We start from the raw sequence: 72,089 nt of genomic DNA, 5'->3' as shown, positions 1-72,089 counted from the left end.
CCGAGAAATGGTTGTTCGGCCCTGGGTTGATGGTCAAAACGAAGGTATGATACGCTGCTTATGAAGAAGGACCTCGACTTCAGAGAATGGGTAAAGTAAAATGGTGTGATTGATAAATTGTTATAAGGATATGGTGGTCGAAGGTACTAAGGTACAGGGTTGAACGAAGAACTGGTATGCCTTAAGAACATCACAGCTTTGGGAATGATCTAGGGACCCCGATGACCGGATACATCTACGAAACCGGGTACCTCGCGCTAGGCGCCTCTGATTCCTCTTTTTAGCGTTTTTCACTACACAGGATCCTTAATGCCATCCTCGAACCTCCCCATGAACCACCTATCACATTGCCTGCCCCCATGACTTTAAGAAGCCAGAACCCTAAGGGATTATATCCCAAAGAGACAAGTACGAGTATGTGGTAAGTAAAGGATTTTCGTGCCCTTACATTTGATGTGTTCGAATGTTGTCCCCCTACCCCCCCCCTTTTTTCTCCCCTTTTTTCCTCTACAGGTTACATTAGAATCCCGATTAGAGTATCATAAGGGATCTGGAACCACGTCACGCCCGATGCATGAAGACGGACTAGCGCTACAAAATGGCACAACAAGGACGCTCTCACGACCTTTTTACCAAATCTAACGCTTTTCTGTCCCAAAACTGCATGCTTCCCACCTCCTAACACAAACCCGAAACGTCTAACGTTGGGTAACGCACTGAATAGCCCAAACAATACACGGTCATTCTCTATGTCACACGTGTACTGTTCGGCCTATTGTCTCTCTCTCTCTCTCTCTCTCTCTCTCTCTCTCTCTCTCTCTATCTCTCTCTCTCACTCTCTCTCTCTCTCTCTCTCTCTCTCTCTCTCTTTCTCTCACTCACTCTTCCACCCCTCCACACTTTCCCTCTTCCTAGCAACTGGCACCTAATTGGCGAACCTGGTGCACCTCCTGATTGGCCCCAAATACCACAAGTATTTGCGCAAATCTGTCCTAAATAAAATTGTATTGGTACCACGTTACTACCTCTCCTTTTCTACTAAAATATGGATGAAATTTAAATTGGCCGATAGGAAAAGGACAGGTAAGATGACTAAGGTTCCCTAAATTTGACCCACTCTCAGGGAACTATTTGTCAGTGGCTCCTATGATAAAAATGTGTCTGTGGTAATGCGACCATCCCCATTGAAAATTGTCTCCGTACCCCAAGCTGTAAGAAATGATCGAGACACCCCCATCTACCCAAAATGCCCCCAGTTTGGTATCCATCAGATCCCTCCTTCCCCGAGGATAAGTTTAATAATTATTGCAAACCACCCCTCCCGAGTTTTTGTAGTAACCAGGTTGCGAGGATTTATATAGAAAGTTAGAAGGATGTGTGCAAAGTTGAAAATTAGATTGAAAGACGAAAGAATTTGTTGCAGTAAGCATGGTTGAAAATAAGATGTTTTTATGTAATGCAGACTTGTTTAGCCTATGTTCATCCCTCAGAAGGATGCTTATCAGACTATGGTGAATAGCACGTTGCACTTTTTGTAAAATACAAGGCCCTGAAGACCAGCCTAGCCTTTCAAGACTTGTACTAGGGAAATGGGTCTCTGCCAGAAGAACTGACATCTACTATAATAGACATATGACAAATAAACGTAATAATCATCAGAGCGTCAAAGAATTAGCCAACAAAAGGAAGTTGTAAGGAATCCAGCAAACCCATCATCAATTGTTTATACGTTAGCCGCAAGAATCTCCAATGTAGCGAGTGCTTACCCCAGTTGCTTGGTGTTGGGAGAGAAATAGACTTATGTAATTATCTTTTTCTGCAAAATCTCTAAAGACTGTCTTTTCAACACTCATTTAAGGATATCACTGTCGGAGGAGAAAGAGACCGGATGTGGGAGCACGCGGCCTGACTGCGGATTGTGGAACGTCAGCAACGGAGGCCAAGGCGAGACCACGGCAGTAAGGAGTCGCAGGACGGGGCACTGTTTCAAACAAAGCTAAGGAAAGGGCTGACCTGAAGCCCCTGCTCTATGATCAACGTATGCCAAAAAGCCCCCGCTCTCTGAACATGGTCACGGACTCGCCTGACGCAAAACTCTCCGCCTCCCCCTGATCTGTTCCCGACTTGGCCTTGCTCCATCCCCTCTTCCTCCGACCTACCATAAGGACTGTTCACACCCGCACCTTTCCACCCGAACTCCCAAGTTCCTCCAAATCCTACTGAGCTACCCAGAGAAGAGTACTCCCTGCGTCAGAAGGGAGGGAGCTCCGACTAAGTAGACCACGAACTGTGTTAAATCCCAGAACGGTGACCTAGAACTCCACCAAGGGTCGCCCCCGAAGAAAAGATAAACAAAGTCTGTGGTTCTGCCCACTACCAAGCACCTTGGAGATGATGGAAGCAACAGGAAATGCCCACCACAGAGACTCAAGAAACGAACTGATCTCACAATTACCCCCAACGACTCGATCCACATGAACATTTCTGTTGATAGGTAATCCAGGTGTTCAACAGTGCCGACAGAAGACGACAAAAGGACAACGAGAACTCTGATATTTTTTTACTGTATCTCCTTTCTCTCCCAATCACCATTGGACTGACTATGCACCCACTGTATACAAAAAGGACTTACTTATATGATAATTTACCAGTTCTTATTCTATGATCTGTACCCAACGCCCTCGCTACGTAATTCTAGTCTGATATTGCATTACGATGACTTTTTCCTGCAACCAACTTAACAAAGAACCCGCCTACTGACTGATGAGATTTTTCAATATGATGTTTATAATGTGATGTTTACGTACAGTTCTTTCACCCAAGTCCCCTCTCCCTTACTTATGATCACTGCATATAGGGGTAGATAGGAAATAGGCCAGCAAGATGTCTTGGAAATGTTAAAGGGAGGACTGTGAAAAATAAATACAAACTTGGTGAACATTATCGGCGCCATCTTGCCCCTTTCCAGGCCCATTCGTGCGCGTAAGCGGCAGCCATTTTGAGCACCATGGCCTCCCTGCCCCTCACTAATAGCCAGCGCGTCTCTCTCTCTCTTAACCTCGCAAGCATTCCCCCCCGCACGCTGACAACCCCCGCTCTCTCATGCCTTGGGTCATAAACCCCTCTCCAGCGCAGCTTCACCACGGAATCCCATCCTGTTCCCAGCGCGACACCTCCCTTCATTCCTTTCATGGCCTCAAACCCTTTTGATGCAAACCCCCTTTTCCTGTGTCCCCGTTTGTCTTCCTCGTTCCCAGGCCGCCACCTGACCCTGCGGATACTGTTTATTACCCCGTACAGTAGGAAGCTTCCCCTCCCCATCAAAAGACCCCCGAACCGATCAAAGCCCCCACCCCATGAGATCCGATCAACCCCATGCATTCCGTGAATCGGCGGAATGCCCTGCTGTGCAACCACCATCACCTGTTGTGACCGGGGTGGGGAATCCAACTGTAAATGTATGTGGGAACGGGTCTGGAGGGGAGATTCCGAGGATGTTCTTTCAAGTATTAAAATATTGCGAGAATGTGTTATGTGCAATAAAGGTCGTAAACTCTAGTATAAGAGGCCCGGCCTCAGAGATGTGGTTAGAGCACCTCGTGACGATACTTGCTGTCTGAATTGATGTGTTCTCCTCCGGAGAGAATAAAATCCTCGTTTCCCGCCTTCCAGTCTCCAGCGCCTGCTTCTTCATTGATTAATATTGGTGGGTCATAGAGGCGATACCGCCGGGCAACATAAAAGGGTTTTTGGTTACCGGTTGTCTTTGGAACCCTTTTTAACAATAGTAGAAGAAGCGCTATGGAAAAAGAAAGCCAGACAATCCCAGAAAGATGCCATAGAATTGTGGCGTAAAGAATCACATAAACGTGCCGAAAAAGCACTCCGAAAAGAAGATAAACATAGAGAAGAGTCGGATGAAGTCCGAGAAAACTAATTAGTTAATGAAGGGATCCGAGTAAAAGCAGAACAAGTAGACCGCATGCGAAACACTCTTGCAAATGGCATGTACTTTGTGGCCTAGGGTTTGCCTAAAGCCACTTCAGAAATACCGAAAGATCTGCCGCCACCATTGGTTCCAACTAAAGTAAGTCACAGGACCACCAAAGACATATTCCTTGCTTCCTATCTAGACGATGTAGCTCCCGCTTACACCAATCCACGTGCCCACGTACCGCCTACTGACGGTGACGGAGGTGGCAACCCGCTCCAAGACAATGTCCAACCATTACCGCAACAAAGTTCACCCTTTCGACAGCCTGCTCCACCTGCTCCTCCACCTCCACCACTTCCCACATCTAAGATTAATATACTAAATCCGTTTGCGCCTGATCCTAATAAGAGACAAGTTCAGGTACAGATACCGACTCCACAGACACACAATGCTCAAGCCTCCGTCTCAGGAGGTGCGACAGGAGGTTTCCAGACTCCGCCATCAACACACAGATTAAACCTTAGGGACATAATGAAGCAACGTACACCCCAAACACCACGTTTCGACATGCTTAAAGAACCCCTTCCAATTTGCAGATATGATCCAGTACCCGGTAAAGACGATAGAATGTTGTTAGCATCACTACGCTTACGAAAAATTGCAGATTACCTAGTGTTATTTCCAGGAATGACTGAACACCTAGATAGAATATATCATTTTATCCAGACTGGGGAAAATCCTGAAAGTATTAAAGAGGCCCTGGCTCACCAGAAAGTTGACACTCAAGGTTGTATATTACGTTTCTTCATAAATTGCTTAATAAGAGAACGAGACAGGCCTGGAGTAGACAAGGAAGAGATGGAAGCACTAAACAGGTGGGGTCAAAATATAGCCGAAGGAAACCATGATAAACTGAATTGTATAGCAAGCATGTACAAGAAAATCAGAAAAGCAGTAATAGAAATACACGAAAAAGAACAAGAAAAAGAAAAAGAAAGTGGCAGGAATGACTCCTCCGAGGAGGACGAACCTGAAGAACCTGACACGGCTAAAGAAATGATAGCGTATGTGGGTAAGGGAAATTACCTTAAGAAAGGCAGTCGCCCAGAAAGCAAGAGAGTTTTTCTCTCTGGCATATCAAAACCGAGTTCTCCTGAATATCTGTTTCAGGGTACCGATAAAATTCTTCAAGAACGAATGGGGTACCATGTACTCAATTCTATGGATGAACAAGAACTAGCCCGGTCAGCAGTACTATGGGCTGACAATCCTAGCACATACAATGATAATACAGTAGCACAGACATTTCTGAACCTTTCCCCAGACGAGCAGAAATTAGCTGGTGTGTACATGATTCAGCATCTCATCACGTTATACAGACAACAACATTCTGATCCAGGTCCCTTACCTGATACATTAGAAGCACTACTTATGAATAGATGGAGAGGCCAAAGTACCAAGTTAATTCAAATAATTCTAGAACAACGGCGCAGATATAACGCTTTCTTAGGCCCACAATATGTTTCAGCTCCGCCCCCAGAAAGAAAAATGTTTCATTTTGACAGGCAGAATCCTTTACGAGAAGTACACCCAGTTATGAATGCCGATAATGCCTTGGAACGTGTGTTTGTGTACACACCTTTAACAAAGTTGGAATTGTTAGAAATGAAGAAACTAGTACCCTGTCATGATAAAGACCCTGCAGGTTTCCACCGAGAACTTAAGGACATGTTACTCATGGGAGATTACACGTATACGGATATTATGAAATTGTTAAAAGTACTGCTGCCCACCGGCATTTACGAGAAACTCAAGGAAAAAGAATGGGAGGTGGGAGATAAAAAGATTATTTGGACTGAAATAGAAGGCGAGGAAAAAGCTCGTACTCCAGGGCTAGGCCTTGGGGACAAAGCTAAAGCATTACCAGGTTTAATAGTACAGGTTTTGCCAAGATTATTGACAACTAAAAAGGAAGACTGGGACGCAATCTCAGCCTGTAAACAGAAACACGATGAAGATACTAGTGACTTCTATTCAAGATTCGAGAAATGTTTCATTATTAATAGTGGCCTGAAACCAGATAGCGAGTCATACCCACATCTTTTTGTAACAAAATTAGTCGAGAATTCCCTGACACAAGTTAAGAACCGTGTATATAAAGTTGAAAGTACATGGCAAGCAAACACGCCATCCCAGATGTTACAAATGTTACAATATCACCAGAACAGAATTAGAGAAGAACAGGATCACGAACAGAGACGTATGAAAGACACGAAAATGAAAATGTTAGTGGCCCAGTCGGTTCCAGCCGACGGTCAGAGAAAGGGTGCGACCCAGACAGGTAATTCAGCAGCTCCCGTTAAAGGGACATGCAACTATTGCAAACAGCCAGGTCACTACGTACATGAATGTCCAGTCCTGAAACACAATATATCAACAGGTAAAACTAAAGAAAGACCGCGTCAGCCTAGACAAGACCAGGTCCAGCAACAGACTTCACAGAATATACAGCCTATGCATGCTCCACCACATACAGTACAGACCGCAGTGGTATCACAGCCACAGCCACAGCCCATTGCCGCGACGCAGCAAGTTTCACAGCAGATGTATCAGTATGCCCAATCTGATTACCCCGATTATCAGCAATACACATGAAACAGCCTAGAGAGGGAGGTTGGCTTGCCTCTTATTGAGATTCCTGTAGATCAAGAGGGTCCTTATGTACATAGTCAAGTATTGGGAAAAGACAGAAAGTTTTTAATTGACACAGGGGCAAGCCGCACAACGATCAGTCATGATGAAGTCCCAGGGGCACCCCTCTCAGGCTCACAGAATGTTTCCCTTGGTTTTTCAGGACAGCCTATTGTAAATGAAGTATCGAAACCAGTCCCCCTAGCAGTAGGTCCATTATCACGCGTTACAGACTTGTTACTCACGAAATCATGTCCAGAAAACTTGCTAGGTATCAAAACATTGAAGGCTCTAGGAGCAGTGATATGTTGTTCTCCGGAGGGAGTTAGACTCTTTCTACGTGACTTTAAGGGTCACTATGTATTACGAGAGTTTGATGTCAGATTGAAAAATGTACCGAAACACCTGTGGGCACAAGGCCCAACCGATGTAGGTTGTATGCACATCACACCATACCGTGTTACACTCAAACCAGGAGTTGTTTTACCACGAATCAGACAATACAAGTTACCACCCGATGCTGTAGTGGCTTTACTGGAAATCATTGAAGAGCTCATTGCCCAAGGAGTGGTCGTAGAAACCGACTCCAATATCTGTAATTCCCCTATCATTCCGATTCTTAAACGTACTGATCCCAATGCACCGCCAGTATATCGGCTGGTGATTGATTTACGAGAACTGAATAAATGCATTGTTCCACAGTATCCTGTGGTTCCCGACATCTCATCCTTATTGACTGCTATTGATTCAGAAGCGACATTCTTTACTGTAATTGACCTCAAGAACGCCTTCTTCAGTGTACCCATTGATCCAGAGAGCCAATATCTCTTCGTATTCAGTTTAAATGGACGAAGTTTCAAATTTTCACGCGCACCTCAAGGATTCACAAAAAGCCCCAGCATCTATAGCCAAGCACTGAAAAGACAACTTGACTGTATCCAAATGCCAGTTAACACTGCCTTACTACAGTACGTCGATGATCTGCTGATCACCGCACGAAGTGAACCCGAATGTGAACAAGCATCACTGACAGTTTTACATTTTCTGGCTGACAAGGGACACAAGGTGTCTCCTTCGAAGCTACAATTCTGTGTTCAGCAAGTTGTGTACCTGGGTCACTTGCTGTCCAAAGTGGGGAGACAGCTCACTCCTGACCGCATCCAGTTAATTGTAAACATGCCACAACCCCAGACACAAAAGGAAGTGCGGGCCTTTATAGGCCTCACCTCGTACTGCAGACAATGGATTCCTCAGTATGCATTTCTAGCTAAACCACTCATTCAGTTGACAACACAGGAGGCAGCGACTTCGACTGCCCTTCCTTGGACCCAGGAACATACACAGGCTTTTGAGGAATTGAAGAAAGCTTTATGCCAAGCACCAGTTTTAGCGACACCATGTTACAGCAAACCTTTTACACTTTTTGTTACAGAACGTGATGGTACAGCGTTGTCTGTCCTCACACAAGATCAAGCAGGTTCACATAAGCCTTGTGCTTATTTTTCAAGTACATTGGATTCAGTGGCCCAGGCTCTGCCTGCGTGCTTAAAATCAGTTGCAGCAACAGCCCTAGCAATCAGACAAAGCGATTCAATAGTATTAGGACATCCATTGACAGTACAAGTTCCACATTCTGTAGAGGTCCTTCTAAACCGAACACAGACTCAACACCTGACTATAGCACGACTGACAGGTTATGAATTCCAGCCACACATAGAAATCAGACGCTGTAACATTCTAAATCCTGCAACATTGTTACCTTCGATTATGACAGATTCAGCCCCGCATGATTGTATAGAGATCATTAATGCAGTCACAAAGCCCCGACGAGACTTAACAGATGTTCCACTGACAAATCCAGACCTGACACTTTACGTGGACGGTTCATGTATGAGAACAAACACAGGAGAATTGGTGGCCGCGTATGCAGTGACCACTGAAACTGAAGTTAAAAAAACACATCGTATTGATACACTGTCCGCTCAAGCAGCAGAGCTTATCGCTCTGACCCGAGCCTGTATACTAGCCAAGAACAGAAATGTTAACATATACACCGATTCACGTTATGCTTTCGGAGTCGTACACGACTTCGGAGTGTTATGGCAAGAACGAGGTTTCTTGACCTCTCACGGTGCCAAGATTCAACACGGTCCCCTCATTCAAGCACTGTTAGAAGCAATACATCTGCCTTCAGGCATATCTATCATGAAGTGTAAAGCACATACTAAAGTTACAGACTCTATTTCCCAGGGTAACGACCTGGCAGACCAAACAGCAAAACATACAGCATTGACTCACACCCAGACAACTGATGTAACAAAGATCATAGTGCCGACACATTGTATGACAGTTAGGGATCCCACACTAGATGTAATCGATATTCAGACACATGCTACGCCAGATGAAATAAAGAAATGGACTGAACTAGGAGGGATCCAGACAGATCAGGGATGGATGACGAAGGGAAAATCTACATGGTTTCTCCCCGACTCTATGGTTCAAGTCATAATAAATACAGCACATAGTCCAGCACACCTAGGAGAAAAAGCTATGTTAGACAGTTTACAGAATCTCTGGTACAACAAACATTTACGAGCAGCAGCAAAACAGAAAGTGCGTACTTGCATGATCTGTTGTCAGTTCAATCCAGGTAAAAGCGTCCCTGTAGAGCAAGGTGGATTTCATCCTCCCGATCACCCTTTTGAAGTCCTCCAGATGGATTATATCCAGATGGAACGTTGTCGAGGATTCAAGTACGTCCTCGTAGTTGTTTGTGCACTTTCCCGTTGGACCGAAGCATATCCAGTCCCAGATTACACTGCCCCGACCACTGCCAAGCAGCTGGTTCGAGAATTCTTCCCACGGTACGGCTTGCCTCGTATCGTGTACTCAGATAACGGACAGCCATTCTCATCCGAGCTCATGAAGCAGGTTTCACTTCTGCTAGGATACCAGTGGAAATTCCATTGCGTCCGACATCCCGAGGCAGCTGGCCTTGTAGAAAGGCACAATCAGACACTGAAAACACGTCTTGCAAAAATATGTAAAGAGAAAGGGGTCGACTGGATAGTCGCCCTGCCAGTTGCACTATTCTACATGAGAATGGTCCCACATTCGAGATCAGGACTATCCCCGTATGAGGTGGTCTTTGGCCGACCACCAAATATGTGGGGGACGCCCATGCCTAAGAAAATAACAGATGTTGACTGTAATATGCTGACAGATTACCTTGCCTCCTTGATGTCTGCACTCCAATCATGTCGTTCACAGGTTGCCGCAGTCTTTCCCGACAACACTGATGTGAAGCCACACGATGTCCGTCCTGGAGATACTGTCCTGATACGAAATTTCAATAGGAGGAGTCCGCTGGAGCCCCGTTGGCAGGAGCCGAAGCTCGTCCTTCTGACCACGAGGACTGCAATCAAGGTTGAGGGCCGAAAGGGGTGGATTCATACGAGTCATATTAAAAAGTGTAATGAACTGTTGCCAGAGACTGACTCTTCCATCCCCTCAAAGGACTGCCCCGATTCTAGTGACTTTAAAGTTCCCAAGAGAGAGAAAACTCCGCAAGAGGAGTATAAATCAAAGTTGCGGTCTAGCAAGTCAGACAGTTTAATTGTTTAAGTCCTCCCCTAGGTGAATCGGTTAAATTAGTTTCTGACATGTATCCCCTAGACCGAGATAGAGAGAGAGAGAGACAACTCAAGAAACGTGCATATTGTAAATCACTTCGTAGTCACTGTATAGTGACATTATTGGTTATGTTTTTTCTAAGCCTTCTGATGATTGCTGCCAGTATATTGTTGCATATATATTACCCTATCTTCAAGCGTGCCCAATCTGCTTACAATGTCACTGCCGAACATTCTTTTAGTGAATTACCCCCACACGAGTTATCTTACAGACTTGCGCTGCGCAACAACACATTCATTAGTATGTTACATCACTCCCATCAGACTAATAATGCTACAAACTGTTGGATATGTGGCCGACTCCCTCCCTATCAGAAATACAAGGGAGTTCTGCCTCTCTTTCCATACCCGTTCACTCACAATGCTCATGTGGTGCATGGTTTAGATTAATTAATTCTTTAGATTCTGATATTGCTGTTTTCGAAGGAAATTGGGTTTGGGGAAACCTGAACTTAGTTCTGCTTAAAGCCTGTTACCCTGACAAGAAGGGACTTCCCACTAGGACAGGAACTGATCTAGAAAATGAAGTATATGGATTAGGTAATTATACAATTAACCTCATGATTCTTACTGTTGAATCTGAAGCTGCACCAGTTCTCCCTGCTATGTCAGTATTACCAGTCACGGGTGACTTATGTGTCAGAAAGAAGGGTTCAGTACACTTAGGTCATAGTAAATGTACTACTGTGGTCGAATTCAGTGATCAAGGCAAGTCTACATTTAGAGCTACTCGTCATTCCTACTTTGTTTGTGGCCATACCGCATACATACGCTTACCTCCAGATTGGGATGGTACCTGTTACATTGCATTCCTTCTGCCACCTGTTTTCCTAGCCCCTCCTGATTATCACAGAAATACAAATCTAGTAAACAATAGACTCCGAAGAGATCTCCCGATTGTCGACTATACTGAAACGGCATGGGAGCAATACACAGACTTCAATAAAGGTTTCTTCCCCTACTTAGGTACTGTCTTTAATAGTAAACTGATACGAAAATTAACTAGAACCCTCGAAGCAGTGGTGAATGAAACTACTTCCGCTCTAGGCAACTTAACAGAGGAGCAATCTGCCATGCGGGTTGTTGTTCTTCAAAATCGTCTTGTTATTGACGTCATCCTAGCAGATAGGGGCGGAGCCTGTAAGGTCATCGGGTCGAGTTGCTGTGTTTTCATTCCAGAAAACGCGCCAACAGTATATAAGGCTATCACACGTCTTCATAAAATTGCAAGTTTGATACATCAGAATCCAGGCACCTGGACTTGGTCCGGTTGGTTCTGGACAACGTTGACCGCTTGGGGATGGAAGATCCTATCCTTCCTAGGCATTGCCCTTCTCATAGTATTCAGTTGCTGCCTGTGCCTACAATGTGGGCCAGCGATTTGTGGTCTGTGCGCCACATCATGTATTCCGCATTCAAGTTTCCACTCAAAACGCAGAAAGAAGAGCAAATGATGTTACATGAACAGACTGATCGATTCATGAGGATCGATATATCATGAAGGGTCCGTAGGGAACAAGGAGGGAATGAGGAAATATAAATTTTATGGTCAAGAAATGTTCCCTAACGTGTACCCCACCGTCTCCATGTACGAGCTTAAAGTGCATGTAACTTCCCTCCTGTGCCAGCTATGAAGACGCACATACATTTGCGTCCAACGTTAACATGTCCTCTTTCAGATCCACCATGAACGGGTTGAATATTCCGTTCCTAAGTATGCCTTGCCAACGTCTTTATGTGGTGTACTTTACACGTTTTTCAGCCCAGGCGAAGTAGGCCCTGAATTCTGCCATTGAGCCTTTTCCTGCCTTCTGACTCTGAATGCCTCAGCCTGGGCCTGCCTCTGTACCCATGACCTCTGCCTTACTCCCTGCGCGGCTAACGGCGCTTAGCTCAGCCTGTTGCCTGCCAAGACTGTATTCAACCTTCGAATTATCTGCTCGCTCCTCAAAAATACATTCCTGTCTACTAGTTCAAGTAAACATCCTTCCAGCTGCAGAGCAAAGGGCCCGGCCTCACTGTCTCCGTGCAAGTAATTCATAGCTCCTGTTACCATGGTAGGCCCATGCCCCCTCGCATCTCATGCAGACACATAGACGCTTATACATGCACTCACAGTCAGTATAGAATAGCCTCTGCCCAAGAGACCGTTCCCTCTAGATAATATGGTTCCCAAACATCAGATATCAGATATGATATAGGAACGAGTTGATCTGACATGCCAGACTTCTGTCTCTTTCCTCTAGGATAAATGTCAAGTCCCCTACACCCTCCAGCTTCACGTCAATCACACGTCATGCAGCTGCGCGCGCATCCAGATCTCAGATTTCTGCTGACATTGCAAGATTCTGCTATGTACCCACCCACTTGTGACACTTTCATGTGACGTTTCTAGCACACACCTCTGTGTTCACGCCTAGTTCACGCCTTCTGATTACGTATTGCTAACACGTGTGTGCTCTTATCTTGTTTCTCTCAGCTGTTACGCCTACTGTATTGGTTTCCATTATATGATTTGAGTATAAAAGTTATGTATTGTCAATAAAGCATTGCTCTATCCCTTCCTGAACCCCAGTGGTGTCAGGAACCCGATATCCGGTTCAAGAACCATTCCTTTTTAAGGAATAAAACCCCTAAGAACTCTAACACCACGGACTCTGCGTCTTTCTTTCCGATTGAGTTATTTTATTCTTAGTACTTACCTGCATAGAAATTAGGACGGTAATTAAATATTTACCACAGTTGTTTAATTATTTTGTCCACCATAAGCGTGGAAGGGTATACTCAGACGTGAGTCCCTTGCTCATTGCACCATCAGGATTCAAGCAAGCCGGGCCGAAGACGGCTGAAATGCCAGAAACCGGTCCCCGGAAGCTTGTTTCCTTCCCAGTGAAAGAATTGGCTTGGTAGTTTGGTTTGCCCTGTTCCCATGATACACTGGGCCAGGGACAGACTAATTTGCACATAGCCAGGTTCTGAGCTGGGATGGTGCAGTGAGCTAAAAAACGGTGTTGGATTAAGCCCTGATCTCTTGACTGGGTGAGAGTATTCTGCTTAATTCAGAAACTCTGTCCATCACCACCCCCTGTTGTTTAATTATTTTGTCCACCATAAGCGTGGAAGGGTATACTCAGACGTGAGTCCCTTGCTCATTGCACCATCAGGATTCAAGGAAGCCGGGCCGAAGACGGCTGAAATGCCAGAAACCGGTCCCCAGAAGCTTGTTTCCTTCCCAGTGAAAGAATTGGCTTGGTAGTTTGGTTTGCCCTGTTCCCATGATACACTGGGCCAGGGACAGACTAATTTGCATATAGCCAGGTTCTGAGCTGGGATGGTGCAGTGAGCTAAAAAACAGTGTTGGATTAAGCCCTGATCTCTTGACTGGGTGAGAGTATTCTGCTTAATTCAGAAACTCTGTCCATCACCACCCCCTGTTGTTTAATTATTTTGTCCACCATAAGCGTGGAAGGGTATACTCAGACGTGAGTCCCTTGCTCATTGCACCATCAGGATTCAAGCAAGCCGGGCCAAAGACGGCTAAAATGCCAGAAACCGGTCCCCGGAAGCTTGTTTCCTTCCCAGTGAAAGAATTGGCTTGGTAGTTTGGTTTGCCCTGTTCCCATGATACACTGGGCCAGGGACAGACTAATTTGCATATAGTCAGGTTCTGAGCTGGGATGGTGCAGTGAGCTAAAAAACGGTGTTGGATTAAGCCCTGATCTCTTGACTGGGTGAGAGTATTCTGCTTAATTCAGAAACTCTGTCCATCACCACCCCCTGTTGTTTAATTAATGGCAGAACATCGGCAGATAGGATGGGCAATAAAACTTACGATAATGGAATTAGATCAAGTAATATAGATTATTTACTTGTCCATCTAATGATGTGGCACTCTCTTGTGGACATCGAGGTGAAACCTTGCATAGAGAGTGATCATAACCCCCTGATTGCACAGTTTAGATTGGGCCTAGAAGAAATGGCTGGAGTGTCCCAGGGTCTAACAGCCCCAGAAATGGTTATAACAAATGATGAGCGTCACCTTAAGTGGTGCAAAGTTGCTGAGCTCCCTGACACCTTAATTGCCATCAAGTCTAACGTAGACGAGGTATTATCTACCATGGGGATAGGTGTAACTAACGGGTTAATGTATATTCTCCTTATGGTAGCTCATGCTAATCTCTTGGTAAAGCTTAAATCTTACTTTTGCAAACCTAGCTCAGTTAGGAGAGGCCTAAAGAGAAAACCTGAGAGCTGGTATATGATTCCTGTAGGGAAGCCCAGGCTGAGCTTGGCCTAGCATTAAAATCTAAGGATCCCAGCAAAGTAAAAGTAGCTCGAGGTAACTACAGGAACAAACAGTTTAATGAAAAAAAGGCATGGGAAGCGAGTAAGTGGCAGGATCTCAAGGTAGAGTGCGTGTCTAAAAACCTGAAATCATTTTGGGATATTTTTAAATGGGATAGGGGTGGGTGTCCGCATTGTCAGCAGAATAACGTTGCCCAAAGCTCATGGATTGATTATTTTAAGCCACAATACACTAAAGAAGAAGAGGGCGGAAGTGAGGGCACTTTTGTACCCACATTTTATAAAGATGCCGCCTTCAGCTTAGGAGACACTGATAGGGCGCTAGATTCAGTAATTGAGGGTCGCGCACCTGGTATGGACTGCGTCCCTACTGACTTATTTTTAAATGATAAGCAAAGATGACGATTATACATTGCTTATTTAGCAAATGCCATAGCCCAAGGGATGGCCGTCCCCCACTCCTGGAAAGGAGCAGAAATTGTGCCTGTATATAAAAAGGGGGATAAGTCTCTAGCAAGTAATTATAGGCCTATTAGTCTAATTGACTCCATCCAGAAGATCATGGTTTTGGGGAAAATACAGACCTGGATGGAAGAAGGGAACATCATGAGTCCTCTCCAGGCCGGTTTTTGCCCCAAAACAAGTACGATAGACCAAGATTTTTGGTTTATCATTCTCTATTGGCGGACTGTGGTATTGGAGAAAGGGGCATTGTATGCTGTATTCGTCGATTTGTGGGCTGCTTTTGAGTTAATGCCGCGCAGCAAATTGTGGCAGGTCCTAGATGAGCTGGGAATGGCCCCTGAGTTGTTGACCTTGGTCGTCCACTTGCATGAGAACATTTTTGCTCGGTTTCGGTGGGGAAGACAGGGAGAGGTTACAGAAACCTTCCCCGTTGAGTGAGGAGTGCGGCAGGGTTGCGTTATGGCGCCTACCTTGTTCTCGCTCTTGAACTGGTGGCAGACTACCTCTCCTTGGTCCCCACTGATGCCCCAGTGATGGCTGGCAATCAAGTCCCAACCCTCATGTTTGCGGATGATACCTTGATAATTTTGAAAACACCAAGTGGTCTTCAACGGGCACTCCGGCGCTTTGAGGATTTCTGCCTGTTGCGCGGACTTTGAAATAAATGCTGCCAATACAAAGTTTATGGTTCTTAATGAACATAAACCTTCCAAATTCTTTAAACCAGTTGGAGGAAGCATATACATGAATAATTCCCCGTTAGAGTGGGTTGATGCTTTTACCTATCTGGGAGTCACCCTCCAGAGGGACATGCGCTGGAATAGCCAACTAGATCTGGCTACATTAAAGCACCAGAAACAGGCAGGACTTCTTCTGAAAAGGTTTAAAGCATCATCGACAAAACCAATCAGCCCATTCCTTGAGATCTATGGGATGAAGGTGCTAAGTTCGACACTTTACGGGTCTGAACTATGGGGCTTCGAAATTCTTAGATGCCTGACATTAGCGGAAAATGAGTTTTTGCGAAAAGCTACTAGTATCCCGCAAAGTACCCCTTTTTAACAATTGGTATGGGACCTTGGTAGGAAAGCAGTTCAATATCTAGCAACCATTATTGTATTGGCGTATAATATGGACCACCGAGTAACTTCAGCATTACGCTTGGGGGCTAAAGGAAATCATTGAAAAGGATTCCTTCCATAACATTTCCTGGTTGAAGTCAATTAGATCTCTGTTAATGCGATTGGGAATGGGGGATTTGTGGGATGATCCCTCAAATGTGGCTTTTCCATCTAAAAAAATCTTGAAGGCCAAATATTGGGAGATGATTGATTTAACAGTATGTACAAAAGGCCTTTCCTCTCACCTAACAGGTCGATTCCTAGAATTTAAGACTAATCCAAAGCTGGAACTGTATTGGGACGCCATAGAGAAACCATACGACCGCAAGCTCTATTTCCAACTTAGGGTAGGCACCCTTCCAACAAGTCTATTTACAGCAAAATGGATGGGAGTAACTGATGACAAATGCCCTAGGTGCAGGGACCAACAAGAATCTATAAGTCATCTTTTGTTTTTTTGTCCCTTATATGTAGCACCTCGGAAAAAGTGGGTGAAACCTATTTGCCAATTAATTGGAACACGCAAACATGAAGAGGCATTGAGAATCCTATGTACAGATCCCAGTCACCCAATTGCTATAGCCATGGCTACATTTTTAAAATGGGCTTGGGTAATTCGACCGAAACAGTTATGACAGTAAAATGAGAATTGATTTACTTAAACCTTCTGAAATCAAGTAAAAACAAGGAGGGTATATTTTATTATGTATAACTGAGTTTCAATCAATTATAGCTAGTCTGTAAATATTGTAAATCTGGAATTTTTCTTTTACAAAAATAAGATTTTAATCAGTATTTTGAGTGTCAAGTATATTCAACATTAGTCTTATAGTGTTTGATTACGTCTTAAATATTTATTTAAATTCATTTTGTCAAAGTATTTTATTCTGCACTGATGTATGATTTTATGCAATACTTTAATGACTTAATTGTCGAATAAAGTTTATGAAATCGGAACCCTGGCTTGGCAGTTCGGCTGGAATGTTCCCATGGGGCACAGTGTCAAGACTGATTGGCATATAGCTGGCATATAGCTGGGTCTGAACTGAAGTGGTGAGGTGAGCTAAAGAATGATGATGGATTCAACCCAGATCTGTGACAGGGAATGAGTGTCTGAAAAGATTCAGCGCTCCGTCCATCATCTCCCTGTGTTTGCCTTGTCAGCCCTAAGATGAAGGGTATGCCCAGATCTGGGTCCCTTGCTCACTTTGACACTGGATTCAAGCTAGCCTGGCTGATGAAGGGTGTTACCCAGAAACCGGTCCCAGGATGCTTGTTTCTGGTTCAGGGAACACCTGGCATGGCAGATCCAGCTGGACTGTTCCATGAGGTACAGTGTCAAGACTGATTTGCACATAGTTGGTCCTGGACTGAGGTGGCAAAGTGAGCTAAAGAATGATGATGGTTTCAACCCAGAACTTTGACTTGGGGTGAGTGTCTGAAAAGGCTTAGCGCTCCGTCCATCATCTTGTGTATGCTTTGTTCATCCTAAGATGGCAGGGTATGCCTAGATGTGTTTCCCTTGCTCACTTTGCCACTGGATTCAAGCTAGCCTAGCTGATGAAGGGTGTCACCCTCAAACCGGTCCCAGGATGCTTGTTTCCAGTTCAGGGAATAACCTGGCTTTGCAGTTTGGGCCGGACTGTTCCCATGAGTCACAGTGTCAAGACTGATTTGCATTTTGCTGGGCCTGAACTGAGGTGGCAAAGTGAGCTAAAGAATAATGATGGATTCAACCCAGAACTGTGACTGGGGGTGAGTGTCTGAAAAGTTTCAGTGCTCCATCCAACATCTCCTTCTGTTTGCTTTGTATACCGTCTCTGTAACCTTTGTTTTGTTTAGCAAATTTCTAAGGATTTTAAACTTCTATTTCCTAACTATAACATCCCTTTAACATTTGTTTTTTTCAGTGAATGTCTATGTTTTTTATAGTGTAAAGTAATATTTAATCACCATACGTTAATCCAAATGCTGCCATGCATAGCCCTGTGACCATGCCCTCTCATGCCACCAGTCCCCCACCACACATAGAATTTGGCTGTGTGTGGCAAAGGGTTGGCTGCAGGGTCTAGCCTTTGGCCAGGCCCTGTGGCCAAATCCCCACCTGCAGTCAACCTCACACTGCACACAGTTTTAGGCCATGAGAGCATGGGGGTTGACCATGTGGCCAACCACCCTAAAGGGAGCCAACAAGGGAGGGCACGCAGTGCCCCTCTGTGGAGCATTTTTTTACCCTAGGGACCCTCGTCCCCAGGACCCACCACATTTCTTAGGGGAGGGATGTATGTAGACTCTCACCCCAGGCCGCATTTGGCCCTTGGGACTTTATTTCCTGGGGTTCGGCCATATTGTAAATGGGCAAAAGGGCACATGGGCTCCCTTCCTGGGCCACTATTAACCCTGGAGACCAGATCCACAGTCCATATTTAATTTTAAATTGGCAAGGAGGTTGATTTTTGCTCTGGGAACCCCATCTCCAGGGGCCCAGCCACATTATGAACTGGGAGATGGGCATGCAGCCCGCCTCCCTGGGTCAAAATTAACTTAAGGGACCCCAACATCTGGCGCCTTCTTATCAAAAGGTGGGGCCCCTGGAGTCCACCCAGGGAAACCATCTGCATCATTTTTGGGGCTGCGGAGGGAACCCCAATGTCCCTGGGAACACAACCACCTCTTCGCCTTCAGCAGGTGCCTGCACTGCTCCTGCCCAGGGCCGCCTAGGACAACCAGTCCTAGATGGTCAGGGTAATCCTACCCTGCCCCCTTATGGTTTTATATGTCATTTTGTCTTGAGACCCAATCCCAAAATGGCTGCTAGCATTTTCTGGTTGAAGCATTTGCAGCCGTTCAGATCTCACCAAGACATTCTTTGGAACTGCATAGGATTCACATTCCTAGATATCTATATACCTTTTACTTTAATAACCCGAAAACTGCTGAATGAAGGAATATAACTTAAGAATGAAAGACTTCGTCCTCCTGGTGCAAATCAACTTCTGGTTTCCTATGTCAAACCCTTTAAACCCATATCTTCCTTCTCTATTACTAGGTGGGTTAAGTTAGCTATGAACTTTGATGGTATTGATCTCTCTAAATTTTCAAGCTCATTCTCTAAGAAGTGCTATGGCCAGCAAATCTTTCTGGTCTGGTGGTAAGTTGGATGTTATCCTTAAGTGTGCAGATTGGTCTAATGCTTTTACCTTTGCGCATCACTACTGCAAACCAATTGAACATGTCTCTGATGTTGTTATTCATCGCTACCAACATGCATAATGTAGCCTCCTTGTCTTGTAATGAAATCGCGATACTCCTTTTAACATGACCAGAGAATCTGGGTTTCATTAAAGACACAGAGGCTAACATTATCCCTCCCGTCCCTCCCTCGGACAGAGTATATATTTTGGGTTTTATTCTTGATGTGTACTCATTTATCAATTTTAAGTATGCTTACATAGATTGTTACTGACTTTCTTCTGATTTTCATCAGACACTTGACATTCTTCTTTTTATTTTCAGATAATTCGAATTAATGGATCACCAGCATCCTTCCTTCACTTCCTTCCATGGATTTCAACCCGCATTTCAACCCCTTCACCGTCCTTGTACCAAGTTGCTATCCTGACTTCTCATTGTTCCTTCGCATTTAAAAGAGGCAGCTCTACTCCTGCTCATGCCTTATATTGTTGACGTGATGTCATCTAATTACCTTTGTGATGTAAGCGGCTGTTGTGAGTGGCATTAAATGATTAATGCATAATGTTAGCCTCCGTGTCTTTAATGAAAACCAGATTCTCTGGTCATGTTAATAGGAGAATCACAATTTACACCACATTAAAAAAGGGCTCTTTCTTGGCAAAGAGACAGCTTTCTGCCAAATTTGGTGTAAATCCATTCAGCAATGTGGGCTATAGTCGTGCTCAAAATAGCTATGGGATATATCATGGGGAAACACATTTTGGGGTCCCTCCTTTTTCTTGGTCCCTGTTTGAAGAATCCCTCCTAAACCTTCCAGACAGCAGCTGCAGTGAGATGTCATCAGTGATGTAATTTGAGATGTCATCAGTGATGTCACTGACCATGTCATGAATGATGTAATATGTGATGTCATCAGCAGTGCATTGGGAGGGCGTGAGTTATAGTTAGCTCAACTACCTATAATGGTTGAATTTCTCTGGTTTTGTACAAGTGAAATGTCCAACTAACTATAAATACCCTGAAACCAATGTTTTTTTGTGAATTTCAAAAGTTTTTAAATGCTAATTTCTATCTATAACTTCTCTGAAACCTATGTTTTTTTCAGTGAATTTCAAAGGTATTTTAAATGCTAATTTCTAACTGTAACATCCTTCAAACCTATGGTTTTTCAGTAGATTTCAAGGGTTTTTTAAATGCTAATTTCTAACTATGCCTACAGAGGTAGGACATGTGCGGATAGAGGAAGAAAGGAGCAGAAGGAAGCAAGGGAAATTTAGAAAGAGGCAACAGAAGTCCAGAAAGACAAAGAAAAAGCAGAAAGAAGCAAGAGATATGCAGAAAGAACCAACAGAAGTGCAGAAAGATGCCTTGTTGCAAAGTCATCCTGTGCCTCAAAATTTTTGCTGACTGGTACTGGTGTTAATTGACTCTGATTTACCAGGCCCAGAGCCAGTGCTATGCTGAAAGACACTTAGAATACAGTAAAAACACATACATAAACTAGGGTACACTATGGGTTGGGGGACCACTGTGAGTGGCATGACCTACCCTGTAAGGCCCTAGTACATAATAGGGCAGGGGGATTAAAACTACCTCTAACTCAGAGGGGCAGAAAGTGGCAAGAGAGGTACGTAAACAGGCAGGAAAGGTGCAGAAACAGGGAACAGGGGTGCAGAAAGAGACAAGTGAGGTGCAGAAAAAACCAAGAGCAGTGCGGAAAGAACCAACAGAGGTGAAAAGAGAGGCACAAGAGGTGCACAAAGAGGCAAGAGAGGTACAGAAAGAGGCAGGCGGGGCAAAAAGAAGGAAGAGAAGTGCAGAAAGAGACAAGAGAATTGCTGAAAGAAGCACAGAGGTGTAAAAAGAAGCAAAAGAAGTGCAGAAAGAGGCAAGTGACATACAGAAAAAAAGCAAGAGAAATGCAGAAAGAACAAACAGAGGTGCTGAAAGAGGAGTGAAGTGTGCAGAAAGAGCAAGAGAAGTGCAGAAAGAGGCGACAGAGGTACAGAAAGAGGCAAGGGAGATGCAGGAACAGGCAGGAAAGGTACAAAAACAGGGAACAGGGATGCAGAAAAAGGTGAGAGGTTCAGAGAGAGAAAAGAGGGGTGCATAAAGGGGCAAGAGATCTGCAGAAAAAACCAACAAAGATGCAGAAAGAGGCAAGTAAAGTGCAGAAAGGAGCAAGAGAGGTGTAGAAAGAGGCAATAGAAGTATAGAAAGAAGCAACAGAGGTGCATAAAGAGGCAAGAGGGGTGCAGAAAGAAGAGAGAAAAGTGCAGAAAGAAGCAAAAGAGGAGCTCAAAGAGGCAAAAGGATGCAGAAAGAGGCAAGAGCATTCCAGAAAGAACCAAGCTGGTGCCATTCTAAAATGCTTAAAAAGTTAGCTTCAACTCGGGCACCTGCCTTAACTCTGTAAGTGCTTCCTGTGGGCCAAAAATTAAACCTCAACAGGAAGCCCTTACAGATACAAAAAAAGCAGGTGCCTGAGTTGAAGCTCGAATTCAGTAGCGTTTTAATCAGCCCAAACCATTAGTGAACACGGTGAGGCCGGGAAAGTGTGCTTTAACCCCATATCTGCTGTCAAAAATGATCTATAATATCCTATGGAGATCTTTGCATCCCTGAGTTTCTCGAGCGCAATCCCCGTTCCTGTGACCAGGAGGCTGCTTTCTCCTCACCTGCTGCCCTGCTCGCTCTCTGACCCTTTATACACGAGGCATGTTGACACGCATATAAGCTCTGCACCACACACTAGCGGTATCAAACGTCTTCCGCCCTTTCCAAGCTATGATTGACGCTCACTCAAGGGACCTCGGCGCCTTTTGGCGCTTTGGCAAATTTACAAGCACATATGGTCAGTGGAGACAAATCTTCTGGCCCTACGCAGCTGCAGTGTAGGAAAAGCACTATCATTTACCCAACAAGGTAGCACTTACTGGATTAGCCAGTAGAAAGTACTCCAGTTGAGTAGAGGTATTGCACAAAACTGTGGCATCTTCGTGGATAACTATGCAGGGCAGGATTCATTCTGGCACGAGGCTCCTGTCACAAAAATTAAACCTCAACAGGAAGCACTTACAGATATAAATAAAGCAGGTACCCGAGTTGAAGCTCAAATTCAGTAATGTTTTAATCAGCCCAAAACATTAGTGAGCACGGTCGAGGCTGGGCAAGTGTGCTTTAACCCTATATCTGCCATTGAAAATTAGCTGTAATACTCGAGGGAGGCCCATGAGTTTCTCGAGCGCAATCCGCGTGTAGTTCCTATGACCAGGAGGCTGCTTTCTCCTCACCTGCTGCCCTGCTCGCTCTCTGACTCTTATACACACATAGAAGCCCCGCACCACACACTAGCGGTATCAAACGTCTTCCTGCCCTTTCCAAGCTATGATGGTCAGCTCACTCAAGGGAACTCGGCGCCTTTTGGCGCAGTGGCAAAGTTACAGGCACACATAGTCACTGGAGGCAAATCTTCTGGCATTTACGCAGCTGCAGTGTAGGAAAAGCACTATACATTTACCCAACGAGGTAGCACTTACTGATTAGCCAGTGGAAAGTACTCCAGTTGAGTAGATGGAAATCACAAAAAAATCAGTGATTTTGCACTGACTTTTTTGCGATTTCGCGCGAATTTGCAGACCGCAGATCCGCAAAATTCACCCATACTTAGCATGAAGGGTGCAGCAAGAGAAGTGCAAAAAGAAGCAACAAACATATAGAAAGAGGTAAGAGTGGTGCAGAAAGAGGGAAGAGAGGTGTAGAAAGAGGTAAGAGAGTTGCACAAATAGGGAAGAGGGGAACAGAAAGAGGCAGGAAGGATACAGAAAGTAGCAAGTGACTTGCAGACAAGGCAAGAGAGGTATAGAAAGAGGCAAGATAAGTGTAGAAAGAGGCAAGAGAAGTACAGAAAGAGGCACTTCGTCGGAAGAAAGTGGCAAGAGAAGTACCGAAAGAGGCTTGAGAAGTTCAGAAGGATGCAAGAGAAGTACAGAAAGAGGCAAGAGAGGTGCAGAAGGAAGAGAATGAGGTACAGAAACAGGCAAGTGAGGTGCAGAAAGAGGCAAGAGAGATACAGAAAGAGGCAAGGGAAGTTCAGAAACAGGCAAGAGAAATGCACAAAGAGGCAAGAGAGGAGCAGAAATAGGCAAGAGATGTGTACAAAGAAGCAAGAGAAGTGCAGAATGAGGCAAGTGAGATGCAGAAAAAGGGAAGAGAGGTGCTGAAAGAGGCAAGAGAGGTACAGCAAAAGCAGCAGAGGTGCTGAAAGAGGCAAGTGAGGTACAGACAGGGGCAAGTGAAGTCCAGAAGGAAGACAGTGAGGTGCAGGAAGAGGAAGAAAGGCACAAAAAGAAGCAAGCAAAATGCAGAAAGAAGCAAGGGAGGTAAAGAAAAAGAGAGGTTTATGCACCATTAGTTCCAATTTAACTCCCACATTTAGCAATAAGTAACACATGAACATTCCAGCTTTGCAAAGGGCCTTCCCGTACGCTGTAAGATGTGACACTGTATTTTGGGAACATTTAAGCCATTTGAGCTAGAAACAAGGCTTTTTTTGTTCAAATCTGCAGATTAGGCAGCAGATGATGAAATATTTGGCAAATGCGGAAAATGTTTAATTATGTGAAAATTGGTGCAGCCAAACAGTCACATAATTCCAGTGGCCCTGCTCATACCTCGACTAGGTCCAGAAGTGCTCCTCAGTGGTTCCTTCTTTTTTTGTGTCTCATTAAGTTTATAGTTTAGCTTCTATGGAATCGAGGAAGACTAAACCTGAGGTTACAGCTCCACAACACTGACTACAATACCACATAATTACTTTCCAAAACACATAATCTCCCCTCTCATAATTCCTGTACACTAAATACCACATACTTTCTATCCAAATAATTTCACTGCACAACATAGCACATAATTCCGCTACACACAACATACATCCACCACACTCCACTCCAAAGAACATTAGTAATAAACTTTCAAATGTACCATGAAAATAACTCTAACTCTCGCAAATGCAAGACCTATTACATTATAAATGCTTCTTTAACTGGTACTCGCATTTGCAGAATGGTGCAGAAAGGGGGCTGGGCCTCCAAACAGTGCTCAGGAATTCCGCTGCGTAGGGCTAACAGGAGATACCAAGAGGGCTTCTTGGCCCCTAAAGTCCCTCAGGAGTAAAGTGGACTTCATCCCTTAACCAGTACTGTGCCAGCAGGTGCATTTGCAGAGTGGTGGAGAACAGGGGGCATGGCCTCCGAAGACCTCTTAGCAAACCCACTATAAGTTACTTAGTGGAGGTAATAGGGCTAGCTAGTTGGCTCCCAAGGACAACCTTGGTTGCCAACTACCCCTCCTATTACCTCCAGTAAGTCCTACACAGTGGGATTGCTAAATTGTCATAGCAGGCCACACCACCTTTCCCCACCACTCTCAAAACCCACTCCCTGGTGTGCTCTTGGATAGGGATTAAAGTCCCCGTTGTTTATGGGGGTCCTTAGGGGCCAACTAGCCTACCGTATATATCTCCAGTATGCTGTAGTAGATATGTAGGATTGCTTATAGGTGGATGCAGGCCATGCCCTATTTGTCCATGCACCTCCTGGCGTGTTCTAAGTTGGGGAATTGAGTCTCCTTCATTCCTGAGGGTCCCTGGGGGCCAGCTAGCCCACCAAGTACCTCAAGTAAGCCCCAAACAGCTGCATTGCTCAGAGTGGTCCGAGGCCACGCCCCCTTTTTACACCACTCTGAAAAAGCACCTTCTGGTGCCCTGCTGCTTGGGGGATGAAGTCCACTTGTGTCCTGAGGTCCTCAGGACACAAGAGGACCTTAGCGCCCCACCAGCAGTGCAACAACAGACGCGTTTGCAGAGTGGTGTAAAAAGGGGCAGGCCTCGTACCACCTCGCAGCAATCCCACTGTGTGGGGCTTACTGGAGGTACCTGGTGGGCTAGTTGGCCCCCAGGTTCCCTCAGAAATTAAGGGGACTCAATCTCTCAACTTAGAACTTCACAGGGGGCATGTTTGCAAAGAGGTGCAGGGAGTAGCAGGCCATCCGGCGAGATGCCGGCTTTTCTTTTTTTTAAAGTATATTTAGAAGGGAGCTGTGTGACCCCCATTTTTAAAAATATATTTGGGGCCCTGGGGACCCCATCCCACAGCATTAAAAAAAAAGAATCAAAAACGGGAAGGGGGCCGTGTGGACTCCATTCACTGGACTGCTACTCGCCCCGGGGACTCCATCCCTTGGGGACTGGCCACCATTTTTATTTAGTTATATTTTGGAGGAAGGCTGCATGGCCCCCTTCCTGAGGACAATAATGACCTGGGGACCCCATCCTCTGAGGCACTGCCTCGTTTAAAAAAAAAAAAATACGAGTACAGGAGGGGGGTCTTGTGGCCCCCTTCCCTTGGCCACTTCTTGCCCCAAGAACCCCATCCCCCTGGGCCGGCCTTCCTTTTTTAAAATAAATAAAATAAAGGGGAGGATGGCCAAGAGGCCCACCTCCCAGACCACTTCTGGCCCCTGGGATCCCACCCACGGGGCCTGGCCTCTTTGATGGGGACCTCGGGGAGAAGCTCAATGCCCCCATGGAGTATTTGTTTTTAACAAATATCAATGAAAAATTAACAGTGCATTTGGGGAAATTAAAGGTGAATGAGATACATAATTATCAGGATCAGTATTAGATGCAAGTCTAATGCATTGAAGAAGAATCTGTATGTTTATCGGATTACTAATGTATAGTTTTAGAGGGAATGCCCATTCCGGGCATTTAAGAATAATTGCGCCGTAAATGGTGTATTTTGCAGAATTGACAAAACTGTAATTGTAATGTTGTAATACCCATCTATGGCTTGTATACAATGAAATATACATAGTATGTTTTAACATCGTAAAAACTTGTAAAAACAAGTTTAAATATGGCGCTTATGTGTGCATACACACAGTCCTCTTTCTATACATATGTTTGTCGGAAATGAAATGACATAAAAATGGCCGTTTCTGGCTTGCAAATTCACCATCGGCGGAAACGCGTCTGGCCACTGTGAGTTTGAAAATAAAGACTTGAGCTCGCCCCTGAGAGTGCTTTCTATTTCTTGTGTATGAGGCAAGTTTGGAGCATGATTTTTAGCGGGAGGTACCACCCGTGAAAGCACCCGTTCGTGAGTGGGTGAAGCCGGTACAACCAGAAGAAGCTTCCAAAAATATATACGACGCTTGGAGGAGACAGCAGCAGGGGATATTTCATCCTTTATCCGGGTAACCAGGTTTCTGCGTTCACCCCCGCTAAGGATTCCAAGCAGAAGGGTAGCAGCGGACAAGAAGGGAGACTCGAGGGGGCACGGAGTGGTTGCACCTGGCTTACCTCCCATCAAAATCCTACAGCTGTGCCTTCCACGGACACTCTCTCTGGCAAAATCACCCCATTTGGCATGTATCCAGTCCCGCTATGCTGAACATTGGGGCATTATGGGATATGCAGTTCCAGTACACGGAGCTGCATTTGGATGCGGACTACATTGAGGGGGCGGAGTATAAAGGTCAAAACAACAGAGGGGAAGGACTGTATTCACCACGCAGCGCTAGGAGCAGTTGGAGAGGGGCGCTGAGGAAGGCTGATAACGCCAAAATGCATCCGCCTGAGCCATCTGTTCAATAAAGTGCTCCTGATTGTCTCCCTTGGGTCACGGCCTTTTTCTTTGGAGGAGGTAGCAACTCATATATATATATATATATATATATATATATATATATATATATATTTTTTTTTTTTTTTTTTGTCGGGGTGAGGGGTTTGTAATAAATCATCGAAAAACCGGATACCTGTGTGCTTGCCGTTCTTTTGACGAGACAGAGTCAAAGTGTGTTGCAATATATATATATACTAGCAGCCCATCCCGACGTTGTCCGGGAGCAATTAGGCTTCAGGGCCCCCACCTGCCCCGACGTTGTCAGTGGGTTCCCCGGAGCCTTCCTCCATATATTGCAGTATTATACCTATCTATGTTTACTTTGTACGCTTTTGTAACCTGCACACGTAACTTTTTCCTCCTGCATTGCACCATTTCGCTCACTTTTTTAATGCTCTGTTTGGTTACTCTTGCTACTTGTACACGTCACTTTTTCCTCCTATACATCTATGTTTACTTTCTACGCTTTTGTAACCTGCACATGTAACTTTTTCCTCGTGTAATGCACCGTTTGGCTCACTTTTTTAATGCTCCGTTTGCTTCCTCTTGCTACCTGCACACATCACTTTATCCTCCTATACCTCTATGTTTACTTTCTACGCTTTTGTAACCTGCACACGTAACTTTTTCCTCCTGTAATGCACCATTTGGCTCACTTTTGTAATGCTCCGTTTGCTTCCTCTTGCTCACAATGTACGCTTTTGTAACCTGCACACATAACTTTTTCCTCCTGTAATGCACCGTTTGGCTCACTTTTGTAATGCTCCGTTTAATTCCTCTTGCTCACGATTTTTATTTTTGCTTAATTTTTCCGCCACTCACCGCTCCTAAATAAATAAATAAATAACCTACTTCATCCGCTACTCACCGCTCCTCCCCGCCTGTCCGCCGCTCCTCACACCTGTCCGCCGTTCCTCCCCGCTCCTCCCCGTGCCATGTCTGCCGGTCCTCCTCGCGCTCCTGGACGCCGCTCCTCCCCGCGCTCCTCACGTCGGGCACGCACGTCGTGGCCGGCGCTTCTTCCAAGGGACTACTTTTTTTCGATACATTTTTTAAATAACGTATATTTATTACGTTTATATTGCCTATGTCCATCTGCACACCCTGACGATTACAACGATGTATCGGGTGTGTGGATTGGCGTTGTGGTTCCCGCGTTTACCCGGCTCAAAGGTTCAAAGTTCTTTCTTTATAATAATAGTATATATATATATATAACCTAGGTAGGTAGTTATAGTTAGGACCTATATTCCATAGGAAATCGGCAACATTCTACTCCCAATAACTTTGCCGCTGATTTACGAATCTTTGTGAAATTTTGAAAACTTTTTGCCAGCTCCGGTCTGCTCCTGTCCTGATTCGTCAAGCGGGGGGCGAGAAAAAAGGGGGGTTTCAAAACATGTTTTCCCCATGCAATTTTCCATAGGAACCTTTAGTCGCAGCTACTGCTCAAACTGCTGAATGGAATTACACCAAATTTAGCAAAAAGGTAGCCCTTAGTTCAGAGTCGTACCTATTGGTTAAATGGTGTAAATCCGTTCAATAGTTCCTGAGAAAATCAAGAGAGTTGTAAAAAGGGGCGTGGCCTCTGAACAACTGACTGCAATGCAGTTCTCTGGCACATACTGGTGGTACCTGGTGGGCTAGTTGGCCTCCAGGGACCCTCAGGACTGAGGAGAAATACATTCCCCAACTTAAACCACGCCACATGGTGTGTTTGCACACATGTGACCTCATGCCAAGCCCCCTTCATTTACCACTGTGCAAACAAGCCCCGTGGCTCGATTTAAGTTGGGGGTTTAACTCTCTTTCAATATGAGGGTCCCTGAGGGCCAACTAGCGAAACAGGCATCTCCAGTATGCGCCAGGGAGCTTTATTGCAGACAGGTGTTCAGAGGCCATGCCCCTTTTTACACCTCTCTGGAACACAGCTCTGTGGTGCTTACTAGAGGTACCTAGGGGGCTAGTTTGACCCCACGGACCCTTAAGATTCAAGGGGACTTAATCTCTCAACTTAGAATGGCCACAGGGCGCACATACACAATGGTGAAGGGAGGGGACGGGGCCTGCGGTGACATGTGCAAACATGCCCTGGGGCACGTTTTAGGTAGGGGGAAATAATTCCCCTTCTATCCTGAGGGACCCTGTGGGCCAACTAGCCCACCAGGTGCTTCCAGTAAGCACCACTGTGCTGCCTTGAAGAGAGGTGGTGCAGGCTGTGCCTCTTTTTACACCTCTCTGTAACGGTGTTTACCGGACGTACTTAGTTGGCTAATTTGCCCCAAGGAACTCTCAGGATTCAAGGGGAGTTAATCTCCCAACTTAAAACTGCCACAGGGCATGTTTACACAGTGGGGAAGGGAGTGGACGGGGCCTGAAGTGACGTGTGCTAACACGCCCTATGGCGTGTTTTAAGTTGGGGAAATAATTTCCATTCAATACTGAGGGCCCATGGGGGCCAACTAGTCACTCAGGTGGTTCCAGTAAGCGTTACTGAGCTGCGTTGCAGAGAGGTGGTCCAGGCCGTGCCCATTTTTTCTGCAACGCGCTTCTGTGGTGCTAACTAGAGATACCTGATGGGCTAGTTGCACCCAAGGGACACTCAGGATTCAAGGGGACTTTATCCCCCACAATTAAAACGGCCACAGGACGTGTTTGCACAAGTCAGCTCAGCTCCCCCCTCCCTTCACCAGTTCGCAAAAGCACCTGGTGGTGCGTTTTAAGAGGTAGTTTTAATCCCCCTGCCCTATTATATACTAGGGGCTTACAGAGGAGGTCATGCTAATAACTAAGGGTGGGCGTAAAATCCGTTTCGCGGGCGAATTTGTGGATTTTCCGCAATTTCGCGATCCGCGAATCTCGCAAAATCGCGGTAAAATCCACGAATCAGGGGGGACGAATTTTCAGCCAAGCAAGGGTTACAGCAGCAGGTGCAAAAGTTGAACCTAATTTCTTTGTAACCTTTTACAAAAGGGTTACAAACAAATTAACTTCAACTTGAACACCTGCTGCTAATTGCTTCCTGGCGCCTCATTGCCTACTTGCAACTATTCTCTGACCCTGCTCTGACCCTTGAAGCAGGGTCAGAGAATAGTTACAAGTAGGCAAAGAGGCACCTGTCCAAGGAATTAAACTTCATCAGGAAGCACTTACAGATATAAAAAACAGGAAGAAGGGAGAGGATGGCAAATACACCCATTTTGAGTTGTCAGGAGGTGTTAAACTAAAAGAGACCTTTACAGCACAATTTTCATATGCATTTTGCTAAAAATAAAAAGCTGTATGTTCTGTAGGGGCAACTCAGGAATCTGGCCCTTCAGAGATCCCGCCTCTCTTTCTTTCTCTCATTCTCATAGTTTTGGACGATTATGGAAAGAACGTGGGTTCCTGACTTCGCATGGAACTAAGATTCAGCATGGTCAGTTGGTAAATGAACTTCTTGAGTCACTTACTTTGGCTTCTCTTTAGGAGGCCGAAGTTTCCGGTTTAAGCGCGCTCCTCAAGGCTATTGTGAGAGTCCGTCCATCTATAGTCAGGCTTTGAAAACACAGCTTGATACGATTGTTTTACCTGATGGTGTTGCTCTTATTCAGTATGTGGACGATTTGTTAGTTGCTGCTGACAATGAAGAGATTTGTAAAGAAGCTACGTTGTCGTTGTTGCGACATTTGTCTGACTTCCATCATAAAGTGTCTCTTTCGAAGTTGCAGTATTGTCGACAAGAAGTGACCTACTTAGGTCATCTCTTATCGAAGGAGGGAAGAAGATTGACCCCAGAACTAATTCAAGCAATTGCGAAAATGAGTGTGCCAACCACACAGAGAGAAGTGTGTGCTTTCTTGGGTATTACATCGTACTGTAGACAGTGGAATCCAAATTTTTCGCTTCTTGCGAAACCTTTGATAGCTCTTACTGTTAAGGATACTTCGAATCCTATTCCTTGGACTGACGAATGTCAAAAGAGTTTTTCAGAATTGCGTGATGCATTGTGTTCGGCTCCTGTGTTGGGTACTCCCGACTACAGTAAGCCTTTTACACTCTATGTCCACGAGAGAGAGGGATGTGCATTGTCAGTCTTGACACAGCAGTTTGGCGATAAGCAATGTCCAAGCGCGTATTTCTCGACGACTTTGAATCCGGTAGCTAGAGCATTGCCGAGTTGTTGGAGAGCTGCAGCGGCTGTTTCTATTCGACAGTCTGCTGGCTTGGTGATGGATAATACATTGATTGTGATGGTTCCACATGCAGTGGATACCTTCTTGAATAGGACAAAGACACAGCACTTAACTAGTGCTCGGTTGTCAGGTTACGAGTTGACACTCTTAGCGAGTCATGTGCACATAAAGAGATGCAATACGTTGAATCCAGCTACGTTGTCGCCGATTTCAGGGGAGACATATGTTTCTGAACAGCATGATTGTTTTCTTAGGACAGAGGAGGAAACAAAAGGAAGAATAGACCTTAGGGACACTTCTCTTGCAAAGTGTGATGGTACCTTATGGGTAGATGGTTCGTGCTTCAAGCTTCCGAATGGTGATACGACTGCGGCATATGCTGTTACGACTTTGCATACGATTGTTGAAGCTGCACTTATCCCACATAATTCAGCTCAAGCAGCAGAGTTGATTGCATTGACAAGAGCGTGTGTGTTGTCGAAAGGGAAACGAGTGACTGTATACACTGACAGCCAGTATGCGTTTGATGTGGCTCATAGTTTTGGACGATTGTGGAAAGAACGTGGGTTCCTGACTTCGCATGGAACTAAGATTCAGCATGGTCAGTTGGTAAATGAACTTCTTGAGTCACTTACTTTGCCGTTGCAAGTTGCGATTGTGAAATGCAGCACACATAAGAAGGTTACTGATGACGTTGGTCGTGGTAATGCGTTTGCGGATGAAGTTGCGAAAGAAACGGCGAGAGATGTGATGAGTCGAATGTATGTTGCGGGTCCAGCGAGATGGGTTCTGGATAGAAGTATGTGCAAAGATACGATAGAGAGTGTGAAGTCAATTCAGGCTGAAGCTACGGAGAAAGAATTGAGTGAATGGAGAGAGAGTATGGGTAAATTGGATTCGAATGGTTGTTGGGTTGAGTTGTCAAAGCATCAACGATGGTTGTTACCCGACGCGTACGTGCTTGTAGTGGTTACGATGGCGCATGGAATGGCTCATATCAGTGCGAAAGGGATTTGTAAGTTGTTGGCTCCAGTAGGCAAAATGATGGAATTCCTAAGTGTGCAGAGAATGTGGTCAAGAATTGTATGGTTTGTCTGATGTACAATCCTGGTAAGGGAACTCCAACTCCAGCTGGTCATTTTGCGCCTCCGACGTATCCATTCGAGGTTTTGCAGCTAGATTTCATCCACATGGAGAGGTGCAACAACTTGAAATACGTACTCGTGGTTGTTTGTGCCTTTTCGGGATGCGTAGAAGCATATCCCCTGAAAGATAACACTGCTTTGTCCACAGCTAAAGCCCTTGTTAAGGAATTTTCCCTAGGTATGGTTTGCCGAGAATGGTCTGGAGTGACAATGGGAGTGAATTTGTGGGTCAAGTAATGAAAAGAGAATGTGAAGGTTTGGGAATTCGACAGAAGTTCCATGCTGCAAATCACCCCCAATCAGCTGGTCTGGTAGAATGCTATAATGGCACCCTTAAGTTAAAATTGGCCAAGATTCAGGCAAATTCTGGTCTACAATGGCCCGATGCTTTGCCATTAGCACTTTTGTCAACTAGGATGACTGTACATTCTCGAGTGGGACTTAGTCCTTATGAAATTATTTGTGGTCGCCCGGCAAACATATGGGGAGTGCTGAGGCCGACCAAATTCAGCGAAATAGAACATCCTGTATTGCTTGACTATCTGTACGAATTGACGGCTAAATTGTGTGTTTTACATCAACAGGTTCATGATACATTGCCTCAGGCTTCTGAAGATTCAGGACACGCCATCGATCTGGTTCCTGGGTCCTGGTCAAGAATTTTCAGCAGACCAAGAACGATCAGCCCCGCTGGACCGGACCCTACTTGGTGCTATTATCTACGCGATCTGCAGTGCGAGTGCGTGGTAAAAAGAACTGGATCCACGGCGTACATTGTAAGAGTTCCCCTTTGCCTCTGCCGTACGACCAGTGGGTCCAGAAAGGTATTCCAGACTCTGAAAGCGAGACCGTGCCTCGTTTTCTGCCTTTTAGCGATGCACGTTTAATTGGGACAAATTCTGAGCGTGAAAGCGACGATCTTCTGAAAGAAGCTGTGCCTCCGTCAATTCGCTTGGACACTTCTGAACCTGAACTTTTGTTTCGTGATCAGACATTGCCTGGTAAAGGCCGTTATAATTTGCGACCAAGAGTCGTGGGACTAATAAAGTGAAATCCTTTCCTTTGATATTTTTGAAACTGAATTCTCCTCCGAGAAACTGTTTTGATCGATTTTTGTTTTTTGAACCGCCATCCGGGTTCAGCTGTAGGGTTGCGGTATAAAGACTCAGAGTATACTGCCGTGTAGACACAAGGTCGACGGTTCTGGTTTGTTCTAGGGCATTCCTTAGGGCATTCAGAGGTACACTGAGCGAATCGAACCAACCGCCGCGAACAGCACGGTTAGAGGATGGAGTTTTTCGAGATGGAGAGACCTGTTGAAAGAATGAGCCTTAAGAGCAAAATGTGTAAAATCATGAGTATAAAGTGTTTCTTAATATTATGTCTTTTTATGCTACTTAGTTTAATGATGTTTCTGATGGTATTTATAATATTCTCTTTTCAAGTTACGTTTGTACCCACTACACAACCTATGCCTTTTTGTACTATTTCCTCGCATTCTTTTCACCCTCTGCCTGAACATGAGTCCATTAGGAGAATGGAATTCGTTAATAATTCTTTTGTTCAGCTTTTGCACCAACACCAGCTAGTAGTGAACACGACTAATTGTTGGGTGTGTGGTCTTATGCCTCATACTACCGATAAAGGTATTCCTTACCTGGTCCTGCCATTCAGCTACAATGGTTCTGTATGGGCATACAGAACGATGTTCATCTATGCTTGTGAAGTCTACCCGCTACGTTCTGTGAAAGACAATCCAAAGAATAGTGCTCTAGTGAAGGGTATAGTAGACATGATTAGAGGAATTAGTTCCTATGAGACTATCCCGAGAGATGAGACACTAGCGTATATTGGATGGAATGTTACTGGATATGGAGTTAGTCTGAGTGAGAAACAGCGAGCGAAAAGATCCTCTCCGATTTGGATCGTGCCCCATCAGGGTCATTTCTGTCGGCAAGGTAATGGCAAGAATCCGAGAGCTCAGTTAGGGAAGAGTGTTTGCACTGAGACATATGTTTTTGCGTCCCAGACTTCCCCATCGTTTTTAGCAGCTAAGGGTACCTATTTTGTCTGTTACAATAGAGCGTACACATGGTTGCCCTCTGATTTCTCGGGCACATGTTTTGTCTCGTTCCTGTTGCCTCCTACGTATACTGCTGCGGCAGATTACCACAAGACGAGAGTCGTTAGAGGTGTCTTCAGTAAGGAAGATACTGCAGGACAAGAATTAGGAGATTTCTTGAAGGGTTTTCTGCCATTTTGGGGACCCATTGCTAACAGCAGGAACATCCGACAACTGACGAGAGTGGTTGAGTCCACCATAGTTGAAAGTGCCGGTGCCCTTAGTAACTTGACTGCTGAGCTCCAGTCGGATCGCCTTATGACTCTTCAGAACAGAGTTGTGTTAGGTGTCATACTTACAAATAGAGAAGGGGTATGTAAATTGATTCAATCGAGCTGCTGCGTTTTCATTCCAAACAACGCTCCATCAGTGTACCAAGCCATTTCCAAGCTACATAAGATCTCCGAGTCTGTACATGTGGACGAAGGAGATTGGTCGTTGATGGGATGGTTTTGGGGATTGTTATCCACCTTGGGATGGAAGATTCTGATGGTCATTGGGATGGTTTTAGCAATCCTTTTCCTGTTCTGTCTTTGCGTACAGTGTGCTCCTGCTATGTGTGGCCATTGTGCTACTTCGTGTGTGAGGAGACCTGTCCAGAGAGAGCTACTAAGTAATAGGATGATGCTACAGCAACATCTTGATGATCTGATGAATATAGACCTAGATTCAGACTGACGTGAGTTTAGGTTATTGCCTATGTAAGGGCAAAAGGAGGGCCTGAGGTTCCGTGAATTTGAACCCGTTTCATAAAGGTTGTCGTATCGTGACGATTTTGGTATCCGCATACCGCAAATGACGAGTGCAGCATGTACGAGTGTTTTCGTCGTGATTGTTTGATGGATTCACGGTGTATTCAGGGATTTCGTTCTGAACCTTCGGGTTCCATTTTGTGTACAACAGCAATTTTGTGGTTGCCCTCACATAGGCCGATGACTACAGCCGAGCGAGTCTTTGGGACACGTACACCTTTAGCTGACTTCTGTGTGACCTGAGTGAACTGACTCCATTGCCCGAAGCTAACTTGTTGAGCCAGTTCCTTGCTCGGCAGCTGGTCAAAATAGAGATCAAAGAGCAGGACATTGCTGAGTTTATGGTACACACACACACCCTTCTTTCTTGCTTCTCATCTGTTTCTGTTCCTTCTTTTATGGCCTATTTATGGTTTGGGTTTGTGGTCCTTTTATTATGGGTTCGTCCGGCCTGTCCGAGCAGGAATGTTGGGTTTTCAGTGTAATTGATGATGGGCTGGACAACTGAAAGTGGGCTTGTCGTTATGCGATACCTTTTGAAATGTCACCTTGTGATTGGACAGTTCGTAAATAATTGATGCTAGTCGGGAATGTGATTTTTGACATAAAAGACGATGTCTCGCACTACTAAAATTGTGCAGTCTCTAGCGAACCACCCGTGTTGTGCTTCGTAGACTTTTGTTCCTGGTTGCAGGCAATAAGTTTGATCTTTGACGTCACCGAGAAGTATCCCGTGTCTCTGTATTCTAAGACAGGTGTACTCGAAGACATTGGGCGTGCCCTTGGCGCCGCTGGGTTCTAACACCCGGTTCTTCAATGTTGGCCCGGTGTTGTGGAGTACCTTGTGTGCGTTGGTGAGGAGCTTGAAGGTTATCCTCTTGTTGAATGGAGCCAGTGCAGATCTCTCAGGTGGGGTGTGATGTGGCTGCGGCAAGGGATGTTGAGGATCAGGCGCGCAGAGGCGTTCTGGATGCGTTGGAGCCATCTCAGGAGTTTGGCCGAGGCTCCTGCATAGAGAGCGTTTCCATAGTCCAACCTGCTGCTGATGAGGGCCTGGGTGACCGTTCTTCTCGTTTCAGTGGGGATCCACTTGTAGATCCTGCGGAGCATGCAGAGGGTGTTGAAGCAGGAGGAGGAGATAGCGTTGACCTGTTTAGTCATGGAGAGGGTGGAGTTGAAGATGACCCCCAGGTTGCGTGCGTGGTCGGTGGGTGTTGGGGCCGTTCCCAGTGCAGTCGGCCACGAGGTGTTGTCCCAGGCTGAAGGGGTGGATCCGAGGATGAGGACCTCCGTCTTGCCCAAGTACAGCTTAAGTCGGCTGTTCCTCATCCATTAAGCGATGGACTTCATTCCTTTGTGAAGGTTGGTTTTGGCGGTATGGTGGTCCTTGGTGAGGGAGAGGATAAGCTGGGTGTCATCGGCGTGGATGATGTTGACGTTGTGCCGACGGGTGACGTGGGTGAGCGGTGCCATGTAGATGTTAAACAGAGTTGGGCTGAGGGATGAGCCCTGGGGTACACCACAGAGGATCTCGGTAGCTTCGGAGTGGAAGGGGGGAAGGCGGACGCAATGTGTTCTACCGGAGAGGAAGGAGGTGGTCCAGTCCACAGCCTTCTCTTGGATCCCTGCTTTGTGGGGCGTGTTCGTGGTGTGTGGTGGCAGACCATCTTGAAGGAAACTGACAGGTCCAGGAGGATGAGGGCCACCATTTCTCCATTGTCCACTAGGGACTTGATGTCATCGGTGGTGGCGATGAGGACAGTCTCGGTGCTGTGGTTGCTGCGGATCCCGGACTGGGAAGGGTTCAGGATGTTGTTCTCCTCGAGGTAGCGGGTCAGTTGTTCGTTGACGGTCTTCTCGATGACCTTTGCTGGGAACGGGAGCAGGGAGATGGGCCGGAAGTTCTTGAGGTCCTTCGGGTCCGCCTTGGGTTTCTTGAGTAAGGCGTTGATCTCAGATTGCTTCCAGCTCTCCGGGAAGGTTTCTTTCTCGAAGGAGGTGTTGATGACTTTCCTGGAGATGGGGTGCGATGGTTGTGCTGGCTTTGTTGAAGATGTGGTGTAGCATGGGTCTGACGGAGTTCCGGAGTGGATGGTGTTCTTGATCTTGATGGTGTCGTTGTCGTTGATGTTGGTCCAGGAGACTAGGTGGTTGGTGCGGATGGTGGTCTCAATGGTTGTCAGGGCAATCGTGGCGTTGAAGCTGTTGTGGATGTCTGCGATCTTGCGGTGGAAGAAGGTTGTCAGCGAGTCACACGGGTCTTACAAAGGTGGTACGTCGTGGGTGTTGGAGCTGGGGTTGGAGAGTTCTTTTACGATGTTGAAGAGCTCTTTGCTGTTGTGCGCGTTGTTGTCTAGGTGGTCTTTGAAGGAGGCCCTTTTGGCGGATCTGATGAGGTGATGGTGTCTGGGGGTGGTGTTCTTGTGGGCTGTGTGGCCGTCCGGTGTTCATTCAGGGAGCCAGAACTTCTGAACCAGCTGGCTTTCTTATTGGAGGGTTTCTTAATCGGGGCAAGTGTATTGGCGCAGTCGTTGATCCACTGTCTGAGGTTCTGGGTGGTGGTGTAAGGGTCGATGGGGTCAGCGGGTGGGCTCCGAGGGTGCGAGTTATAGTTACATTATGGCACCAGTTATAGTTACTTGAGAAAACTATAACTGGTGAATTGCAGTACTTTTGCACATTTAAAGCAACATGTTTTACCTATGTTTTCACCTAACTATAATGTCACTTTAACTTTTGCTTTCTTCAACTAATTTCTAAAGGGATTGTTTTTTTCATTTAAAGTAAAATATAATTACAATTGCTAAAAATAGAATCACCTTATTTTTTTGTTTTTTTTCCATTGAATTTCTAGGATTTTTTTACATTAAGTAATAATTTATTTCCATAAGTAAAGTCAATGTCTCACTGTGCATGGCCTTTTGCCATGCACAGTAGGGGTCTGGCCTCCAGGTTTTGGGAGCAGAACTCCCTGCAGTCCCGACAACAATAAAAAAAACTTTTTAGTAGTGACCCTGCCCCTTCCAGGGACATTTCCAACAACAAAAGCAAAAAACATGTAAGTAGCCCTTGCAGGGCATTTTAGGGCACTACTTGAGGGAGCAGGAAATAATGAACGAGTGTCTCTGTTTAATATTCTATGATTCACCTTATATTTTTTTAATTTATTTCTGGGTGTCCCGAATCCACATGAACCCACCCGGGAGTCCCTTTTTTTTCTTTTTGGGGACTCCCTGCAAAAGGCTCCATTTAATGCAACTGCGCAGGTGCTGGCAATTTTTTTTCACTACACATAGGCACCCTCAAATAACAACATTTAGCTTCACTATGGCAAACCGAGGAGACCTCTGGCAAAGAGCCCCCCTGAGGGGCTCGTTGGGTATTGCAGCCCTGGCCCAAAGAAGAGCTGCCCTATGATGAAGCATGACACCCCTCAGGTGTGTGAGGGCCATTGCTCCTTATTGGAGCTATCCCTGGACGAGCACACACTATCTTTTCCTATCTAGCACCTGTCTGTAACTGATATTACTGATGTGGCCTGTCACTTCTCTTGTCCCGTCCCCGTAGGAACATCATACCCTCTTTTCTTTAGTAGTATCCCTGGGGTCTATATGCTGGCCCTACCAAGCCCCTTGTCCCTCCTTGTGAGACTCTAATATTTTTCAACGTAAGTTGTGCCCCAGTGGGTAGAGTCACTTCACTACATGCAGCTTCACTGTGCCCTTCCACTCTACGATACTCTACCACAAGACACTCCAGTGTACGACAGGCCGCTATATTCCAGTGACACATTACACTACTCTACGACATGCCATTCCACTGCACTCTATGACGTGGCACTCCACTCTATGATATGCCACTCCACTCAAAGCCACTCTACGTATATTCTAAGACACTCTATAACTCACCACTCTATGAGAAGCCACTTCACTCTGCTAAATGACACACCACTTTACTCTATGCCACTCCACTCTATGACACACCACTCCAGTCTACACCTCTCCACTCTATGCCACTCCACTTTATGCTACTTTACTCTATATGAAAACACTCTATACCATGACAATCTGCAACACTCCACTCTGACACTTGGCTTCACTATATCCCACTTCACTCTACAACACCATACTCCACTCTTTGCCACTCTATGACACGCTATTTCACTGTATGCCACTCTACAACATTGTACTCCACTCTACAACACTTTACATAACTGCCTCTATAACTTTCCATGCCACTTTACTCCACTGATTCTCTAGACCACTCCAATCTCCACCACTCTGTGACACTCCACTCTACAACACTGAATGCCACTCCACAATGCCACTCCACTCTTCTTCACTCTATGACACTCTACGACACTCCACACTATAACACTGTATTCCAATCTATGCCAATATACTCTGTGATCCTATACAGGACTCCTCTCTATGACACTCCTCTCTGGGACACTACTCTACTACAATGTACTCTACAAATCTCTCCTCCACTCAACTCTATGACAATCCATTCAATGACACTCTACTTTATGCCACTCAACAACACTGTACTCGGTGACACTTCCCTCGATGACAGTCCTTTCTACGGCACTCCACTCCACTCTATGTCACTCCACTGTACTCTAGAACACTCTAGTCCGCTGTGTGCCCCTCCACAATATGCCACTTATGTAATATATATATGTAATAAATGAAGTCTGAAACCCGACGAGTGCTCTGTTTCCCTGGGTGATTCTGGTGGAGCATAGACAAAGGCCTGCACATTTGTCATGAATTGGACGCTTTTGCAGGCACCATCTTTGCATCTGCCGACACCAAATCCATTAGCCACAGTAATCTTGCATGAACTCATACACACTCGCTTTAAATGTTAAAGTAACAATCTTTCTCACCTTAGTGGGTGCAAGTTGCACTCCAATAATGTTTATTTAATGCCTTTACGCAGTCCAATATTAACAGGTGCCTCTGTGGTAATTAACACTTTGTCCCAAGTCTGAAACCCTCGCCAGCCTACTAATGTCCCAATTTTCTCTCAGCGGGTGTGTAAATACTCAGGAAACATGGTGGCTCTGACGGTCACTAAAACATCCACTACAAGTTACCAGGGCCGGACTGGCTGTTGCTGGCACTGGGCGTTTCCCTGGTGGGCCAGAGACGTGAAGGCCTGCTTTGTACCCATGGGAGCTGGTTTTGTTACGGCCCTGTAAGAAAAGGGAGGGAGCAGTGCTTCCCACTGGCGCTGCCCCACTTCCCCACCCCTGCTCCCGGAGCGGGTCGAGCAGCAATCTGTCAGGGCTGGTTGCTTTTCCAAGTCCGGCCGTGCACGTTGGCACACCCAGCCGTCGAACACTTTTCAGGGCGGGTGCTCCTTTAGTGCGAGTGGCATCTCACGCAAATAGATACCACCAAGAATCCACCAGGGAAACAGAGCTCTTGTCGGGTTTCAGAACTCATTTATTTAATCCAAGAGATGCCTTGTGCTCACTAAAATGGGTCTGATTTCAATTTCTGCATAAATACTGCACCCATGACCCCATAGCCATAGAGCTACAATAATCAACACATAAACTAACGAATAGATATTAAGAACCAATCGCCATTGGGTCCCACATATTGCGTGCGCTGCAGGTCCATGCTTCATTGGTATTTTAACATTTTCTATAAGGAACAGCAGAATTGTGCACCTATTTGGCGTGGTCTTTCGTCCCACAGACAAGCTATGGTCAAGGAGCCTGGTCTTCATTTAGGAGGCTGAGGCGGCCTTTGAGGGCACATCACACACTACAAAAAACATGTTTTAGAGGTGAGGGGCTACTTTTTTGTAATTTTGTGCTAATTGTTTTTAATGGTGTAGTGCAACACCCTTTCTTGTAGACAAGGGATTTCGGTTGGTTGTCTACCACTTTATTTGAGGTGTAGCATTGCTGCAGATGTTTTAAAACTCTCTGAAGAATGTTTAGCCACCGTCTTTGAATAAAATCTGATAGGACAGTTCACATCTGTCATTGCATTCAAGTTATTTCGCAGTACCATTCCAGCTCCCATGGCTTACATTTAGTCTCTTACAGCAGATTTTCAACAAACATTTCAACCGCTTCCCGCCTTTGAGCGATAATTGTTTTTTGAGTAAACATTTTCTTACATGTTTTTGAAACCCTCCTCTCTGAATGTTTTGACCTAGCCGGCACACTCAATCTTAAAGCAACAAACCAGGAAGGTCAGAGACCTTGGGTCACGGCAGGATACTCCAAAACACGGATTAAATGTGGGGTTGTGGAAGCTTCGAGACCCAAGAAACATTCCGACTAGGTAATAGTTTTAGGGACGTGCAGCATTCGGTACGATACAGGAGGTCATTCGGGTCTCAACCGCGTTAAAACATTATTTTCTGCGAGTGGGAATGCACGACCCCCGGAGCCACGTCGACCCAGAACCAGGGGCCGGATGTGAACCAGCTCATGTGGGCGACGAGGGTGTATGCGCGCTGTTTATTAGTGTTCTAATCTTCTGCGTTCATATTTCTTTCAATCAACAATTGATTTATAGACTTGGTGGAATGTTGAGATGAGAATCACATGTCGGCTACTGCTGCCTTAGTCTGCGGCCTCTACATTTAGGCTTAAGTGCTTAAAAATGGAAAGCCTCTCGGCTCCAAGCAGAGCTCAAACAATGTCACACATAAGTCAGAAATATGGGAACGCATTAATAATGCACAGCTTTAATTTCTGGATATTTCTTCAGTATGCACATTTGTTAACCATGGTTTTAACACTTGTAATATTATTATTATTTTTATTATTATTATTATTATTATTATTATTATTATTATTATTACAAGAATAAGAACAATTCTACAGCTAATATTGCTACTTATATTAAGTATTGGTAGTAAAAGTAATGATAACAATACTAATGATAAAAATGGGACTACCTCCTTTATTGTATAATTTATAAAGGCTTGACCTTGAGGGATAATTTGTAGGATCAAAAAGACCCAGAATGGGACAGCAATAGCACTATTATTGGCAGCGATCAGATAAGAGCCTACCCCGAAAAAGTAACCCGTGTTACACCAATAAGAGCATCTGCAGAATTATAAGACACTTTCCAAAATTATTTGTATTTAGTCAGTTGGAATGAGAGAGCGCAACTGACTGGGTAGTTATAAGGCCAAATTTGTATGTACCTTAGAGGTATGAAAGGCTGAAATAGCCCTCCCTGAATTTGAATGTGTGATATACAGGGTTCTAAGGATGAGAGCTATGTAATGTACCAAGGGCCAGCCATTTATGAGCAGGGAGACCAGCGTAATCATGCTAAGCAGAACAAAAGTCCTGTTGGGACTCATTGAGAGAATTACCTCTTGTATGAGTACATTGTTAATCTTCGAGGTGGCCTAAATCAATAAAACTAAAATTGAAATCGATGAGTCAATGTTAATTAGATAAAACCTATGTTTAAATCACATCATAAAAATGCATAACAAACTTCTTATCTCTCAATCATTTCGATAATAAATAAAACCAGAATGGTGCAGAATTATAATTATTTTGATACACTCAGAAGTGCTGTATGTACTGAAAAACATGGAGACAACGCAGTGCTCATATACATTAACATACATATATATACATAAATAGGAACAAACCCTGCCAAAACCAAAAGTTGATGTACTATACAAAAATGTTTTTCAGAACCTGTCAAGAGTTCCAAGAGTATATCCCATAAGATAAATAAAAGCTCAAACAAGAGGGGGGTGTTGGCATTTCGACTCATTGTGATGTAACGAGTCTCATCAAGACCTTGTCATCTGTCAAATGCACTTGGGGATAATCATAGAGAAAAGGTCACCTAGTCTATCGCACTGAATACATATTTTATCCACAGAGCACTGTATGATCCTCCCTGGACACTTACCACTACATAGATACCCGTATAAGGTAGAATCAAAATCTGCACGAGATCATACGATATCAAAACGTATAAACAGAGAAATGCTTAAAGTCATCACCTGTGCACTGCTACCTACAACGTGCCCCAAGCCAGGGGTGGTGTAAAGCAAACTATCACCGGTGAACCGATAGGAGGGCATTTATGCGACCACTTGATGTCAAAGACTCTAGCTCATGGTCACATGTGTGAGGTGCTTCAAAAGAACGTAAGCACAGCCGTTAAACTGTCATGATTCACTGCACCAACATGTAAAAACTGTCATAGAGGCCGTGGTGTGAAATGAATATGAATAAACCTCTTCCACTGCTTAGCATGCAGAAACCGACAACCAAGGGTGTAGATGCATCAATAATACTTTTGCTCAAAAATACAAGGATTTATAGAAGCTGTCAGCAAAGTACATAGCATTTACATGTAGCATGCATGTACAGTACCATTCAGATAGAATAGGAAGCGTGCCAATGAGTCTAAAACTTTGTGCTCTCCATAATGCCAATAAGTGACAAATTGATAAAATGCATGTGCAGTAACCATGAGGCTGCCAACTGAGTACTGACATTTCTCACAATGAAGTTGTTCAGTCATAGAATCAGAGTAATGCCCCAAATGTAATGTAAGCCCAACACAGGTATCATGCAGGGAACACTATTTTCTCTGTGTACATACTAAACTTGAATGTATTCTGAATAAGATACTAATCACTTTCACTTAGACAGTTGACTAGAATACTTAGTTTCACTTGTCGGTCCTGAAGAATCGCTTGCTACAGCACCTGAGCGAGAAACATGTCGACCAACTACAGCACACACTAATTTGTGACTCGTAACTTGGGAGCATAATATCCCAGCGAGTACTAGTTAGTTTGATTTTAACTAAAGTAGGGGACCTCCAGAATAAAGTAATTCCCGGTACTCCTAGCTTTATTTTAAACCACTTACACACGTCTATGCATTTCTGGCCCCCCACCCGCACTTCATCTAAACGGCTGTTGGATAAAAGATCTCCGCCAAAGAGCCCCTCTTTGAGGTGTTGCCCATTGGGTATTGCACCGCCGACCCAACGAGGAGCAAGCCCAGATGATGAAGCATGACACCTGAAAGGGTGTGTGAGGGCATTACATCCAACAAAATGGATGCCCAATTGTAGGACTCCATGAGACCCCACAACATCCCACACTTCTAGAGTCTTGTACAATCCTTATAATCTCTAGGAACAGCACAGCCCTTTTTGTTATCACCGACCAAACTAAAACAACTGAGATCAATCCAATTAAAATCTTAGTATAATTTAAATCTTAGCAACAGAAGAAGATAACTCAGAAGAAAGAAGACAACCCAGACAAGCAGAAAGGACATGGAGACAAAACCACTCGACAATCCACCTAGCGCTACTTAGAACTATAAGATTGTCATATAAGAAGTGCATTTTTAGAAAAAAAGCTTCTTTCTTTCGCAACCAACTAGACTGTGCAAAGAATAGAAGCTGGGAGATCTTTAACATTGTCAAACAACTAACCATGCCTTCACCCCCACATGCAATAATCGCCACTAATAAACACTGTGAAAAAATTGCCAGCTTCTTCACTGACAAAGTCGGAAAAATTGAGCAATCCTTCTTACAAGTCACAAATCTATCCTCCCTCCTAACCATCCTCCCGACTCACCTACCTCCATGGCTGCTCCACCTCCAGAACTCATAAATGACCAAATGTCCCCAAAAAGAACTAACAGCAACCAAAATCACACCCAACTGAAAAACAATGCCAACTGGTCTGACTTCAAACCCATGACAGATATTTAAGTCTTCAAAATAATCACAAAATTAAAGCCCACTGCACACACTAAGGATCCCCTCCCTCCACGATTCTTCAAAATGTCATCCACATCATTGCACCATTCTGGACAAAAATCATGAACACAACTTTTGCCTCGGGCTGTGTACCTGACTCCCTCCAACCAGGACAAATCACACCCATGCTCAAAACCCCAGGGCTGACCCTAATGATCTCAACAACCTCAGACCTATCTCCAACCTTTTGTTCCCAGCCAAAACTATGGGGAAAAAAAAGTAACCATCATATAGGGAAATTTTACCCCCACAACAACTTTCCAACCAGGGTTGAGGAAAGGCTGTAGCACAAAAAACTGCCATGCTCAATATCTCAGATAACATCCACAGATCCTTAGATGATGGAGACACATGCCTACTTATCCACTTGAGTATCAGTGGCTTTTGATACTATAAATCACTGAAGATCCACTCTGGTATCAATATCACAGTCTTAAAATGCAGCCACGGCCACTGCAGGTAAGATTGGTGGGGCCAGGTGAGGGGGGATTTTGAGAGATGACCACAAGGGGAATTTTAAATAAATAATTAATTTCCCCTTGTGGTCTTCTCTCAAAATCTCCCTTCACTTGGCATCACCGCTCTTACCTGCAACAGCCACAGCTGTTAAAATGGTTCACATCATACCTACAGGACCGATCGCAACAAATCAAAATCAACTCTTGTCTCTCTAAACCCACACACGCCACACTTGGTGTGCTCCAGGGCTCAATTCTCTCCCCTTCCCTTTTCAGTCTTTTCATGGAAGCCCTTACAATCATCCTAAAGCAGGGATGAAATATCACCTATATCCTGATGACACTCAACTCTATTACAAAATCAAATCACCCAGTGACATCCTACATCTCAACGCCACACTGAGCAAGATACAATCTTGGTTTAACACTAACCACTTAAAGATAAACCGCAACAAAATTGAAATTATTCTGTTCCCCCTTAAAAGTAACCACCTACCAGTCCACGAATGGCTCAGCAACCTAAATGCATTAAATTGTTCTCCCACTCTGTCCAACTTCGCGAAGTCTCTAGACTTCATCCTGGACAATGAGTCAATGAAGGATCATATCAAAAACTCAGCTAAAGGAGCGCTTTATGCACTAAAACACCTCAAAAAAAGTAAACCATTCATTCCCTCTGATGATTTCAAGATGGCAGTTCAATCTCTTGTCCTCTCCAAACTGGTCTTTGGAAATTTCATCTTAAGAAGGATGCTAAAACTTCACCACACCCATTTAGATCAGTTCTAAACATGGCAGACCAACTCATGACAGGTCTTAAATGGTTTGAAACATCACACCAGCCCTCAAGATCCTCAATTGGCTTCCCATCGAAGGAAGATGTACTTACAAGACTGTCTGCATCACCCACAAAGCCCTTCACAAACATACCCCCAACTATTTAGACACCACGTTCACTAAAGCTGGGAGAACCAGACATTTAAGAAGCTCCAACTCACCTCTTCTCATACCTCCCAAACTAAAAAGGAAATCAACCCAGGCACACTCTTTTTCTGGAAATGCTCCCAGCATATGGAACTCTCTACGTAGAGATTTACGATGCAACCCCTTCTTCTCTTGCATAAAAAGACATGAATTTCCTCCCTCGCAACAAATACTTTAACACTTAAGCATACTGAACTTTGTTTAATTGTCTCTCTTTACAGGATTATACCCTCTGTTACAGTCGGTTATTTGTTTTCTTCTGCTGTCTATTAGGTCTTTCTCTCCCTTAGCACATACTGTTCTTATTGCCCACATACAGTAATCCATGCTCATTGTTTAATGATTTTCTTTGATATTTTTATGTGTGTACTAGAATCTAATAAGTCTCGCCTCATGTGGTAAGGTACTTGAATATATTAGGTTTTACGATCATGTAAAGCGCTCTGATACATTCGGATCTAGCTAGCGCTACTTAAAACCTATACAAAAATAATAATTAAATAAGTACATCCGTGGCCAATCCATGCACAACCAGGTGCCATGCCTCTAGGTTATTTTGAAATCAAAGATAGAAATTCCAAATTATCTTGAAAGGGGTGCTCTATGTATACCTGAGAATTTGCTTTATTTCTCTAGTTGTGATTGGCAGGAAACCAAGAAATAATAAATTCAGTGCATGTCAAGCTTTAATTATAACCTGTAAAACAAAAAAAAATGCCAAACATTCTTTTTACAGCAAAGCCTATCCCTAAACTCACTGTGCTTCAAATATATTTTGCATAAAACCCTGGAAATAGCATTTTGCTGCTGAAAAAAAATATATCAATGGTATATCCAACATTCTCATTGAAGCAAGAAAAAAAGTTAAAAGATCCAGTACTCAGTGTCATACATAAAGAATCAACAGATGCTGTAGGACATTCACATCATGGAGACCTTTTATAGATCTCCCAATCCAGTTCATCTATCTAAATTCTCTGATTTTTAGCAACCCTGCCATGTTTACTCCTCTCGTGTCTATTTTCACAACATTGATCACTTGCCATCTGGTGTAGTTTTCTTTATAGCCTTTCTCTCTGTAAAATTTCACCAGAGCTGCATCTTCTACTTTGCTTTTTATTCAGATTCTATGTTGGCAGACCAGTTGTTTTGCCATGTCCTATGGGTCCTAGTCTTGTAACACTGGAGGTGTCCTGAAGACTTTTTGCATATTACTTCAACCTTGGGGTTTGTCCAGTATTTGTTCATATTTATGTATACAATGTATGTTTACTTATATGAGTACTGCTTTGTCAGCACTTTTTTGACTGTAAATACTGCACCTTTGAAAGTATCAGAATAATTATAATTCTCTACAACAGAGAAAATTGGCTTTGATTTGATTTGTTAATAAAGCTGCACCTGATCCTACTTGCTCAGGTCTCCTGCACTAAGATTTTCTGGGTGCTTCAACACCAGGATTCATTTTACTGGCCAAAAAATTCAGCATATACAATGTGTTGAGGGTCAAGCAGAGGCTGTGGTAACAGGCACATCCCAACCTCTAATGTAGACCCTCCTAGGGTGCAGAAACAGGTTGCATGGCTCTGCCATGCATGTTCCATCATCCTCTGCCAATGACCACCTCAACATCATTTCCCCTCACAGTGCACCACTAAATTGCTTCCATTTACCACTAGTTAGACCCACAAAGTATTTGAAATTCCATGCATAATTTGACTCGGAAAATCATATCTGGATATTCCATATTAGGTGTGGATTAATGCAAAGCTGTATGGTAATATTGTGGTATTTCTACATTATACCAGGGTTTTCTGGTATGGAGTTTGCACCCCACCAGTACCCTGAAACGTGTAAGTGGTTGTAACTCTGCTTCTATTGTCTACTTTGATAGTTCCACATTACTACAGATACCACAACATTTGTAAATGTTCCAAGACATGCGTAATAAATATCTTTGAGATGCTGACATTTATGACAAGGTGGCACACAGTTAATGCTAATGTTTCAAATAATGTTTTACAGCTACAAGGCATAACTGTATCATCAAGAAGGGGATAAAGCCTGCATGATAGTGTCTGATCAATTACTTGCTTATCCCTTAACATTGGATGCTTTCAAACATAAATTTAATAAGAGCATAGTAGCATTCCAGCCTGAATACACTTACAGGTGATATGTTGCACCATAGCAATCATATCAATTGATTTCACATAGTATTTCTGGTCTGCTTCCTACATGTGTTGACTAAACCTGAACCAATAATCTACCACATGTTCCTATCAGAGATCAGAAATTCCAACCAGTACTATAGAACTGCAAAATCTAGTAAACGAAAGGTGTGGGACCTAATCCGCTTTTAGAACAGAAATGGTTCTTAGGCCCTCACTGCTTAAAGTCACATCCAACCAAAATAAATAGCAATATTATGTACAATAGTGAAAGTTGAGGATGGAGTGACATTAAAACTTGGATATCATCCCCTAGATTATTTCTAATACTTTGATTAAGGCTGTCCATTGTATATACCTGCTTATGGCTTGCAACTTGAAATAGGAACCAGAAATAAGGGGATGATGTCTAAATTTAGGTAGGTCGCTTCCCCACCGCTGCAGCGCCACCTGTGCCTGTGACCCCACCTGCTCTGTTCCCCTGTGTGCCGTTTTTCCCGCTGCTGCCTCTCGTGTGGCCCCGCCCCCAGTGACCATTAGCTGACCTCCCTCCCGCCTCCCACCTGACTCCTCCCCATCTACCTATAAATGGCGGCCGCTGCGAGGCTGCGTAGCGGATGCGCTCAGAGGGCGCGCCGCTGGCATGCCAAAGGCAAGCCCATCTGCGCCCGTCCGTGCCTGGACCACGCCCAGCACCGGAACCCCTGGCCCCAGCCGACGCCAGGGCACCCAACTGAGGTATGACAGCCCCACCCTCACCGTACTCAACACTGGATGACCTACCGCCTGCCACTGAGCTACCCTTAGGCGCACCCACGGACCCTTCACCTGTCAAGCCTGCAAATTCACCTGCCTCCGAACCTGTACCCCACCCACCGAACACAGCAACGACAACAACATCCACCTCAAGTGCATCCTGATAAACACCCTCTCAGTCCACAAACACGCCGTCGAACTTTGGGACTCCTTGATACTACAGCACCAGACGTCGCCTTCCTCACGGAAACCTGTATGAACGCCTCCTCGGCCCCCGACATCGCCATAGCCATCCCGGACGGCTACAAGATCACCCGGAAGGACCGCATCAGCAAACCTGGAGGAGGAATAGCCATCATCTACAGGAACACCATCAGCATCACGACCAACTCCGAAGACCCCCTCACCGCCGCCGAACACCTACACTTCCAGATCAAAACCGACCCCCAGACCACCCTCAGAGGAACACTCATCTACAGACCCCCAGGCCCACGGACACAATTCAGCGAAACCATTGCCGATTTCATCAGCCCGCACGCCCTATCCTCACCAGAATAAATCCTCCTAGGGGACCTTAACTTCCACCTGGAGAAAAACAACGACAACAACACCACCACCCTGCTCGACAACGTCGACAACCTCGAACTCAAGCAACTGGTGGGCACGCCAACCCACCTCGCCGGCCACACGCTCGACCCCATCTTCTCCTCCAGCAACCACGTCTCCTTCAGCCACTCCACCAGACTACACTGGACCGACCACAGCTGCATCCACTTCACCTTCAAGAAGACCACCTCCCACCACCAGATGCCACAGATCCCCCGCAGATGCTGGAGCAAAGTCACCGCAGACCAACTGACAACATCGCTGAGCCAGAACCCGCCTGTAGACCCCCCGACACCAACGACGCAGCACACAACCTCGCACAGTGGATCACCAACTGCGCCGACGAGCTCGCTCCTCTGAAGAAACCCCCAGGCAAGACGAGCAACAGAAAAACCGCATAGTTCACAGACGCCCTCAGAGTCGCAAAGAAGTCGTGCCGAACCCTCAAGAAAGCTTGGCGACACGAACGTACAACAGAAAACATGACAGCCCTCAAGAGCGCCACCCGCGAATACCACCAGATGATCCGCACCACCAAAAGGACATTGTTCAAAGAGCGACTAGACAACAACGCCCACAACACCAACGACGCAGCACACAACCTCGCACAGTGGATCACCAACTGCGCCGACGAGCTCGCTCCTCTGAAGAAACCCCCAGGCAAGACGAGCAACAGAAAAACCGCATGGTTCACAGACGCCCTCAGAGTCGCAAAGAAGTCGTGCCGAACCCTCAAGAAAGCTTGGCGACACGAACGTACAACAGAAAACATGACAGCCCTCAAGAGCGCCACCCGCGAATACCACCAGATGATCCGCACCACCAAAAGGACATTGTTCAAAGAGCGACTAGACAACAACGCCCACAACAGCAAGAAACTCTTCAGCATCGTCAAAGAGCTCTCTAACCCCAGCGCCAGCAACAACAACATCACACCGTCGCATGACCTCTGCAACTCCCACGCCACATTCTTCCACCGCAAGATCGCAGATATACACAACAGCTTTGGACCCAAGACTCCGCCTCCAGGCACCATACCAACGACCACCAGCCTCAGTGCATGGACCCCCATCATTACTGAAGACACCACCCGCGTCATGAACACCATCCACTCCGGCTCCCCATCCGACCCATGCCCTCATCATATCTTCAACAAAGCCGACACCATCATCGCACCCCACCTCCGGAACATCATCAACAGCTCCTTCACGTCAGCCACCTTCCCTGGAAGCTGTAAACACGCAGAAATCAACGCCCTTCTGAAGAAACCAACAGTGGACCCCAAAGACCTCAAGAACTTCCGTCCCATCTCTCTTCTCCCCTTCCCATCTAAAGTCATTGAGAAGACGTCAATAAACAGCTGACTGCATTCTTTGAAGAAAACAACTCGCTCGACCCTTCCCAGTCAGGATTTCGAGCCAACCACAGCACCAACACTGCCCTCATCGCAGCCACCGATGACATCAGGACCCTGATGGACAACAGAGAGACAGCCACTCTCATCCTCCTGGACCTCTCGGCAGCCTTTGATACCGTCTGCCACCGTACCCTAATAACCCACCTCTACAACACTGGGATCCAAGGAAAGGCCCTGGACTGGATCACATCGTTCCTCTCCGAAAGAACCCAGAGAGTCCGCCTCCCTCCCTTCTGCTCCGAAGCCTCCAAGATCATCTGCGGGTTACCCCAGGGCTCCTTGCTCAGCCCAACCCTCTTCAATATCTACAAGAGCCTCCTCGCCACCATCGCACGCAAACACACCATCAACATCATCTCCTATGCCGACGACACCCAACTGATACTGTCCCTCACCAATGACCCTCTCACCACCAAAGCCAACTTCTAAGACGGAATGAAAGATGTCGCAGAATGGATGAAGCACAGCCGTCTGAAGCTCAACTCGGACAAGACGGAGGTTCTCATCCTCGGACAATCCCCGTCCGCCTGGGACGACTCCTGGTGGCCCACGACGCTGGGCACCGCACTGACACCCACGGACCACGCACGCAACCTGAGAGTCATCCTGGACTCCTCCCTCACGATAAAAAAAACAAGTCAACGCAGTCAAGTCCTCATGTTTCAACACCCTGCTCATGCTCTGAAAGATCTTCCAGTGGATCCCCACCAAAACCAGAAAGACGGTCACCCAGGCCCTCATCACCAGCCGACTGGACTATGGGAACGCCCTACACGCAGGAACCACAGCCAAACTCCAGAAACGCCTTCAACGCATGCAGAACGCCTCCGCACGACTCATCCTAAACATCCCTCACCACAGCCACATATCCGCCCACCTGCGAAACCTGCACTGGCTCCCCGTCAGCAAGAGGATCACATTCAGGCTGCTCACCTACGCACACAAAGCACTCCACAACATGGGCCCCGAATACGTCCACAATCGCCTCTCGTTCTACACCCCCACCCGCCAGCTCTGCTCCACCAGCCTCGCCCTCGCCACCGTCCCACGGATTCGCAGAACCACCACCGGAGTTTTGCTTTAGAACAATGAATGTAAAGTCCATTTATTATGGTATGTGAAATGTGGCTAATGCATTGCATGTGTCTCCTGCTAGCGGAATACATGTAGTAGGTAAAACTATGGTGGACTTTTTCAATAGCAGGAATTCAGTAGCTCTAGATAAACTGGACTGCACCCTGACAAATAGTGTTAGTACATAGGTTGCATTGCAAATTTCACCCCGTACCCAAATCAGTCATTGTGAAATTTGTACATTCCTAGTTTGCAAAGGGAGGTGGTACCTAGGCTCTATGTTCCATTCTGTGACCTCACATTCTAACACAGGAGCTAGACTCACCCCACCATTTATCATGAGAGTGAGTATATCCATAAAAGGGCATGCAACAATAGGATTTGTGTTTCAGATTTTTCAGAAAAGAGAACAGAGTAATAATTGGGTTTGGCCAGAATATGCATGGAGCTAGTCGTGTAAACCACGAGTTCCGCTGCAGCCAGCCCACAGAGACACTTTTCCTGCAGACCCTGAAGAGATCTGAGAAGCCCAAAGGCTAGGATTGAATCCGGGATGCTTGGAGAATCGCTCTGGTGCCCAGACAGATTCCGGGACCGGCTTTCTGGGATGGAAAATGAGTTGTGAGGTCAGCAGCTGCGGTCACAAGATGGTGGCTCGGTCGCAATAAACAGGAGACCCAGTGGTGCCCCAGTGGTGGCTATGGTGAGACCTGGGGCAGGATTTGGGCCAGTGGTGCAGTGGCAGCAGTGAGGGCCCCTTGGGTGACCTAGGTGCATTGCCTCACCTCAGTGGATATTTAGGGGGGCTTAGAACTTGGATGCAGGCCCCCCTGGTGCAGGCAGTGTCAGCTGAGACATGCAAACAGCAGTGGTGAATGAGGCCCTTGAGGCATAGCAGGAGTCTGAGGGCAAGGAGACCCAGACCCCCAGGTGGTGCCTCATCAGTGAGTGAAAAGTAGAGTGGGGTGCTCCTGACCTGTAGTGGTGGATGGGGCTCCTCGTCGGGGACTGTTCTACGCCCTCTGATGCATTCCCCTTGGGATCGTGATTAGGGAACCAGCTGCTGCTTGGGGGGACAGGGGACCTGCACAGGCTCCGAGGAGGGCTGTGGCATGCTGGATGAGGAGGGGCCCCATCCCACGGACAGAGGCAGTAGAGGAGATACTGGGATGACATCAACAGAATGGCTAATGTGGCGGAGAAGACAGCAGGCCATTCCCAGGGGTGAGAAATGACCGGCTGTGGGGCACCTGGTGTGGGACCTTTTGGATCGGAGGCTAGAGCACTGAAGACCCCACTTTGAGAAAGAGTCGCACTAAGGGGGAGAAGTCAATGCTGCAGGGGACTCTCATGGGCCTGATGCGGACTGCATGTGATATCCCCATGGGGGCTCCAAACCTGAGTTTGGAGGGCCACTAGGCAAAAATCCTGGTGGTCATACAAAGTCCACTTTAGAGCATGCAATTCAGTCAGTGTCACAGAAGGTGGGACTGCAGCTGGCAGACCACAGAAGACTGGCTGAGAGGGTGGGCACCCCAGAAAGTTCCCACATGCATTGGCGCTGATGGTCATGGGGACCAGGGACCACCTTAAATCACTAGAGGTGAAAACATGCAGCCATGTCAGTGAAACTGAATGACTTGGAACGCTGCTCCCACCACAATAATGTCAGGATTTTGGGAGTCTCGGATTGGGCAGAGAGTTCCATCGCCTTAACTGTACATGGAGGACTGGTTGTTCTTGATGGTGCTGGATGGGATACCCTCCAAACTGTTTATGGTGCAAAGGGTATCCAGGATGCTAGGGGGTCCCCTGCCACTGGGGCATATCCATGAGCCATAGTGGTGAGGCTCTTCAAATTCAGGGACAGAGACTGTAATCTGCAGGTGGCTCAGGTCCATGGCTCTTAGCAGTTGGATGAGGGGACAATAAACATTTATGAAGACTATACTGCTAAGGTGCAGAAGCAGGGGAAATCATTTTGGGGATGAAGCGGCAGTTGTGTCAGCTCAACCCACTAATGCTCCCCACAAAGTACAATTCACAGATGGGGAATGTTCACATTCCTTTGAGTCAGTTCGAATATTCCGGGATTGGATCGATTCTGAAGAACAACTCTTGCTGAGTCTCTCTGAGGTCACCCATGTTGACCCCTGGAGATCATCTGCAAGGGCCTGAGTGGTGGTCAAATATCCTCCTAACTAGGCATGTTCGTTTGACAACAAATGGGCAGCCCTAAGCTCAGATAAGGGTTCCTCAGATGGTGAGGCTTCCTCCCTGGGTGAAGGGCATGAGGAGGAGAGACTACCGGTGGTGACTCACATCACGGCAGACTTGGTTTGTAGTACATTTGAGACTCTGTGGGCCAATGGTCTGCCCCCTCATTTACTCTGGCACTGTTTCCCACAGGCATACTGTGAAAGTGAATGTGTTTGGTGATGCTACAGATACCTGGAACAGTGGGTAGTTTTAGGATACCATCTGAGGCTATGGGGAATGGGGTGGTTCCTGTTGGAGGGTGTTGGATTGGTCATACAGCGGCGCTTGAGGAATTAGTTTGGAAGCACAAATGGGGTCCATGGGGTAGAAAGTCCATTCCACAGCAGTCTGCGGGTAGCAGCCTCAGGTCCCTCTCTTGAAATGTTAACGGGTTCCCATCCTGGCTTGCTCCAGATATTGTATTGTTGCAAGAGACCCACTGTGATGGCCAACTGATAGAGATTTTTCAACAGGGTGAGGTACGGGATGGTGAGGCATGTGGGGATCCCTTCCCGAGTTCCAGGGTGCTTAGTTTCTTGATGTGTAAAACCATCCCCTTCCATATCACTCAGACTCGGGTAACCCCGGAAGGTTGTCAGACTAACGCTTGAGGTACTTAAAATAGGGGGCCCCTTATGGTTGTGCTGTGGTATCTCCTGCAGAGGTTGCAGATGGAGGGAATAGACAAGATGGGGGACTGGTTGTTGGCAGTCCCAGATGCTCTCACACTCCTTGGGGGGGCCTCAACTTTGTGGCACAGGGAGGTTGGGATAGGATTAAACAGACGGGGCCCAGCCCAGATCAGAGATGCACTTGGTGAAAATCATGGGTTCCTTGGGCCAGGCTGGCCTATGAAGGTGAAAGGGTAAATTTGCCTTCAAGGGATTTATTCAAAATATATTTTGTTTGATTAAGGTTATTTCTGAAAAGGATCAATCACTTATCCTTACAATGAATCCATCAACAATTTTGTAATTCAGCACGAGTAATGTATCAACATATAACATGTAAACATGAAGACAAAGACACAAGGTGTATACGAAAAATATGATTTTATCAAATAGCTTAATCAAAGAAATCAGCTACATATACAGATCAATAAGTAAATAAAATTAGGGCTGTAGGTACACATATAAGTAAATTATCAAGTGACACAACAGAACCTAAATAAGACACCTATCCCAAAACACATTGAACCAAACAAAAGAAAGGGATAAAGTGTGAAGTCGACGTTTCGGTTTCTCTGACGTTAGTTTGCTGAAACCATCCTCAGGACTGTTATTGAATTATGGTCTGTAAAGAGATTGTTATCTGTAAATCAAAGAATAGTTCATAGTTTACAATATGAAACTAAATATTAACGTAACACCTTGGTGAAAAAGACATTTAAGACAATTTGCTACAAAAAAGACATACTATGTACATAGGAAAACATTTTACACATATATGAGATATTTTCAAAAAGTAACTGTCAGTTTAAAAGTTTAAGTCATATTGAAAAAGACGTTTCTTTGTTCCAAACATATTACTACTAAGAGGTGAAAGGAATTTCTGTTTCTGTTTCAGTTCTACTGATTGGACCATTATAGGGTCCATGATTAAGGTCAAACGCAGACCCTAAAATTGAACCCTTATTTTCCATTAGAATTGCTAAATCAATTTGACGACAAGCTATCTACGGGATGCAGCCATTCCTGTGATACAGGTATTCCTTTTCCTTATCCCACATGGTCTCATAGAACATCCGTACTGAAATACATGTTAAGGTAATAGATTGTTCTGTTTGAGGCGTGCACTATGACCGAAATGTCTATGTCATTTAGTTAAGCAAGGACCTTAATCATGGACCCTATAATGGTCCAATCAGTAGAACTTATGTTTTCTGTGAGAACACATCAGATTCATATGATAAATGTCTAATATGAAACTATATACAGAAACGTATGTGCCAAATTCAAAGCCACTGTATATATATGCTGTCTTTTTAGACAAAGTCCTCATTTAAAGTGGATATATGTCCAATAGAAAAGATTGTAAACAGAAATTCCTTTCACCTCTTAGTAGTAATATGTTTGGAACAAAGAAACGTCTTTTTCAATATGACTTAAACTTTTAAACTGACAGTTACTTTTTGAAAATATCTCATATATGTGTAAAATGTTTTCCTATGTACATAGTATGTCTTTTTTGTAGCAAATTGTCTTAAATGTCTTTTTCACCAAGGTGTTACGTTAATATTTAGTTTCATATTGTAAACTATGAACTATTCTTTGATTTACAGATAACAATCTCTTTACAGACCATAATTCAATAACAGTCCTGAGGATGGTTTCAGCAAACTAACGTCAGAGAAACCGAAACGTCGACTTCACACTTTATCCCTTTCTTTTGTTTGGTTCAATGTGTTTTGGGATAGGTGTCTTATTTAGGTTCTGTTGTGTCACTTGATAATTTACTTATACGTGTACCTACAGCCCTAATTTTATTTACTTATTGATCTGTATATGTAGCTGATTTCTTTGATTAAGCTATTTGATAAAATCATATTTTTCGTATACACCTTGTGTCTTTGTCTTCATGTTTACATGTTATATGTTGATACATTACTCGTGCTGAATTACAAAATTGTTGATGGATTCATTGTAAGGATAAGTGATTGATCCTTTTCAGAAATAACCTTAATCAAACAAAATATATTTTGAATAAATCCCTTGAAGGCAAATTTACCCTTTCAACTGTATTACCCAAGCCCTCAAGGGTATTCCGGTTCGCTCACTCCTTCTAAGGCCTATGAAGGTGACACCACACCAAGCAGAAGCAGTTCTTCTATGCAGATAATGCCACTAGTTTGCTGTTCTAATTGGAATATCTCCTGGTTCTGCATCATCAGCTTAGCTGGTGGTGGGGTCACTCACTACTCGCTAAGGGACATTTCAGACCTGCCCAATCTTCACTGTCTGCCGGGGACCTGAGAGGGACTGAAGGCCGAGTTGGAGCCTTGACCCATGGGAGATCACAGATTGGGACAGTAGGCAGTTTTTTACAGCAGCGACCATTACCTATTGTGTACAAAACAAGGGGTCGTAGGGCTTCAGAATGGTCTTTTGGGAGGCCTAGAAGTCTGTGATCGGGTTCAGTATAACTCGCATTTGGTGGAGAAGAAATGAGAAAGAGACAAGAAGTGCAGGTACCTTGAGGCAAATTGGCTCAGAGAGAGGAGCACCTGGTTTGTAACTCTATCCCTAACTTTGTGATTGTCATTGAGCAGTTGAGGGAGAGCTAGTGATGGTTGCAGCAGCGTGGGACCCTTGCCCTCTTTTGGGTGAAGCATGGGAGGGTGTATGAATTTGGCAATAGAGCTGGGAAACTTCTGGCTTGACTGGCTAAGCAGGAAGAAGGGCAGAGGTGGATCCATAGGGTCCAGTTAACTGATAGGGGGGTGGTGGAGACCCCGCAGTGTATAGAAAACAAATTAGAGGCACGTCTCTGGGAGGTCTATAGGATGTGTCTTTTTGAGGCAGGAGGAGGGGTTGTGTGAGTTTGATTCATATATTTATTTTTTATTTTGAAGATTTTATATAGCGCAAACATGACCCCTGCGAGTATCAGAGCGCTTTGTAAAAGAAGCCAGATGAACAAAAGAACACTGTATGTCATAATGATGTCCTACTTTACAAGCAGCCATTATGAGAGTTAAATACTTTGTTCTTGTGAATTTCGTCATGAGAAGAGATTGTATTTCTTTTTTGAAAGAGGCAGTAGAGGGATTTCGTTTGGTTTATGGGGGCAGTGCATTCCATATCCTAGGAGCGATTCCAGAGAAGGCACGGTTGTATGTTTTCTTTTTGGCCAATCGTTGTGGTTTCAGAAGAAGATTGATGGAGCTCCTGGAAGATATGTTGCCACATGAGAGAACTGGTTTCTGGGCCAAATACCTCAGAGTGTTGTGATATAGGGCTTTGTGAGTCATGCAAGTGATTTTTTGTTGAATTCTTGCTTCAAAAGGTAGCCAGTTAAGAGCACTAAATCGGGGGAAATTTTGCACTTTCTTTTAGACCTTGTGATGAGCCTGGCCGCTGAGTTGATTGATGCTCTTAGAGGGGCCGTTGTAGATCTGGGAAGTCTGCAAAGACTTGCACTCCCATATTCTAGTCTTGGGATTACTAGTGCTTGAACTGCCAGTTTGCAGTCATTTCTGGAAAGGAAGGGTTTTAATTTTCTCAAGCTGTTCCCTTTTGTTGCAGCACTGAAGTGTATCTGCACGTTTAGGTTTCTGTCAAGTGTTAATCCCAGCAATTTCGGTGAGTCAATATTATGAGGTTGGCAGTTGAGCGCTGTTAGTTGTTTAAGCCATTCTTGTCTAATGGTTGATTGGATGGGTGGAGCGATTAGGAGGAATTCAGTTTTGAGGGTGTTTATTTTCAAGTGGTTTTCTGCCAGCCAAGTCTGAGTTTTTTGTAGCATTAGATTGAGAGATTTAATGTTATCCAGAGAAGTGATCTTTAAGTATAGTTGTGTATAATCTGCGTATGTGTGATAATGGATGTTTGAGGAACTGAGAATTTCGGTGAGCGGTTTCATGATTAGGTTGGAAACTCTAGGTGAAAGGGATGAGCTCTATGGGACTCCTAATGTGACTGGGATGGCCATGGATAAGGTTTGATTAACCATGAATCTTTGCGATCGATTTCCCTAATATTGGCTCTTGGCGCTTCGTCACTCTCTCAAGATTTGCACCGGGACACTCTTGCAGTATCTGTGCACTTTAGAAAAGATAAATAACAGAACATAACAGGAAATACGTGAGCCAAGTTAGTACTGACTCTGATAATCCCATTCTATGTTTCAGGAGGTTGTCATGTTTGACGGTGTCAAAAGCTGAAGATAGGTCGAGCAGGATTAGAAGACAGGTTTCGTATTGGTCTAGGATCTTTAGTGTGTCATCTACTATGTGGGTCATGGCCAATTCAGTACTGTGACCTGCACGAAAACCGGATTTGTATTGGTTGGTTGGTATTTGTTGAGCAGGTTGAAATGGTCGATATGGTTGCCCAGCTGTTTGTGTACACATTTTTCTTAGAGTTTAGCCAGAGTTGGGATGTTGGAGATCAGGGGTAAATATTTAAGTCTATGAGGTCTACCGCTGGTTTCTTTAGGATGGGGACACCTGCCCAGATTTAAGGATTTTTGGAATGATTCCTTGAAGCAGAGAGGTATTGATAATCTTGGTCCATAGTGGCAGTAGCAGCAGTATGAAGTCTTTTAGGTAATTTGTAAGAAGAGGATCATTGAAGTGGTTGGGGGGGTTCAAAGACATGAGCGCTTTTAACATTGCATTTTCACTGTGAGTTTTGAAAGAGGACCATGCAGCGTTATTTTTTAGGGTGAATTTAGGTATGCATACGATTGGGGTTGCTGGAGAGGGAGACAAAGTGTCCTTATGAGAGTCAGCATGAGTTACTAAGGCATTAAGAAGGTCCGTCTTCATGTTTTCTGTCTTCTTAGTGAAGAAGGAAGCAAATTCTTCACAGCTGGGTAGTGCACTTGGTCTAGCTTGGGTGGGGTGAAGTAAGCAATTAGATTTTATTTTGACTAGTTGAAATAGTTTTTGGGACGATTCTTGGCTTGGTCTAACTGATTTCTGAAAAAAATTGCTTTAGATTGCTTGAAGTTTCTATAGTAGGAGTTTCAGTTGGCTCTTAGCAGCTTAAGGTGGTCAGAGGATGGTGATGATCTTCATCGGCGTTCAATTAGTCTTAGGGATCATCTGTCCTCATTGAGTCTACCGTCGTAACATGGTTTTGAATCTTTTGTGGAGATCTTCTTCAGTTGTAATTGAGCTGCTGAGCCTAATACTGTGGTCATAGAGTTAAAGTAATGGTTTGTCAGAGCTTAAACATCAGATTAACCCTGGGCGGAACACTACGCTACACTTGCGAAGTGTGCGTAGTTTGCGCAACTACTCACTAGACAAATTGCATGTTGCACAGTGCAAAAATGCATAGTATAGTGTAGCAGGAATTTTTTGCTCGCTCATGGTCCTCAACCTCGAGTTGGCGACCGTAAGCGAGCAAACTCACCATCCCGGCAAGACTTTTTCCTCATTCGCAATCAACAACATCAAGTTGCTGATTGCAAGCATGGAAAATAAACCTCCTGGCGAGATTCTCAACGCGGAGAGGTCAGGTTTCTCATTGCGAGTGGTTGCGTATGCTCGAAACCACTCAGGATGACAAACTACCAGTCCGCGTTGAGAAAGCTGCCGCTCGAGTACAAATCTACTAGAGCGGCAGAAAACGACCGCTTACACTGTGTAAGATGCTGTTTGCAATGATTGCACATGTCGGACAAGCATCTGGCACTGTGCAATCAGTGCGAACAGCATTTTCCCTACAGCACTACGCAATTCGCTTAGCTATGTGTAGCGTTCGTAGTGTAAAGTGCACTACTTTTAGCTACGTGTAGTGCTACTACGCGAACTACGCCCAGGCTTACATCAGATACGCCTTCAGGGGGAAGCAAAAGTTTAACACTAGAGGATGTGAGTAAGTCTGTGCTGGTATTTGTTAGGTTCCTGTTCCATATTTTAGTTCTCGTAGGTTGTGCTGAGTATAAATTTACTGATTCATTTATGAAGAATGTGATGGATTTGGGGTCAGACCATTCACAGTGGCTTTCCTCCATTGGCTCTTCTCTTTGTTTAAAAAATGATGTAATTAGTTATATAAGCTTTGTTTGTTGAGAAGTAAGTATCTGAGATTGGGTTCTCGTGGTGTGATTTTAGCAGATTATGCTTAAAGTATTTAGCTGCTTTTTTGAAAGGTTAGGGGGTTCTTAATGGAATATGTATGTTGTCTTGTAAGATCCATAGTGGATTTGATGCTTATCTCTAAGGGTAAAAAAGGTAGGCAGATGGTGCTAGAAAGGTGATGTTAGGTGAGGAAGTGGGGGTGAAGTTGGAAGGGAGATTGTGCGAGAGAGTTGATGTTAGGTGAGGGGGAAGGAGTTATGAGCGGTTGTGTATTTGGGCCGTTTAAGTGGCGAACCCTAGGTAGGCAGGGATGGAGTTGGGTTAATTGCTTTAAAGTATGCTAGGAGGGGAGGTAATGAAAGGGGGGGGGGGTGAGGCCGGCAGGTCATGAGGGGTGTGGAGGGAGGAAGGGGAGATTAGGGCTAGGCCCAAGTCAGTGTAGGTAACGCAATGGTATAAGAATGGGTAGTTGAAATAGGGCTCGGTAAGATTCTCACCTGTGTACATGTGGACTTCGATACCATAGGATTTAATCTGGTTCCGCTAGGGAGTAACCCATTGTCAATGAAGCCAGTCCAAGATGGTCACCTGTTATCCATTGATGTCTAATCTCTGAGAGGTGGTCCTATCGCTTGTTCTATGTATGGATCAGCTTTGGGGCGTAGTCATATGTCACTTTCTATATGTGATAATGATTGCTCCTTTCTTCCTTTTTGCAATATGTTGTGATGCAAAGTCCTATGTCTTTTTCCGTGTTTCAGTACGGAGTGATTCGTCCTTTCTCCATTAGTGTGAATTTGACTGCCACTTTGACAAAAAACAGGATCTGGTGTGTGTCGTAGATAAAAACCCAAAATGTTTGTGATCTTCTGACCGCTATTATTGGGGTAGAGGTGAGGGATGCTCTGGAGGCAGAGATTGCAGACACCGAGATTGTGGAGGCCCTGGCCCATATGAGGGGAGGATAACGCCAAGGCCCAACGGTCTGCCAATCAAGTTCTTTGAACTTCTTTGGACACAGGTGGAGCCTCATTTGGGGGACTGTTCCAGGGCTCCAGAAAGGTATCTGTGTGGGCAGGGGAGAAAACAATTGCTTCCCTCACAACTTCCCTAATGGTGGATATGTTGCAGAAGGTAGTGTGGCTTCTAGGCTGGGAGGTGAGGCTTACTTTGGCAATGCCTATGTGGGAGTCAGAGACACTCAGGGAGCTTAGAGGGATCAAGAGTCACAGACTTTTGGATCTACTGGGAATTTGGAGATGTCTGGAGGGATGGGGGCTGATTCCCTTCTCGGAGCTGCAAGCAGAGTAAGTCCTGTCAGGGGTCCAATATCTCTGATATGTGCAGATGTGGAACATCATTGGAAAACACTAGACTCTTTTTGCTGTTCTGCCTGAGAGGCTCCCTTTGGAATTCTGGGTGCTAGCTTCCCCTTCCAAGTGCATGCTATCTCCCTGTTCTACACCATGATATTAGCTCCTGGCCTGACTCCACTGGATACACAAGGAGCCAGGTGGAAGCTGGACCTGGGGATGCTGGTGGATGATGCGTGGGGCGATGTCTGCTCCTACCCAAGGGAAGTTGCAATACAGGCAAGTTTTGGCCTGATACAGCTGAAATTGCTGCACAAAGCGCATTACACATGGAATCGCCTGTACAGAATGGGGTGTAGAGTTTCTGCCTTATGCTTGAGGTGTTGTCGTCAAAGAGGCACATTGATGCATACAGTTTGTGAGTGCTCGCTGGTGAGGAGATTTTGAGAGAAAGTGAGAGTACACCTGTCTAAGGTGAGGGAGCATCAGATTCAGCTCAAGCCTCAATTGATGACCCTGGGTATCTGGGGAGATAAAATGTTATATAGGTATATCCTGTTCTTCTGCAATGTGGTCCTGGCCCTGGCACGGTGGGACATTGTTCGGAAATGAGGCAGTCCCATTGCACCCATGCTCTGGGAGTGGGAAATTAATCTAGATTGGTGCATCATGACAGATAAATTGGTGTAAAAAGATTGGGGCTGTCCTCCAAAATTTGAGAAAAAATGGCACCTATTGAAGTCTGCAGAGGATGAGCGCTATCAGTGATGGGCGTAAGGGTCGGCAAACAAGGGGATGATCTGGAGCAGCCATGTGTGACTAAGGGAGGACATGACAGGATGGTATGCCAGGCTTCGTGAGGGTGTTGGGGTAACATACCCCATGCTAGTGACCCACATGCCTGTTAGTTTCAGATTTTGGGGGGTGAATTATCGAGTGGCTGAATGACAGTAGCTGGCTGCCTGGTCCAGCTTCTGGTCTGGGGCTGGATTTTCTGGTTAGTTGGGGGCTTCATTCTCGTTGCAGGATGCTTAGTATTATTAATGTACCATAGAAAATGTAGGCGTTGCCAAGACATTTCTAGGAAAACCCCAGGGAAGGAAAAAATTAGTGATGTGGAAAGGAGGATGGAAAATAATCCAAACATAGGATCTAGTAGTCTTAGTAGTTGTAGGGGCCATAGGAAGAAAGGTAAGGATGAGGAATTTAATGGAAGAAGGGAGGTTGCTCCAGTGGGGGGTTCACTGGGTTTAGGGGCAGTATGTAGTCAGGACCTGTGGGTTTTCCTAGAGCCGACAGGTCAGGGCAAAGGTGGGAAAAAAGCTAGGAAACTAAACCCCCTAAATCGTTCAAAACTCCTTTTTCCCTTATCTAAATGTGCAAGCCTATGGAACATTGGTACTGAGGATCTTAGAAAAGTAGTGTTCATGGTAAATAGCAAAGGGGGTGAAGTAACAGGACCCCTTTTACTCAGCTTTAGTAAAAGCAGCATTAGTAGTCGCAGAGTATGAGCTGCAAAAGGAAGGCATCAGATTAGTAAAAAGGGAGGAAATGCTGGATAATAATCAGGGGAAGTCTTTCCTTGTGAACCGTGCAGGGCTGGGAGTATGACCAATAAGATTGATTAATTCCTGCTGGGATACTAAGGAAGAACTTAAAATTACTACTATCTCTAAGGAAATAGAGAGAGGAGAAGAAGATACTTTAGTGGGGAAAAGATATAGAGCCCTAGCACCCATAAAGTATGAGGGAGATGGGTGCCTGAGTGAGATCGACAAGGAGCTAGGGTCATCTCACAGCCTGTCCATAGTATCCTGGAATATTAATGGGTATAAGAGAATATCGACCCAAGAAAGTTTTAACAAGATTACTGAGAGCAATGACATTGTGTGTTTGCAGGACTCTGGACTGTGCAACGAAACCCTAGTTATTGAAGGGTTTGCCCAATATTCGAAAGTAGCGAGGAAGAATCCTCTTGACAGAACTTTTGGAGGGCAATTGATGCTGATCTCTTCAAAGATTGTCAGGAAGGAAGAACCCTTGAAACTAAAATGTAAATGGGCACTAGGTTGTAGAGTGCTGTTATTGAATCCCGTCCCATGTTATGAAGGAATATGTATTGGTAATGTGTAAATTCAGAAGGGAAAGGAGGATGAATATAAGGTGGAACTGGGAAATTTAAAAGAGGATGTGGTGGCTGTATGTGATGTCTACAAGAAGGATATGTTCCTGGTGTTGGGGACTTTAATCACAGATTAGACCCCCGTAGAATAGATCCATGGTGTAAGGAACTGTTAAGCTCCTATAATATAGAGGCTGCCATATTTCCTAGTGGAGATATCTTCACCCAAGATATGGCTTTTGGTCAGTTGTTGGGATCTATGGGTCTGCTACATGTAAATGGGAGAATGGAGGCTGATCGTCTATCAAAGCGAATATTTACGATAGGCCAGCAACCCTGCCCTGTAGACAATGGGGGATATTCTCAAGTACGTGTGATAACCATTGAAAAATTATCTTAACACAACTTTCCACATCGCAGTCTATTGCGGGAAAATTATGCTGTGTTAACTAAGTATTCCCAACAGAAAGGGGCCGAATGCGATAGGCCCCGACAACGCGTCAAATGTTCGCGAAAATGGCAATTCAAAGCCGCAAAAATGAATAACACGAACGCAAAAAAAGTTGTGATGAGGCCAATCATGATACAAAAAGCAGCGAAAAGCAGCGGCAGGCTTGCAAATCCCACGAATCTGTCGGGAAAATGCACTATAAAAGCAAACAAAAAAACACACCACAAACACTTCAAAGTGCGCAGTAACATGGATGCACCCTGACCGAGTGCTGAGGTCAACGCGAACCCCACAAGCCCCACAGACCTCCAGCAAGGAACCTCGGTGTCGGGGAAGGCCAAGGAGAAGAGTGAGAGGAAGACGGGTGCAGTCTGCAGCAAAATCAGGTCAGCGTCATGGAGGTGACAGTACACTACCATCAACTGACCCACAATGAGACTAAAGTGAATGCAGTCGGAGGGTCGAGGAAGTCAACAGGCGCTGGCTTGACATGAAAAGCCACACCAAGCACAAACCTGCTGCCAACAGGAAGGCAGCAACGGCGACAGGAGTGGGAGTCCTGCGCTACAGGAGGAGCTGGAGGGAATGTAGGCTACAGTCATCAGTTTGGTGATGGTGCAAGGAGGTGGGAGTACAGACAGAGCTTGATAGGACCTGACACAACATCAACAGGGTGAGTAACGACCAGGGACTGGGGGATGGGGGAGATGGGCACCATGACACACATGCACAATGATGTGTAGCACCATGCACACCCACAATGACCCTGGATCATGTCCCTGTGGTACAAAGTGCAACACCAACACTGCAGAACAGGGGACACAACTGGGTCCGCTCATATGCAGAAACCGGCCAATCACATCGAACTGAGCAGGAAACGGTGAGATCCATATGTACGTGTTTAACCTCTGTCAGGTAGTCCAAATGTCCACTGTCCCGCATCAAATTGACAGTACCGCCCAAACAGTCACAATGTGCATTGTCATACAATCTGCATGTCAACAAGAACAATGCGCCAACGTACATGTCAACATTAACCGTGGGTGTAGTGCTCCGCTCTGCCCGCGGAGTGTGCAGAATGTTTCCTACTTCACAGTCCGTGAAGTAGGCATAGTAGGCAGGCTATGCACATGCCACTGTGGAGTGGAGCTGCCTTCCAGCCGCCTCCCTCCCTCTTGTAAATGCCCTTACAATCTTTAAAAACGTTTTAAAAGTAATTAAAATGACTTACCTGAGCTGCGGCTTCCAGGGGATCACTCTTTCTGCTTTATTACCTACTTCTTCCTCACAAATGCGCATGCTCGGGTGCCCGCGCATGCGCATTTGTGAGTAAGAAGTCAGCAAGCCCACTCCACTCATGCTTACGGGGGACATCACAAGCCACGTTTCCTTGTTCCTCCCCACTGGCTGGGCTGACATGGTTGCCTCCACTGTCCACTACACTACAAAAACCAGCGGTGTATGTCGACATGGATATGTGTGTGTTCTGCATACTGCAGTCTGTCCATCACATCCACGCCACACTTGGCATTGTGTATATTCTCATTCATTGCTCACTTGCCTCCTTCGCATCTGCTATTGTGTGGCTGAGGTGCCATGCTGTTGATGGCTTATGTGCACGGCTGGCCCTGGTTCCCACAGTGAGTTGTGCTGTCGTGTCAGGTGGGTGGGCATGTTGTTTGACATGTTGTATGTGAGTTGGTTACTTGTACATTCCCAGTGGTGTGCATTGCATTATTGTGGAGTTGAGGTGTGTATAGTGTGTTCACTTTGTACTTGCCAATGAGCAGTGCTGTTCCGTAGCTGCAATCCTGGTAGCGCTGGTTGATGATGGACTGGTGGCAGTTGTAGGAATCATGCACACTGCCTGGGTGGTTGGCATCGACATTGGTGGAGATTCCTGCGTGGTCCACTATTGCCTGCACACTGATGGAATACCTGTGCTTTCTGTTGACGTTATTGTGTGCAGAGTTGCCAGGGGGCACAAGTAGGACATGTGTGCAGTCAATTTCCCCCTCACACGTGCAGGAAGCCAGCAATGGCGTAGACAACTTGCTTGGTCTCCAGGTATTCCTGCGCAGTGTGGGGGAGGTATAGATAGTGGGGTACCAAACTGATCATATCACCAAAGACCGTTGTGTGGAACTTGTATTGGGCTGGCTGTGAAACTCCTCCAACTTTGGCAGTTGTTGGATGGAGGGTACCATTGGCTGAAAGATGCAGCACAGCCAGCAGCTTAGTCTGCGGAGGGGTGTTGGTTGTCCGCTGTGTTGGTACCGTCAGCCTGTGGGCATTGGTGGTCAGGATGCAGAGTATGGTTGTTCATTTGAGCCTGTAGTGGGCAATGGCATTCTTTGGTGTTGGGTCTGTGAGCTTGATGCGTTGTCTGAGAGTTGCTGTCTTTGTCTGCGCTGCCTCGATGTTGGTCGGGGTGGGTGGCAGTGGGTGTTTTGGCCCTGTTGGGGCTCCCAGCTGCATTGTCAGTGGCTCCATGGGATCTGTCACCCTTCATGTGTAGCTCCGGCCTTGGCTCCCTTTTGTGATGCAGGCTGTCGTCCGACTTTACATCAGGTCAGAGCAGGTTTAATTTCCTGCTGCTAAAGCGCCTTATCGGCTGTTTTGGGATCTCATCGCCAATCTGGCTGGTTGCTGAGAATGTTGCAGAGTGGTGTTGTTGCAGCTTTTTGTACAGGAACACCTACTCTGCATCTCATTAACTATAGTTGTCAGGGTCATCTGTGGCAATTTGCGGCTGCTATCACCAGTAAACTGGTGATATGGGCTGTTAGCACCAACTTGTTAATGGGGAGATAAAATGATTGTGACTTTGGCTGTGATAAAGTGACGATAACTCAGTGATAGCTCCTTGAGAATATGCCCCTACATGTTTACACATATCTGGTGCTTTGAATTAATTTGGCACTTTGAGGTGGTAAAGTGGAGGGTAGTGATCACTATCCTCTGAAGACATAATTATACACAAAAAGGGGAAAACAGAGAGAGATGGTACTCCTGGTACATGTGGACTACCCAAAGCGACTTACAAACTGTATATTGGAGGAGCACATTGGGAAATTAAGTGCGGTACAGCAGACTCTTTCATTAGAAAAAATCCCATTTGAAAACAGCAATGCCTCGAATGAAAATACAATAAAAAAAACTGGTGGAATGCCTAAGGGTAAAAATGACAGGGAGGAAACCCGGGACAGCTAGTAATAATAGACCCCATAATAAAGATCGACCATGGTTTGATGAGGAGTGTCGTAAAGTAAAAGCATGTATTAGACAAAGGGAAAGAAGACTTAGGGTAAGATATAATGCTGTACAATCACTTACCCTCCAGAAACTCAGGATAAAATATAAAACGATTATTAGGAATAAAAAAAGAACCTATAAAGATAGTTGCTGAGCAAGTATGCTAGCTGTAATTGAGTCTAATGATGTGAAAGATTTTTGGAAGTTGGTCCAAGAAATCTCCGGCAAAATATTAGGGTCTTTGCACTGTATGGTCCCCAGAGATAATTGGGTGGGTTACATGGGAGAAATTTATGGGAAGTGCCCAATACTAGAGAAAGTAAGTACAATATCATGGACAATAGGGTTCACTTGGTTTCTGGGCTCAGAGAAAGTGGAAAAGGTGGCAGAATATAGGTACCTGGGGATGTGGTTCGAGAGAAGTCTGCAATGGCACACTCACCTCGATGCATTAAAGTTGAGAAAGCAAAAGACAAACAATTTATAAACGGAATGCAGAATAAATCAAAACATTCACCCAGAGTCAAGAGATCTGGGTGAAATCCATCCTTCTTGTGCTCAACATGCCACCTCAGTTGAGACATGCCCATATGCAAATCAGTCTTGACCCTGTGCCCATTGGGAACAGTCCAGCCCGAACTGCCAAACCAGGCCCTCCCTGGACTGGAAATAAGCATCCTAGGACCGGTTTTGTGGTTTCACCCCTCTTCAGCCAGAATAGCTTGAATCCAGTGGCACAATGAGCCCAGGAACCACGACTGGGCATACCTGGCGCACTTAGGGAGAGAAAGCAAAAGACACTCAATTGATGGATGGAATGCAGAACAAATCAAAACTTTCACCCCAGTCAAGAGATCTGGGTTAAATCCATCATTCTGTTCCTCACCATGCCAGCCCTGTTTAGACCTCGCCATATGCAAATCAGTCTTGACTCTGTGCCTCATGGGAATAGTCCAACCCGAACCTGGCTGATGAGGGCTAAAAGTTCGAAACTGGTTCTAGGATGCTTGTTTCCAGTCCAGGGAGGACCTGGCCTGGCAGTTCAGGCTGCACTGTTCCCATTGGGCTCAGGGTCAAGACTGATTTTCATATGGCTGGGTCCAAACTGGATTGGCATAGTGAGCAAAAAAATGATGGATTTAGGCCCAGATCTTGGTACTGGGGTGAATGTATGACATTGTTCTGCATTCTGTCCATCAATTGTACTTTTTGCATTTCTCACCCTGAGTGGGATGGATATGCCCAGAAGTGGGTCCCGTGCTCTCCATGCCACTGGATTCAAGCTATCCTGGCTGATGAGGGCTGAAATCCTGAAACCGGTCCAAGGATGCTTGTTTCCAGTCCAGGGAGGACCTGGCCTGGCCGTTCGGGTTAGACTGTTCTCATGGGACGCAGTGTGATGACTGATTTGCATATGGCGGGGTCCAAACTGGAATGGCATTGTGAGCAAACAAACGATGGATTTAGTCCCAGATCTCTGTACTGGGGTGAATGTATGACATTGTTCTGCATTCTGTCCATTAAGTGTTCTTTTTGTTAAAGTTGAGGCCAGCAGCATTAGTCAGTGGTTTAAAAAGATTCAACGGTGCTTATGGCGAGATGTCCGACAGACCGGCCCTCAAAGTGTTGTAGCGTTTCTAGGGCTCTAGTGTAATTTTCCCGATTCATGCCCCTATATAGATATAACTCATCATATCCTTATATAGGCATACGAATCATAACCATATTTAGACACAGCCAATGCAGTCCAAATACGGCATGGCTACTTCCACTAAACTCCCAGATTACAACGAGTTCTTGAAGACAACCAGCCTTCAGCAGCCAGGGAATTCCCCCTGCTTCAGTATTGATTTGTCCCAGAACTCCTGGAGGGTGTAAAGAACTTCGAGTTCTTAGTGACGTTATTATGTCCACCCTTACGTCAAACTCGGCACCTTCCAGGTATAAATATGCCCACATCTGCCCTAACACGGTGGTTTTGGAGAAGATCGACTAACTACTTGCCCGATGCCCTGCTGTATGCGATTGCCGAAGGAAGCCGACCCTCCCTGCTGACGCACTGAGAGAGACAGTGGGCCCGATTCACAGAATGAACTTAAGACTCAATCCTAAACTTACTACTATTTTGGTATTCACAGAATGCACTTACTACTTTTGGCATTCACAGATTGAACTTACTACTTTTGGTATTCACAGAAGTTCTGATTTTGTCTTAAGTTTGTCTTAAGACAAACTTAAGACAGACTTAACACAGACTTAAGACGGACTTAAGACGGACTTAAGACAAACTTAAGACAGACTTAAGACAGACTTAAGACATACTTAAGACAAAATCCTAACTTAAGTCTGTCTTAAGTCTGTCTTAAGTCTGTCTTAAGTTTGTCTTAAGACAAACTTAAGACACAATCCTAACTTCTGTGAATACCAAAATTAGTAAGTTCATTCTGTGAATACCAAAAGTAGTAAGTGCATTCTGTGAATGCCAAAAGTAGTAAGTGCATTCTGTGAATACCAAAATAGTAGTAAGTTTAGGATTGAGTCTTAAGTTCATTCTGTGAATCGGGCCCACTGTCTTTTCTCCTGCCGAGAAATCCAGCTCCTGTGTTTTCCTGCTACCCTTGCGGGTTACTGGTAGATCGAGTTCTGAGAGAGAGATACAAGACCTCCTTCATTCTACAACCAAGGTACGGAGCTGATTAGACCCTTAGAGAATTCTTGGATAGATTCTTGGTAGAAACTATTTAACTCAAGCTACACCTCACTTACGTCTTCCCTTGTACTAGGCTTGGGTTAGGTACACCGGGGTAGGCGTATTTTAGATGCACCAGTTGACTACTTTTAGTCATTATTTATCATTGTATGTATTTTATTTATTTTAAGTATCATATGGCTTAGAAACCATATAAATGCGTTTACAGTATTATTTCATAATACTCCTTTTACTGTACGCACTTTACTTCATAGCAAGTATTACGATTGTAGCAATTCACTTCTCTTGCATGAGAAAGAAGACTGCTCAATAAATAACCTTTTTATTGAAAACAACCGTCTCCCTATTTCTCTGCACTTCTGGTGAAACGGGGCATGCACGATTGACTGAGTGAAATAGCCATCTATTGTTTCCATGGCTCTGGAGATATATTCCTTATTTCAGGGGTAACAAAGTTGTCATGTTATATGGTTGTCAGAGACTAATCCCTTCTTATGAATTTGAGAACGTGTCTGGTGACCTCTGAGCTTGCTGGCACACACAATTAAGTCTAACATATTCAATAGAGACCTAGTCCACCTAAGTCCTACGTCTAAACTATTGTTTATGTTATTCCAATGCGCAGAGCCTATTGGGAATATAGGAACTACACTACAAAAGCGTACTCAGCGGTTCTA

Source organism: Lissotriton vulgaris, chromosome 1_1 (genome assembly GCF_964263255.1).
Source record: "Lissotriton vulgaris chromosome 1_1, aLisVul1.2, whole genome shotgun sequence".
Lineage (NCBI taxonomy): Eukaryota > Metazoa > Chordata > Amphibia > Caudata > Salamandridae > Lissotriton > Lissotriton vulgaris.
The sequence above is the reverse complement of the archived record's forward strand: the minus strand, read 5'-3'. Positions refer to the sequence as shown.